Here is a 72,089-nt window from a genome sequence, read left to right as displayed (position 1 = left end):
TCGTTTTCCCGCCCGTGTGAGCCGTTTGAATAATTTGAAATTGCTGTTAATTTGGGTAAAAACCAGTGAGCTTACTTTGCTAATAACTCCCGAGCTACACACCCAAATCGAGTGAAACAAATTGCATTAGTTCCGAAATTTTATTACCTTTCCAATGCCACTTACCCCATATTTTTAGGATTTTTTTACAATTTTTAATGTATTAAACATGATCACTAGTTATTGTTTAGTATATCTAATTCCTAAACACTAAAAATTAATATTTTTGTATGAATCCAATTGTGTTAATCTTGTTTTGTTATTTCCCATCTAGGAAAAATATCATTTGTCACTGATCATAAAAATTTATCTCTGTTCATGAGTGTATGTGTGTCACATGCAATGTTAGAATTAAAATATCTTTGACTTATTCAAATCCTTGCCATCACTTTGTTTTCAAAATATCCAAACCATGATTTGTTAATGTAAAACAACTCCCCTGCATATTTTCATGTTTATTTTACTTGACCCTTGGTTCTTGAGCTATGTGTTGATTGTTTGCTTTATTTACTTTTGCGACGCTAGAACGAGGGAGAAGTTGAAGGGGAGGATTTTAGAGAAGGAGTTGAAGAAGTCCAGGGACAAACAAGCCAACCAAGGCAAGCCATCTCTTGATCTCTGAATGTTGAATCACATATTGTGGTTACTTTGTTGTTATTATTGTCTCTCAATCTATCTTGTGTTGTTTCTACTTTTGTTGTTGGAGCATGCTCACCGTGAGCATGTTTAGTCTCTTTGGCACCTCACCGACATGGTGGTTGTCATCATCATGATCTCGGTGTACCCTCTAAGTGTGATGGGTATGCCCACTTACCTTGAGTGTGTGTCGACCTCTCGACACCCTTTTTGCACCCCTTCGTGGTATGATAGTTAGTATCGTGCCGTTGTTATATCTTCTACTTTGAGTGATTTACTTACTCCCAAGTGTGCCGAACCTCTTGTTGATGCTATACATACTTACTCTCAAGTATGTTGCACCCTTGTTGATGTTCTGCATACTTACTCTCGAGTATGTTGAACCCCTTGTTGATCTTATGCATGCTTACCCTAAGCATGTATGCCCCCTTGACCGTCTATATTATCATCTTCTTAGTGGTATGATGATTTACATCATGACCCTTGTTTAATCATCCTACTTATATTGTCCCTACGCATGCTTATCCTAAGTATGTATAATCCCCTTGACACCTCATTATCACCTCCTTAATGGTATGATGGCTAGCATCATGCCATTGTTGTCTCTTAGTTCTTACATGAAACTATAGGTTGGGAACCCCTTGGAAAAATACCTTGTTGAAAAGAACTTTTGAAAAACCTTGGGTGAGTTGGACTTACCTAAGTGTGTGTTTATGAAAGAAAAGGATCTTGGCAAAGATGGTTGTAAAGAGAATCTTGTTTATGAAAACTTTGGCGTCTAAGTATTCACCCGTGACAATTAACCCGCGCAACCACAGCTACTCCAACGTGGGCACGGAGCTTAGCTTGACGTTTGTTCTTCTTAGCATGAGGCACCGCACAACTATACAAGGGTACGGTTACCCCCGAGTCCGGTTGTCGTGGTTGGGACAATAGTATAACGGGAGGCCTTCGGGGCTGACCCATCCGGAAGACACTATGGGTCTCCTGGCTTGGCGGTGGAGCCACGCTCAAAGGGAGGTGAGCTGCCACGGTGCCGGGGAGGTACATACTCCATAGGGTAGGACCTCTTGCTAAGTCGAATGGGCGAAAGGCTATGTTCGGGTATCCGTCGTGGCATATGTTGTTATGCGGGGATGATGCCCACACGATAGGTATCCGAATAGAGGTGGGGAAAGTGTGCAAACTTTGCAGAGTAAAATCTATTCGAATAGCCGCGTCCGCGGTCATGGATGGTTGGAATGGCTGTTGCTTAGCCTGATGAGATTTGTTTTACAAAATTGTTTGACAAAGGAAAGGAAAGAACTTGTTTGAAGTACCGGAAGGGTACGGGAAAGGATGTGTCGACCATATGGAGATGGCCGGGAAGGATAAAATAAATTGGGTTACCCCATCCTAGTGATTTATGTTGAGGATATCTTTTGAAGTATCTTCTTCAACAAAGATATAGAGATGTCATAGGGTATCTTTTGAAGTATCTTCTTTAACAAAGATATAGAGATGTCATAGAAATGTCTTATCACCCTCTTAGTGTCCCCTTCAACTGTGATGTGGGATGTTATATCCACAAGAGAAACTTATTCTCTTTCACATGCTATCTCCACAAGAGAAACTTATTCTCTTTCACATGCTATATCCACAAGAGAAACTGATTCTCTTTCACATGCTATATCCACAGTTATCACCTTCTTGATGGTTTGCGAGTACAATTCAAATGTACTCACGGCTTTGTCCCTGGCTATTTACTTGGCCAGACCTGGAGGACTTCGACAGATGAAGAAGGAGTTGACGACGTCTATGCGAGCTAGGAACGTCTTCCCAGTCAGTTGCCTGTAGGGTTAAGGCAGATGACTTGGGCTCTACGCTGCTGAAGTGATTCTGCTACTCTGATGATTAGATTAGGACCTTCGAGGCTATCTTGTAAAGATGGGTCATGTGACCTTATTGTAATTTTTCTTATTTCGTTTTGTAAAGGATGATGTAATTTGATATCAGTTCGGTTATGTGTTCACGGCACACTGATCATGGGAACGTGAACTGTATACATAACAGGGTATTTCGGACAGCTAGTCCGGGGTCCCCACAGAGCTGGTATCAGAGCCATCCTGACTGTAGGAGACCTTAGTTAGCATGGACGTTAGGAAACAAGTGCTTGGGAAAAACTATTTACGAAACGAAATTCTTTCTTTAGTCGGAAGAATAGCTTCTACTCCTCCTATTTCTACTAAATTCTTATCTCTTCGCTTTATTAAAATGTTTGAAAATTCTTACTCTATTGTCTCATCCACTTCAAACCTACATATTGGACGATGTCCCCAACTCAGACCGAAGACTCGAACTCAAAGATGGATCAATACCTCAGGAAGACTCATGTATCTCCAACGACAGCCATTGAAGATTGGATGCCGACTTAGCCGTGCACATAAAGGGATAATAAGATCATGTCTTTGGTTGTCACCAAAGTCTGTCAAGGAGCTGACCTTGTTCCTCCGTGGACTTGCACCTTTTTGCAGGCGTCAAGGATCAAGTCGACACTTCTTGACTAGTAATTTTTAGGCCAGCCACCAGGAGTTGTCAACTTTGGGAGTACCTCAACAGCCTACCCTCTGAAGACCTCACGTCCCCGGGATGACGAGACCATAAGCTAGCTCTACAAAATTTTCTCCTCCACCTCAACATCGATGACTCACGACCAGGCCTGCTTTGCCACCAACAGCTACAAGGATCCTTGTTGAAGTCAATGTCAGCAAGATGAAGACGTCAGCAGATGTAACCAACCCCAACCCCCCCCCCTATAGGATGGATAGGACAAACTCAATCGCTTTGATTGAGCTACCCCCGCGTATTAGGCATCCGTGAGGTACTTAGAGTACCATGTCGGGTGTGATGATTGCTTGTAGTTCCCTCGTGTGCTGCCTTGAGTGTTTTTATCTGTTTGTTGTGTGTATAATTGTCTTGGTCTTTAGGTCTGAAAAACACTCTTAGTGTGACAACCCAGCATAGGAAGCCTCCCAAAGATGTTTTCACCCCACCTACCTCACCGATAAAATGCTAATTGCTAGTTAATTGAATAAGTTAACGAATAGCTCTAACTTTAACCTCGTTAGTAGTTGATTTTTCAACCATGAGGAAAACTAACTCAAAGCCCTATCTGCGCTGACTACCTTCAAGATCAGCTGAAGCATCTCTACTACGCCAAGGAAGCAGAAGCCAGTACCTTCAAGATTGACTGCATCTCTGCGAGAAGCCATACTAACTTGGTCTAACCTTGGAGTATAATCGCGCTAACCTCAAGGATAACTTTTTGAAACCACCCTCTAACACACCATCTAACAAGCTGAGAGAACAATTGCGTCAAAGCCAAACCACATCACATGGTTCATCTGGTCCTCATCAAGTGAAGCTGATTAGGGGTAATTTACCTGCTCACTTCTTAACTGGTATAAGTCAGCATCGACCCTCAAGCTGAAGATTGTCTTCAACGACCCTTGTTGCTGTTTCAGATGGATACCAACCAGGAGTTCCATCGACTTACTAACTCACCGCGTGTCCCATATGGTTTAGCAAACACCGTGAGTGCCTCTTGAAGTCGTGGACTACACACCGCCTCCCGAAGGTCCTTCAACTGAAAACGGAAGATCGACGACTTCTTTAGAAGCCCCAGACAAAGCCACAAGGCAGAAGCTCAGAGTTTCTCTGAAAACCCCCGACAAAAAATCTGAAGGGTGGAAGACTTCGTCTTCCACTAAAAATTGATGCTAACCCTAAAATTTTAAACCTTTCTAAAAACACCGTTGGGAACTTGGGATGAACTAACTCCCCTTGAAGCTGTGGATTGCACCTCGCTCCCTGAAGATGCTTCAACTCAAGACGAGAGAAAGATCACTTCTTCGAAAGCACCGACAAGACCGTGGCCGAAGCTTAGAGTTTTTAAACCCCCTCCGTGAACAATTTTAAGGGTCGAAGACTTCGTCTTCCACAAAAATTTAAAGTTAACTCTAAAAAGTTTTCAACACTGCTAAAGCACCGCTGGAGTGCACTAACTCTCCCAGAATCTTGAACCCCCGCTAGGATCGCTTAGAAGCTACAGATCTAACACCTACATGGAGTAGTCCAGCTCTTCATGAAGCTCGCCATCGGCAGGAATCCATCATATCTCCCAGAAGATGAAGCAACGGCCTTCTCGGCAACGACACATCTACAGAAGAATGGAGTCTAACTTTAGTTAAACTTTACAACCCCTCTAGTTCTACGCTTAGTAATCTCGGGACGAGATTATTTTAAGGGTGGAAGATCTGTAACACCCCAACTTTTGCAAACATGTTTAAATATCCAAAGTGCAAAAATTAGGGGGAACAAAAACTTTTTCTATAAACTAATTAAGATGAATTGCCTTGATCTATTTGTTATGATGAATTGCCTTGATCTGTTGGTAGATGAATTGTCTTGATTTGCTTGTTGAGTTTTGTTTTTGAGCTACCCTAAAGAACAACACCCCTAGTGGTAAAACAAGCAACTCACCTAACAAAACCCAGGTGTGGCTTAGGAAGAATTGTTTTCCTTCTTACTACATCATTCTCTTATGCCCTAGTAAAAACCCCTCCAATATCATAATTTTGGCTAAGTCCCAAAATCTGTTTAAGGTTCCATTTTGGAACCCCTGGATTAAGCTACCCCTTGCCATCTAAGGCAATGCACTTGGTCCTAGACCTACCTTGTCATGAGCACTTCCCAACCATGTCCTTGCCTTGAACAAGATCACTCATACATCCACATATCCTTGATGGTTTTGAAGCCAAGTCAATAAGATGTTTTGGCAGGCTTAAAATGTTCAAACTTTGGCAGTTGATCTCTAAGCACCCTCAACTGTTATTTGTGGCCTCAATGCATGGATCTCATCTATGCAACATCCTCTACAACTTCCACGTCTTGCATGTCCCATGCAACCCTGACAATTCTTATTCTCACTTGATCTTCTCCCCTATCCACTATTTCAGCACTAGATCACTTGCTCCTCTCCTATCTTTTGTTTATCTTTATTTCAAGTTTAATATCCACAAAACCAAGAGTGGGAATGATGGGTACATAATGTAGCCACCCTCTACCCTTGAGATCACTTCTCCCAAAACATTTTATTTACCAAAAATCCTATTTAAGATTCTTCTCTATTTTGACCATATAACTATTTCTAGTTTTAGCAAAGCTTTTCAAATTATTTTCCCAAATAACTTAATAAAAGTGGGTGGTACCTCATACCCTCCCTTTCCAACCCAAAAATGCATCCATAAAATCATTTCACTTTATTTTTACTTTATTTTAACAAAATGCTTGTTTATGGCACTTAAATGCAAGTTATTTCTTTTTATGCTTACTTTAAAAATGAGGGAGTTATACATGGACTATTTTAGCAACTAAAACCTCTTTTTAACTCAAGTCTTTTTTTCAAATGCAAGTCAAATAAAATTCCTTCAATTTAGGCCATACTCTTCTTAGGAGATCCAAACCCTTACAAACTAAATTCCTTTTTGGCATGGCATCTTCTTTGCATCAAACACTCCTTTCCAACCTATGTTCTACCAATATCACTTTGGAAAAAGAAGGTTTTTTGAGCCAATGCTAACATAGTCATCTTGATCAATTAGTTTCCAAACTCATCTCTACTTTCTCAAATCTATCTCAAACCTAACCAAATCATCACCTTGACCTCTCCACCATCAGCACCACACTGACGATCTGCATGGTCACTAGGCCCCAAGTGTGAGCTAGTTTTGCTTAGCAAAGAATGGGGCCGGCCATGTTGCTTGTATGGCAATGCTTGCCATTACTCCTCTATCTCTCTCTTACTCCACCTTGGGAAGCCACACACCTGCATCCCTACCTCTCCAATCTGCAACCCTAGATGAGCCCTATACCCCTCCACCATCATTTCTCTTCTCCTCCTTCCCAATGCCATTGAATGGCATAGGCCTTGACCCAAACACCCTAGACTTGCACTCCTGCACCTCTAACCATGTCTAGCCTCTATCCCTGGATTCCTGGAGTCGTGTGATGCTCATCCCCTGAGCCCCAATGCTCCCCTTCATCAAAACCGAGCATGCCAACCTGGTGGTCACCTCCATCTTGGTCAGCACGGAAGTGAGCACACCAGACCTCGAGGCTGCGCCATGAAGGTGTCCTCGTATCCCTCTCCCCGAGGTGCTTGCTCCCAAGGCCCGCCCTACCTTGTAGAAGCCACACCATGCCCGCCATTGGACGTGGTCACCTCCGTTTTGGATGCCATCGCGTTCCCGAATTTCGGGAGCATCAGCAGCCGTGCCCAGCTACACACTACAAAGGCACCGTGTCTTGACCATGATGCAATGATCACTTCCCTCCCGCGTGCCCCCTCTTTCCAGCTGTATGTATCAAACACCTTCGTGCACGCGCAGGCATCGCCTCGTTTTGGGAGACTCAGCACGCGTTTCTCCTCGAGTTCAGCAGCACTGGATCCGGATTTGGATTCCCTACTCAATGGCACCTCTAGCCTGCCCAACCACGGGCCAGGACGACGACGTCTTGGTCGCCCTAGACCTCGCCCACCGTACGCCGACGATCGGATATAAAAACCGCCCCAGTCCCTCCGCGCATGCCTTCCCCACACACCACCTCTTCCACCTCCCCACCACTCCTCTCCACACTCCAGCACCGAAGCCCGACGCGCTCCGCCCTGCTGCTGCTCGCCAGCAGGCGCACCCCGCCGTGGTCACCGTGAGGTGACGAGCGAGCCGTGCTCGTCGTCGTCGTTCTTGCTTCTCCCTCTCAGTACCAATCTGCTCTCCATCCTCCTCTTGCTCTAACACCCTCCCCCGTTTCCCTCCAGGACCGCCGGAGCTCGCCGCCGTCCCCATGGCCGGGGACATCTCCGAAGAGGTCACCGCCAGGAGGAGCTGCCGAGGCCGAGGGAGACGCCGCTGAGCCTGTCCGCGGGCAGCCCCACCTCGCCGCACCCCAACACAGCCTCCGCCGACCCCTCCTCGTCGCCAGGTGAGCCCCTGGAGTGCCGCTCCCGATCTCCGTCCGCCGCAGGCACCTGCGTGCGTCGCGAGGGAGGAAATCCCGTGCGTGCGCTGCATGGCCACGTAGGCCATGCATGCCTGGCCCGCCTAGGTCCCTCCTCCCTTCTTTTTCTTTTTTCTTCACCTCCCTCACCTGGAAACCCCTCCTGGGCCGGCCCAACTCACCACACCCGCACGGCCCAGATCGTTTTCCCGCCCGTGTGAGCCGTTTGAATAATTTGAAATTGCTGTTAATTTGGGTAAAAACCAGTGAGCTTACTTTGCTAATAACTCCCGAGCTACACACCCAAATCGAGTGAAACAAATTGCATTAGTTCCGAAATTTTATTACCTTTCCAATGCCACTTACCCCATATTTTTAGGATTTTTTTACAATTTTTAATGTATTAAACATGATCACTGGTTATTGTTTAGTATATCTAATTCCTAAACACTAAAAATTAATATTTTTGTATGAATCCAATTGTGTTAATCTTGTTTTGTTATTTCCCATCTAGGAAAAATATCATTTGTCACTGATCATAAAAATTTATCTCTGTTCATGAGTGTATGTGTGTCACATGCAATGTTAGAATTAAAATATCTTTGACTTATTCAAATCCTTGCCATCACTTTGTTTTCAAAATATCCAAACCATGATTTGTTAATGTAAAACAACTCCCCTGCATATTTTCATGTTTATTTTACTTGACCCTTGGTTCTTGAGCTATGTGTTGATTGTTTGCTTTATTTACTTTTGCGACGCTAGAACGAGGGAGAAGTTGAAGGGGAGGATTTTAGAGAAGGAGTTGAAGAAGTCCAGGGACAAACAAGCCAACCAAGGCAAGCCATCTCTTGATCTCTGAATGTTGAATCACATATTGTGGTTACTTTGTTGTTATTATTGTCTCTCAATCTATCTTGTGTTGTTTCTACTTTTGTTGTTGGAGCATGCTCACCGTGAGCATGTTTAGTCTCTTTGGCACCTCACCGACATGGTGGTTGTCATCATCATGATCTCGGTGTACCCTCTAAGTGTGATGGGTATGCCCACTTACCTTGAGTGTGTGTCGACCTCTCGACACCCTTTTTGCACCCCTTCGTGGTATGATAGTTAGTATCGTGCCGTTGTTATATCTTCTACTTTGAGTGATGCTATGCATACTTACTCCCAAGTGTGCCGAACCTCTTGTTGATGCTATACATACTTACTCTCAAGTATGTTGCACCCTTGTTGATGTTCTGCATACTTACTCTCGAGTATGTTGAACCCCTTGTTGATCTTATGCATGCTTACCCTAAGCATGTATGCCCCCTTGACCATCTATATTATCATCTTCTTAGTGTTATGATGATTTACATCATGACCCTTGTTTAATCATCCTACTTATATTGTCCCTACGCATGCTTATCCTAAGTATGTATAATCCCCTTGACACCTCATTATCACCTCCTTAATGGTATGATGGCTAGCATCATGCCATTGTTGTCTCTTAGTTCTTACATGAAACTATAGGTTGGGAACCCCTTGGAAAAATACCTTGTTGAAAAGAACTTTTGAAAAACCTTGGGTGAGTTGGACTTACCTAAGTGTGTGTTTATGAAAGAAAAGGATCTTGGCAAAGATGGTTGTAAAGAGAATCTTGTTTATGAAAACTTTGGCGTCTAAGTATTCACCCGTGACAATTAACCCGCGCAACCACAGCTACTCCAACGTGGGCACGGAGCTTAGCTTGACGTTTGTTCTTCTTAGCATGAGGCACCGCACAACTATACAAGGGTACGGTTACCCCCGAGTCCGGTTGTCGTGGTTGGGACAATAGTATAACGGGAGGCCTTCGGGGCTGACCCATCCGGAAGACACTATGGGTCTCCTGGCTTGGCGGTGGAGCCACGCTCAAAGGGAGGTGAGCTGCCACGGTGCTGGGGAGGTACATACTCCATAGGGTAGGACCTCTTGCTAAGTCGAATGGGCGAAAGGCTATGTTCGGGTATCCGTCGTGGCATATGTTGTTATGCGGGGATGATGCCCACACGATAGGTATCCGAATAGAGGTGGGGAAAGTGTGCAAACTTTGCAGAGTAAAATCTATTCGAATAGCCGCGTCCGCGGTCATGGATGGTTGGAATGGCTGTTGCTTAGCCTGATGAGATTTGTTTTACAAAATTGTTTGACAAAGGAAAGGAAAGAACTTGTTTGAAGTACCGGAAGGGTACGGGAAAGGATGTGTCGACCATATGGAGATGGCCGGGAAGGATAAAATAAATTGGGTTACCCCATCCTAGTGATTTATGTTGAGGATATCTTTTGAAGTATCTTCTTCAACAAAGATATAGAGATGTCATAGGGTATCTTTTGAAGTATCTTCTTTAACAAAGATATAGAGATGTCATAGAAATGTCTTATCACCCTCTTAGTGTCCCCTTCAACTGTGATGTGGGATGTTATATCCACAAGAGAAACTTATTCTCTTTCACATGCTATCTCCACAAGAGAAACTTATTCTCTTTCACATGCTATATCCACAAGAGAAACTGATTCTCTTTCACATGCTATATCCACAGTTATCACCTTCTTGATGGTTTGCGAGTACAATTCAAATGTACTCACGGCTTTGTCCCTGGCTATTTACTTGGCCAGACCTGGAGGACTTCGACAGATGAAGAAGGAGTTGACGACGTCTATGCGAGCTAGGAACGTCTTCCCAGTCAGTTGCCTGTAGGGTTAAGGCAGATGACTTGGGCTCTACGCTGCTGAAGTGATTCTGCTACTCTGATGATTAGATTAGGACCTTCGAGGCTATCTTGTAAAGATGGGTCATGTGACCTTATTGTAATTTTTCTTATTTCGTTTTGTAAAGGATGATGTAATTTGATATCAGTTCGGTTATGTGTTCACGGCACACTGATCATGGGAACGTGAACTGTATACATAACAGGGTATTTCGGACAGCTAGTCCGGGGTCCCCACAGAGCTGGTATCAGAGCCATCCTGACTGTAGGAGACCTTAGTTAGCATGGACGTTAGGAAACAAGTGCTTGGGAAAAACTATTTACGAAACGAAATTCTTTCTTTAGTCGGAAGAATAGCTTCTACTCCTCCTATTTCTACTAAATTCTTATCTCTTCGCTTTATTAAAATGTTTGAAAATTCTTACTCTATTGTCTCATCCACTTCAAACCTACATATTGGACGATGTCCCCAACTCAGACCGAAGACTCGAACTCAAAGATGGATCAATACCTCAGGAAGACTCATGTATCTCCAACGACAGCCATTGAAGATTGGATGCCGACTTAGCCGTGCACATAAAGGGATAATAAGATCATGTCTTTGGTTGTCACCAAAGTCTGTCAAGGAGCTGACCTTGTTCCTCCGTGGACTTGCACCTTTTTGCAGGCGTCAAGGATCAAGTCGACACTTCTTGACTAGTAATTTTTAGGCCAGCCACCAGGAGTTGTCAACTTTGGGAGTACCTCAACAGCTACCCCTCTGAAGACCTCACGTCCCCGGGATGACGAGACCATAAGCTAGCTCTACAAAATTTTCTCCTCCACCTCAACATCGATGACTCACGACCAGGCCTGCTTTGCCACCAACAGCTACAAGGATCCTTGTTGAAGTCAATGTCAGCAAGATGAAGACGTCAGCAGATGTAACCAACCCCAACCCCCCCCCCCTATAGGATGGATAGGACAAACTCAATCACTTTGATTGAGCTACCCCCGCGTATTAGGCATCCGTGAGGTACTTAGAGTACCATGTCGGGTGTGATGATTGCTTGTAGTTCCCTCGTGTGCTGCCTTGAGTGTTTTTATCTGTTTGTTGTGTGTATAATTGTCTTGGTCTTTAGGTCTGAAAAACACTCTTAGTGTGACAACCCAGCATAGGAAGCCTCCCAAAGATGTTTTCACCCCACCTACCTCACCGATAAAATGCTAATTGCTAGTTAATTGAATAAGTTAACGAATAGCTCTAACTTTAACCTCGTTAGTAGTTGATTTTTCAACCATGAGGAAAACTAACTCAAAGCCCTATCTGCGCTGACTACCTTCAAGATCAGCTGAAGCATCTCTACTACGCCAAGGAAGCAGAAGCCAGTACCTTCAAGATTGACTGCATCTCTGCGAGAAGCCATACTAACTTGGTCTAACCTTGGAGTATAATCGCGCTAACCTCAAGGATAACTTTTTGAAACCACCCTCTAACACACCATCTAACAAGCTGAGAGAACAATTGCGTCAAAGCCAAACTACATCACATGGTTCATCTGGTCCTCATCAAGTGAAGCTGATTAGGGGTAATTTACCTGCTCACTTCTTAACTGGTATAAGTCAGCATCGACCCTCAAGCTGAAGATTGTCTTCAACGACCCTTGTTGCTGTTTCAGATGGATACCAACCAGGAGTTCCATCGACTTACTAACTCACCGCGTGTCCCATATGGTTTAGCAAACACCGTGAGTGCCTCTTGAAGTCGTGGACTACACACCGCCTCCCGAAGGTCCTTCAACTGAAAATGGAAGATCGACGACTTCTTTAGAAGCCCCAGACAAAGCCACAAGGCAGAAGCTCAGAGTTTCTCTGAAAACCCCCGACAAAAAATCTGAAGGGTGGAAGACTTCGTCTTCCACTAAAAATTGATGCTAACCCTAAAATTTTAAACCTTTCTAAAAACACCGTTGGGAACTTGGGATGAACTAACTCCCCTTGAAGCTGTGGATTGCACCTCGCTCCCTGAAGATGCTTCAACTCAAGACGAGAGAAAGATCACTTCTTCGAAAGCACCGACAAGACCGTGGCCGAAGCTTAGAGTTTTTAAACCCCCTCCGTGAACAATTTTAAGGGTCGAAGACTTCGTCTTCCACAAAAATTTAAAGTTAACTCTAAAAAGTTTTCAACACTGCTAAAGCACCGCTGGAGTGCACTAACTCTCCCAGAATCTTGAACCCCCGCTAGGATCGCTTAGAAGCTACAGATCTAACACCTACATGGAGTAGTCCAGCTCTTCATGAAGCTCGCCATCGGCAGGAATCCATCATATCTCCCAGAAGATGAAGCAACGGCCTTCTCGGCAACGACACATCTACAGAAGAATGGAGTCTAACTTTAGTTAAACTTTACAACCCCTCTAGTTCTACGCTTAGTAATCTCGGGACGAGATTATTTTAAGGGTGGAAGATCTGTAACACCCCAACTTTTGCAAACATGTTTAAATATCCAAAGTGCAAAAATTAGGGGGAACAAAAACTTTTTCTATAAACTAATTAAGATGAATTGCCTTGATCTATTTGTTATGATGAATTGCCTTGATCTGTTGGTAGATGAATTGTCTTGATTTGCTTGTTGAGTTTTGTTTTTGAGCTACCCTAAAGAACAACACCCCTAGTGGTAAAACAAGCAACTCACCTAACAAAACCCAGGTGTGGCTTAGGAAGAATTGTTTTCCTTCTTACTACATCATTCTCTTATGCCCTAGTAAAAACCCCTCCAATATCATAATTTTGGCTAAGTCCCAAAATATGTTTAAGGTTCCATTTTGGAACCCCTGGATTAAGCTACCCCTTGCCATCTAAGGCAATGCACTTGGTCCTAGACCTACCTTGTCATGAGCACTTCCCAACCATGTCGTTGCCTTGAACAAGATCACTCATACATCCACTTATCCTTGATGGTTTTGAAGCCAAGTCAATAAGATGTTTTGGCAGGCTTAAAATGTTCAAACTTTGGCAGTTGATCTCTAAGCACCCTCAACTGTTATTTGTGGCCTCAATGCATGGATCTCATCTATGCAACATCCTCTACAACTTCCACGTCTTGCATGTCCCATGCAACCCTGACAATTCTTATTCTCACTTGATCTTCTCCCCTATCCACTATTTTAGCACTAGATCACTTGCTCCTCTCCTATCTTTTGTTTATCTTTATTTCAAGTTTAATATCCACAAAACCAAGAGTGGGAATGATGGGTACATTATGTAGCCACCCTCTACCCTTGAGATCACTTCTCCCAAAACATTTTATTTACCAAAAATCCTATTTAAGATTCTTCTCTATTTTGACCATATAACTATTTCTAGTTTTAGCAAAGCTTTTCAAATTATTTTCCCAAATAACTTAATAAAAGTGGGTGGTACCTCATACCCTCCCTTTCCAACCCAAAAATGCATCCATAAAATCATTTCACTTTATTTTTACTTTATTTTAACAAAATGCTTGTTTATGGCACTTAAATGCAAGTTATTTCTTTTTATGCTTACTTTAAAAATGAGGGAGTTATACATGGACTATTTTAGCAACTAAAACCTCTTTTTAACTCAAGTCTTTTTTTTCAAATGCAAGTCAAATAAAATTCCTTCAATTTAGGCCATACTCTTCTTAGGAGATCCAAACCCTTACAAACTAAATTCCTTTTTGGCATGGCATCTTCTTTGCATCAAACACTCCTTTCCAACCTATGTTCTACCAATATCACTTTGGAAAAAGAAGGTTTTTTTGAGCCAATGCTAACATAGTCATCTTGATCAATTAGTTTCCAAACTCATCTCTACTTTCTCAAATCTATCTCAAACCTAACCAAATCATCACCTTGACCTCTCCACCATCAGCACCACACCTGGACGATCTGCATGGTCACTAGGCCCCAAGTGTGAGCTAGTTTTGCTTAGCAAAGAATGGGGCCGGCCATGTTGCTTGTATGGCAATGCTTGCCATTACTCCTCTCTCTCTCTCTTACTCCACCTTGGGAAGCCACACACCTGCATCCCTACCTCTCCAATCTGCAACCCTAGATGAGCCCTATACCCCTCCACCATCATTTCTCTTCTCCTCCTTCCCAATGCCATTGAATGGCATAGGCCTTGACCCAAACACCCTAGACTTGCACTCCTGCACCTCTAACCATGTCTAGCCTCTCTCCCTGGATTCCTGGAGTCGTGTGATGCTCATCCCCTGAGCCCCAATGCTCCCCTTCATCAAAACCGAGCATGCCAACCTGGTGGTCACCTCCATCTTGGTCAGCAGGGAAGTGAGCACACCAGACCTCGAGGCTGCGCCATGAAGGTGTCCTCGTATCCCTCTCCCTGAGGTGCTTGCTCCCAAGGCCCGCCCTACCTTGTAGAAGCCACACCATGCCCGCCATTGGACGTGGTCACCTCCGTTTTGGATGCCATCGCGTTCCCGAATTTCAGGAGCATCAGCAGCCGTGCCCAGCTACACACTACAAAGGCACCGTGTCTTGACCATGATGCAATGATCACTTCCCTCCCGCGTGCCCCCTCTTTCCAGCTGTATGTATCAAACACCTTCGTGCACGCGCAGGCATCGCCTCGTTTCGGGAGACTCAGCACGCGTTTCTCCTCGAGTTCAGCAGCACTGGATCCGGATTTGGATTCCCTACTCAATGGCACCTCTAGCCTGCCCAACCACGGGCCAGGACGACGACGTCTTGGTCGCCCTAGACCTCGCCCACCGTACGCCGATGATCGAATATAAAAACCGCCCCAGTCTCTCCGCGCACGCCTTCCCCACACACCACCTCTTCCACCTCCCCACCACTCCTCTCCACACTCCAGCACCGAAGCCCGACGCGCTCCGCCCTGCTGCTGCTCGCCAGCAGGCGCGCCCCGCCGTGGTCACCGTGAGATGACGAGCGAGCCGTGCTTGTCGTCGTCGTTCTTACCTCTCCCTCTCAGTACCAATCTGCTCTCCATCCTCCTCTTGCTCTAACACCCTCCCCTGTTTCCCTCCAGGACCGCTGGAGCTAGCCGCCGTCCCCATGGCCGAGGACATCTGCGAAGAGGTCGCCGCCGGGAGGAGCTGCCGAGGCCGAGGGAGACGCCGCTGAGCTTGTCCGCGGGCAGCCCCACCTCGCCACGCCCCAGCACAGCCTCCGCCGACCCCTCCTCGTCGCCAGGTGAGCCCCTGGAGTGCCGCTCCCGATCTCCGTCCGCCGCAGGCACCTGCGTGCGTCGCGAGGGAGGAAATCTCGTGCGTGCGCTGCATGGCCACGTAGGCCATGTAGGCCTGGCCCGCCTGGGTCCCTCCTCCCTTCTTTTTCTTTTTTCTTCACCTCCCTCACCTGGAAACCCCTCCTGGGCCGGCCCAACTCACCACACCTGCACGGCCTAGATCATTTTCCCACCCGTGTGAGCCATTTGAATAATTTGAAATTGCTGTTAATTTGGGTAAAAACCAGTGAGCTTACTTTGCTAATAACTCCCGATCTACACACCCAAATCGAGTGAAACAAATTGCATTAGTTCCGAAATTTTATTACCTTTCCAATGCCACATACCCCATATTTTTAGGATTTTTGTACAATTTTTAATGTATTAAACATGATCACTGGTTATTGTTTAGTATATCTAATTCCTAAACACTAAAAATTAATATTTTTGTATGAATCCAATTGTGTTAATCTTGTTTTGTTATTTCCCATCTAGGAAAAATATCATTTTTCACTGATCATAAAAATTTATCTCTGTTCATGAGTGTATGTGTGTCACATGCAATGTTAGAATTAAAATCTCTTTGACTTATTCAAATCCTTGCTATCACTTTGTTTTCAAAATATCCAAACCATGATTTGTTAATGTAAAACAACTCCCCTGCATATTTTCATGTTTATTTTACTTGACCCTTGGTTCTTGAGCTATGTGTTGATTGTTTGCTTTATTTACTTTTGCGACGCTAGAATGAGGGAGAAGTTGAAGGGGAGGATTTTAGAGAAGGAGTTGAAGAAGTCCAGGGACAAACAAGCCAACCAAGGCAAGCCATATCTTGATCTCTGAATGTTGAATCACATATTGTGGTTACTTTGTTGTTATTATTGTCTCTCAATCTATCTTGTGTTGTTTCTACTTTTGTTGTTGGAGCATGCTCACCGTGAGCATGTTTAGTCTCTTTGGCACCTCACCGACATGGTGGTTGTCATCATCATGATCTCGGTGTACCCTCTAAGTGTGATGGGTATGCCCACTTACCTTGAGTGTGTGTCGACCTCTCGACACCCTTTTTGCACCCCTTCGTGGTATGATAGTTAGTATCGTGCCGTTGTTATATCTTCTACTTTGAGTGATGCTATGCATACTTACTCCCAAGTGTGCCGAACCTCTTGTTGATGCTATACATACTTACTCTCAAGTATGTTGCACCCTTGTTGATGTTCTGCATACTTACTCTCGAGTATGTTGAACCCCTTGTTGATCTTATGCATGCTTACCCTAAGCATGTATGCCCCCTTGACCGTCTATATTATCATCTTCTTAGTGGTATGATGATTTACATCATGACCCTTGTTTAATCATACTACTTATATTGTCCCTACGCATGCTTATCCTAAGTATGTATAATCCCCTTGACACCTCATTATCACCTCCTTAATGGTATGATGGCTAGCATCATGCCATTGTTGTCTCTTAGTTCTTACATGAAACTATAGGTTGGGAACCCCTTGGAAAAATACCTTGTTGAAAAGAACTTTTGAAAAACCTTGGGTGAGTTGGACTTACCTAAGTGTGTGTTTATGAAAGAAAAGGATCTTGGCAAAGATGGTTGTAAAGAGAATCTTGTTTATGAAAACTTTGGCGTCTAAGTATTCACCCGTGACAATTAACCCGCGCAACCACAGCTACTCCAACGTGGGCACGGAGCTTAGCTTGACGTTTGTTCTTCTTAGCATGAGGCACCGCACAACTATACAAGGGTACGGTTACCCCCGAGTCCGGTTGTCGTGGTTGGGACAATAGTATAACGGGAGGCCTTCGGGGCTGACCCGTCCGGAAGACACTATGGGTCTCCTGGCTTGGCGGTGGAGCCACGCTCAAAGGGAGGTGAGCTGCCACGGTGCCGGGGAGGTACATACTCCATAGGGTAGGACCTCTTGCTAAGTCGAATGGGCGAAAGGCTATGTTCGGGTATCCGTCGTGGCATATGTTGTTATGCGGGGATGATGCCCACACGATAGGTATCCGGATAGAGGTGGGAAAAGTGTGCAAACTCTGCAGAGTAAAATCTATTCGAATAGCCGCGTCCGCGGTCATGGATGGTTGGAATGGCTGTTGCTTAGCCTGATGAGATTTGTTTTACAAAATTGTTTGACAAAGGAAAGGAAAGAACTTGTTTGAAGTACCAGAAGGGTACGGGAAAGGATGTGTCGACCATATGGAGATGGTCGGGAAGGATAAAATAAATTGGGTTACCCCATCCTAGTGATTTATGTTGAGGATATCTTTTGAAGTATCTTCTTCAACAAAGATATAGAGATGTCATAGGGTATCTTTTGAAGTATCTTCTTTAACAAAGATATAGAGATGTCATAGAAATGTCTTATCACCCTCTTAGTGTCCCCTTCAACTGTGATGTGGGATGTTATATCCACAAGAGAAACTTATTCTCTTTCACATGCTATCTCCACAAGAGAAACTTATTCTCTTTCACATGCTATATCCACAAGAGAAATTGATTCTCTTTCACATGCTATATCCACCAGAGAAACTATTCTTCATCTCTTGTCTTCTTTAGTTAGAATTGTTATCACCTTCTTGATGGTTTGCGAGTACAATTCAAATGTACTCACGGCTTTGTCCCTGGCTATTTACTTGGCCAGACCTGGAGGACTTCGACAGATGAAGAAGGAGTTGACGACGTCTATGCGAGCTAGGAACATCTTCCCAGTCAGTTGCCTGTAGGGTTAAGGCAGATGACTTGGGCTCTACGCTGCTGAAGTGATTCTGCTACTCTGATGATTAGATTAGGACCTTCGAGGCTATCTTGTAAAGATGTGTCATGTGACCTTATTGTAATTTTTCTTATTTCGTTTTGTAAAGGATGATGTAATTTGATATCAGTTCGGTTATGTGTTCACGGCACACTGATCATGGGAACGTGAACTGTATACATAACAGGGTATTTCGGACAGCTAGTCCGGGGTCCCCACAGCCGCGGTATCACATCATCACTACCCTTTTACTTTTTACTATCTAGTAGTGTCATATCATGAGTAGGGAAGTTATCATATAAGATGGGTTGCAGTGTGGAAGTATCTCTCCTTTAGTTGGTTGTCTATGTATCCCTTGGTGTGAGGTATCGTTATGAAATATTAATGAGAAGTCTTATCATTTACATATTGCACACCTTATTTTAGTTTGCAATTTCTATTATATGATTGATCTTGATTTTAGTATTGGTACCACTTTGGGAGCATTGAGTAAATCTATTTGGTTTTGGCAAACTTAGCATTGGTCAATAGCAACAACACCTTGAGGTTTAAGTAGAAAAGAGAAATATATATAGTTGTTTCATTGTCTTCCTTTCTTGTTAGCTCATAGCTTATTATTCTGAAGTTAAAATTGTTTGTGCTTAGAAGAAAGATGCATGATTGTTTCTATCACATGTATATTCATTTGTTTCCCTCAACTTTTGTGCTTGCTAATTAACCTTGCTAGCCAAACACCTGTACTGAGAGGGAATGCTTCTCGTGAATCCAAACCTCAACCCAAACCTATGCCATTTGTGTCCACCATATCTACCTACTACATGGTATTTCTCCGCCATTCCAAAGTAAATTGCTTGAGTGCTACCTTTAAAATTTCTATCCTTTACCTCTGCAATATATAGCTCATGGGACAAATAGCTTAAAAACTATCGTGGTGAAGAATATGTACTTATGTGTCTTATTTCTTAGTAAGTTGCTTGTTGAGCGGTAACCATGTTTTCTGGGGACGCCATCAACTCTTTTACCTTTGTTGAATATCATGTGAGTTGCTATGCATGTTCGTCTTGTCTGAAGTAAGGGCGGTTTTCACAATCAAATGGTTTGAGTATGCATACTGTTAGAGAAGAACATTGGGCCGCTAACTAAAGCCATGATTCATGGTGGAAGTTTCAGTATGGACAGCTAATCCTCAATCTCTTATGAGAATAATAATTGTTGTTGAATGCTTATGCATTAAAGAGGAGTCCATTATCTGTTGTCTATGTTGTCCCGGTATGGATGTCTAAGTTGAGAATAATCAAAAGCGAGAAATCCAATGCGAGCTTTCTCCTTAGACCTTTGTACAAAGTGCATAGAGGTACCCCTTTGTGACACTTGGTTGAAACATATGCTATGCAATGATAATCTGTGTTAATCCAAGCTAATTAGGACAAGGTGCGAGCACTATTAGTATACTATGCATGAGGCTTGCAACTTATAAGATGTCTTATACATAACACATATGCTTTATTACTACCGTTGACAAAAAAAATTCTTGTTTTCAAAATGAAAAGCTCTAGCACAAAAATAGTAATCCATGCTTCCCTCTGCGAAGGGTCTGTCTCTTACTTTATGTTGAGTCAGTAAACCTATTCCTCTCCATCTTAAGCAAGCATTTGAGTTGATGTGATCAAACCATTATATTGTGATTTACTTCATCATGTCTTTTACTTTTCCTTGTTTAGTACAAGTTTTATCTGAATGAATATAGCTTTGAAAGTTATCAATGATTACTATGATTGAGTATGCAAGTTTACCATAAGCTTTAATATGAAAGCGCTGCTCCATAGATAAGTATAATCTGTTAACTGTTCTCTGACCAAGAACAAAGTTTGCCATCACCAACTATGATTTCTTATGCACCTTTATTTGTGATTACCTTATACTTGTTTCAAGTTGAGTTATATGAGGAAGTTGTTCACTAGAATGTCTTGTGTGAATGAATATGATGCTTCTTGTCCGTATTTGATTTATCGACTCTTCACTCCATAAACATGTGGTCCTGTTTACCGAGTTCAGTTTCGCTTGGGGACAAGCGAAGTCTAAGCTTGGGGGGAGTTGATACGTCCAATTTGCATCACTATTTTATATCATAATTTGCTGTTATTCATTGATATATTTCATATTTGGAAATGATACTTTTGTTATTTCATCTATTTTGCATGTTTCATGATTATTTGGGGATCGCGCACCGGAGCCAGGATTCTGCTGGAAAAAGCACCGTCAGAATGCAATATTTCGGAAGATCAACAGTTGACGGAAATTATACGAAAAATCCTATTTTTCCAGATGACGAAGGGAGCCAGAAGGGGGAGCCGAGGGGACCCGAGGTGGGCCCACCTCATAGGCCGGCGCGGCCCAAGGCCTGGCCGCGCCGCCCTATGAGGAGGGGGCCCACAACCCTCTCTCGCCTCCTTTTCTTCGCGTACGTCTTCGTCCCGAAAACCTAAGCCCCAGAGGATAGTCGCGAAGAGTCACAGCCGCCTCTGCGGGGCGGAGAACACCAGAGAGAAAAGAGCTCTCTGGCGGGCAGGAATCCGCCGGGGAAATTCCCTCCCGGAGGGGGAAATCGACGCCATCTTCACCATCATCGAGCTGGACATCATCTCCATCACCATCATCATCATCTCCATCATCATCACTGCCATCTCCACCGCTGCACCTCGTCACCGCTGTAACAATTCGGGTTGGATCTTGATTGTTCGATAGGGGAAACTCTCCCGGTGTTGATTTCTACTTGTTATTGGTGCTATTGAGTGAAAGCATTGAACCAAGGTTTATGTTCAGATTTTTATTCATCATCATATCACCTTTGATCATGTTCCATATGATGTCTCGTGAGTAGTTCGTTTAGTTCTTGAGGACATGGGTGAAGTCTAAATGTTAGTAGTGAATTATGGTTGAGTAATATTCAATGTTATGATATTTAAGTTGTGGTGTTATTCTTCTAGTGGTGTCGTGTGAATGTCGACTACACGACACTTCACCTTTATGGGCCTAGGGGAATGCATCTTGTACTCGTTTGCCAATTGCGGGGTTGCCGGAGTGACAGAAACCTGAGCCCCCGTTGGTATATCGATGCAGGAGGGATAGCAGGATATCAAAGTTTAAGGCTGTGGTTAGATTTATCTTAATTACTTTCTTGTAGTTGCGGATGCTTGCAAGGGGTATAATCACAAGTATGTATTAGTCCTAGGAAGGGCGGTACATTAGCATAGGTTCACCCACACAACACTTATCAAAACAATGAAGATTAATTAGCCGTATGTAGCGAAAGCACTAGACTAAATTCCCGTGTGTCCTCAAGAACGTTTGGTCATTATAAGTAAACAAACCGGCTTGTCCTTTGTGCTAAAAAGGATTGGGCCACTCGCTGCAATTATTACTCTCGCACTTTACTTACTCGTACTTTATTCATCTGTTACATCAAAACCCCCTGAATACTTGTCTGTGAGCATTTACAGTGAATCCTTCATCGAAACTGCTTGTCAACACCTTCTGCTCCTCGTTGGGATCGACATTCTTACTTATCGAAGATACTACGATACACCCCCTATACTTGTGGGTCATCAGTGTGTTACAAAGGTGCGTCACACCCGAAGAAGGAAGGATAATCCTGAAGGAAGTACACGAAGGAGTATGCAGCCATCACGCAAGTAGTCGAGCTATCGCGGCCAAAGTTTTTTGAGCTGGATTTTACTGGTTGACAGCAATTGAGGACGCGAAGGAGATAGTGCGAACTTGTGACGCGTGCCAGAGATTTTCCGCAAAACCTCACTCTCCGGCGGCAGAATTAATGCCAATACCCTTGTCTTGGCCCTTTGCTCAGTGGGGTCTCGACATGGTGGGAAAGTTACATAAAGCCTCGCCAGGAGGATACGAGTATATGCTCGTCGCTGTCGACAAATTCACTAAGTGGATAGAAGCGAAGCCGATAAATTCACCAGATGCAGCGTCAGCAATAAAGTTCGTGAAGAGCATTGTTTTTCGATTTGGAGTGCCTCATAGCATCGTCACGGACAATGGCAGTAACTTCACATCCAAGGAATTCAAAGCGTATTGTGCAGAGGTGGGTATCAAATTGCACTTCGCGTCAGTCGCGCATCCTCAAACCAATGGCCAAGTTGAGAAAGCCAATGGTATCACCTGCAATGGTATCAAGAAGCGTTTGTTAGGGCCACTGGAAAAAGCTCGACATACTTGGCCAGAGGAGCTGCCGAGTGTGCTGTGGAGCATCCGAACAACACCAAATACAACGACACAGGAGACTCCGTTTTTCCTGGTCCATGGAGCAGAGGCAGTATTGCCGATAGAAATAGAGCACGATTCTCCGAGAGTCACAGAATACAATGAAGAAACTTCCAAGAGAGCATTGGAAGATGACGTCAATGCACTCGACGAAGCTCGAGATGAAGTATTGTCAAGGGTAACTAAATATCAGCAGGACCTGAAAAACTACCACAGTCGACGTTTGCGACCAAGATCCTTTCAGGTTGGAGACCTAGTTTTGCGACTCAATCAAGAGCGTACTGAAAAACTCGAGTCGCCATGGCTTGGCCCTTACGTCGTCACAAAAGTCATCGAAGGAGGAGCGTACAAGATCAAGGACAAGAAGATAGGGAATCCCAAGAAGAACCCCTGGAACGTGGCACAGCTAAGGCGTTTTTACGCTTAGTGTCGAAATATAGTCCTTCGTGTAAAAATACAATGTACTGAAACGCCCGCGAGTTTTCAGACGCACTCTTTTCCTTTTTCGGGGCACCGAGTGGGGCCGAGAAAGGTTTTTAATGAGGCGGGCTCGCGATGCTGCAATATAATAAAGATAGTGGAAATATATATCTTTTCTTCGACATGCTCAGGGGCTTACGCCTCGAAGTTACAATATAGATGGATTTAACTGATAAAATTATCTCGCCTTGGTACTAAAAACCTTGCCAGATAAAACAAAGTTACAAAATAGCAATCAAAGACAAAACACTCGGGGGCTAGTACCCGCAAATATAGTATAAAAATGTGATTGCTTTGGTTTAATACCTCGCATACACAATAAAGAGATTTACCACCGAAACACTCGGGGGCTTGAGGAGGAAAAATAGAAATATCTACTAACTTTACAATATAGAAAGTGTACAATATACAAGACGCAATTCTTGAGAAAACTCGACAGGACTAGAAGGAATGTCAATGGCGGCTCAGTATATTATCTATGGTCATCCGTCCAGTATTTGAAGCACGAGTACTATGTTCAGCGTAACTACCTCTTACGAAAAACTCAGCATCCATCCGAAGAAGTTCATCCATCATATCTTCGACAACAGGAGTCACAAGATCCTCAAGCTTGCTAACATCCCTTTTTCTTTTCGCCATCTTGGCTAAACACTTGGTAACAATCTGGCTCATGTCAAACTTGGGATAGCAGATTTTGATCATCATCATAGCAAACCTGGCACCGGCAGAAAGTTGAGCTTGCACAAAGTGATGGATACGAGGAGCATCTTGAAATTTCTCCAATAAACTAAGAAGAGTATCGGGCGCCTCGTTCCGAGGAAATAGTGTCTTGTAAACCAGGGTCAATGTTTTGGTACAGACATCAAGAAAATCGCGAACCTGACAGGCGCGGTCTTGAAACCTGACAATCTGTCGGGTACGCTCTGGAGTGGCCCAGAAAAGAGAACCGTGGTCAAGAGAAAGGTTAACAAGGACATTTGTCCTCGTATTTACCCTTTCGTCTTCAGCAGCGGCGTCGAGAAAGGAACCTATTTGGCGACAGCATAAGAATTTCAAAAAAGAGACAGCAAGGAAACAAAAGGAGTACTGGTTTGAAGCATACCTGACATATCTGCACTGGCTTCATTCATCAAATCAAGCATAAAATTTTCTCGAGTGGTCGCTTTTTCAGCTTCAGAAACAGCGGCTTCTTTGGCAGCTATGGCATCTCGAGCCTGTTGAAGTGCAATTTTCTCCCTTTCGGATGATTTTCGAGACTGCTCCATCATCATAAGTGATTGTTTCTTCAAAGACTGGAGCTGTTGGAGAAGTTATTCCAAATCTTCTGCTGAATTTTTACTCGAAGAATTTTCAACACGTTCGACAGCAACAGGAGCCTTCTTCGAACGACACGACGCAGGTAAAACATCGGAAGGATGACGAGTTGCAGTATAGTTCTCAAAAATCAACTGGAAATAAAAGATTCGATATCAATCATCAAGCAAATATAGATTTCCATTCATTCTCGAAGTATACACATTGCTATTACAAAAGAAGGGTCCCTAATGGACTAATGAAACAGCTGTCGCTAAAATTAACTAGGGCGACAGCGTCAAAGGATAGAAAAAACTAAAAGAAAGGACAAGATGGTCTACTTGACCTCCGGCTTGGATGTGCTTGGAGTAGAAGTTGGTTTAACACCAAGGAAGGAAAGAATTGGTTTGGAGGGAGGCTTGGCAGCTTTAATCAGAGATTGCCACTCTTTCGTTTCCATCTCCCTTATGTCGCCAACTTTGGTCCAGTCGACGTTTTGTTGGCTATCCGCAATCAGCGCAATGGTGCCCTCAACGCCAATCTTCAGGCCCTCTTGGCGAAGTTTAAGCCCAAGATCTTCTGGCACATTGAACGCCTTGGCAAGAGCGACGAAGGTGTTGGGCTCCTCTTTCTTCGGGAAGAAATAGGGGAAAAGCTTCGACAGACCTGCTTCAGCGTCAGCAAGGCCTTCGCGTGCTTCATCCCCATGAATTTCAAGAAGAGTCAGCGCGTCGAGCAGCTCGTCGCCTACAGGACCATCCACCTCATAGTCTTGATGAGTTCTCCCTGAAGACAAAACAAAGGATAGCTCGTAAATAACATGCTTGGAAAATGTGAAGTAACTCGAGAAAAACAGCAGGGATCAAAGTACTTACTAACAAAACGTCGACACTGCGATTCCAGGCGACTGAGGATCTCTGTCTCTCGAGCAGATTGTTGTTGAATATTCTCGCTCAGAGAGGTTTCTGCGTCATGAAGTCTTTTTCGAAGATCTTCGACAGCGGCAGCATCGGCTTCAGCTTTCTTACGGGCCTTTTCGCTCTGCTCCAACTTGGCAGCAAGAGCGTTAGCATGCTTATTGGCTTCCGCAAGTTCTCCTGGCAAAATAAGCGACAATCAAATATTATGACGAAATAGTGGAATACATGCAACAAAGTAGGTGGATGAAGATGGTACCTTCCAGCTTCTTGCTATGATCACGATACCCGACGAATTGGGTACCGAGACGGATAAATTCCTTCATCAAAGGCTGAAGAAAGGACCAGAAGAAGAAGAAGTCAATATAGCTAGTCTCGATTTGACGACATATTGCAAGAAACAAAGTAGAGGAAAAGCTCGGAACATGAACAAAAAATAAAAGACTGGAACACTTACGTCTTCTAATGAAGGTGTCGAAGAGTGGCCAGGGAACAGGATGGGTTCCTTGGATGGCTCGACCCTTGCCCTTTTCGGCGAAGGGGCACGGGGGCTTGCAGGTGGAGGCGAATGCTCAACGTTTTGTTGAGGGGGCGAAGTTTCATCCTCATCACGCTAAGTTTCGGACATAATTAAAGTACGCGATGTACTCGTTCGAGAAGCCGCGTCAATAGGTTGTTCTTCCTCATCATCACTACAATCAAAATGGCGATAGTATAAGAAGCAAAACATTAAAAAGCAAAGAAGTAAGAAGTACGGAGTAACTTACGAGCTGACGAGGGCATCGGTGTATGGATTGAAAGCTGCCTTCCTATCTGAAGGGTCAGTTTCTTCGGCATTGGAGGTGCCAGAATCTTTGACTTCACTCCTTTTCCTCTTGTTCTTTGGGGAAGCAGGAGGAGGGGAGTGTGTTGAAGCAGTGGCTTCAGATTCAGCAGAAGCCGCGGATTTATGAGAACCCGCAACTTCACTGGCAGGGCGCGAGGTGCCTTGGTTGTCATCATCGATGACAGTACGGTCTTCAACTTCTCCACCTTCAGGAACAGGAGGAAGAGAAGCGAGGACGGGGTGGTTCTGAGATAAATAAAGGGTGTCGACAAAAAGGCGTTAGCAAGATAGTAGTCGACAAATAATAAAGTTCGAATAGACAGTAAAGCACTTAAAAGGAAAAATTACCTCGGGAAGAGGATTGGCGTTACTGTATGGTGTAATGCGGCAAGAGGATGGAACCGGATCCTTCTTGTTGAGCGATGAGATTTTGCGGATAAGCTTTTCAAAATCCTTCAAAGGAAGATCTTTTGAAAGCCTGTCGACATCTTTTTCACCAGCATACTTCCAGAAGGGATTTTTGCGAGCCTGGAGAGGCTGCACTCTAGTCCTAAGGAAGTAGGCAGTAATCTCAATACCCGAAAGTTCCTTGCCGCGAGTGTTCTGAAGCTCGTGGATGCGAGTCATCAGTGCTTCTGTCGCCAACTTCTCATCTTCAGTAGCTTTAGCATCCCAGGAACGGCGGCGAAGGATTTTGGCCTCTCCGTCAAAAGGGGCGATATTTTCCTCCACAGGATTGGAGCTTTCTTCATGGATATATAACCACTTCTTCCGCCAACCTTGGACGGAGTCGGGGAATTTGACGTCAAAATATTCAACGTCAGAACGAACACAAATAACAATGCCGCCAATATTGTAGGCGACGTTGTGGGAGCCATTACGGCGGAGGCAGAAGATACGCTTCCACAGAGCCCAATTAGGTTGGACCCCGAGGAAGCACTCACATAGTGTGATAAAAATCGACACGTGGAGGATGGAATTGGGCATCAGCTGATGTAGCTGAAGCCCATAGACAAAAAGAAGACCGCGGAGAAACTCGTGGATTGGGGGAGAAAGGCCTCGGATGAGGTGGTCAACGAAACTGACCCGATAATCGATTGGAGGCCTTGGGTAGCTCTCCTCCTTGGGGAACTGGAGCGAGTTTTCCTTCTTGCTGAATCCCATCTTCTTCAGCATATTGATGTCTTGGGCAGAGATCTTGGATCTCTCCCACTCGGAGCTTCCCAGATCCGTTGTCGCCATCTTTGACTCTGGCGTGCTGTGCCTAGTCAAACGGATGCGAGGCGGCATCAACGGGCTTGGCGGTGAAGGGTGTGAATGTGTTTGAGCGCTTGAAGCAGGGAGAGCAATGGAGGATTTTTGCAGCGGAGCAGCAGAGATGCGGCGTGAGCGAAAGGATTAGAGGAGGAAGATGATGACCTTAAATAGAGGTGCGGAGAACCATCGCGCCGTTGGATCGAGAGAGTGCGGGATAGATGGTGTACACGTGGACAAGGGGTAAAACGTAATTTCATATAGATAAGAAAGTACAGCAGCTACAGTACGTGCGCCAGGAAAAGCGGAGGACGTGTGTCCCCCACTTGCACAACGTGTCAAATTGACAGGACTTCTGGGTCCACAAGGCAGAGAGATAGCAGTTCTCACGTTTTCCCGATACATTGGTCGTGGCTGTCATCAGCGGTGATGTCACCTTGGTAAAAGAAAATCTCGGCTATGAAGCTTTGCAAGAACGGCGACAGCATAAGATTGTTTCGAGAGCTTTTGAACAAATACATATTTTTGCCCAAATGCTCGGGGGCTACTTTGGAAAAAATGAAAAAGTTGAGCAAGTCAAAATAGAAATGGCGAGAGCCTATGATCAAGTACAAGTATTTGCTCATAGCCTCGGGGGCTACTCCCATCGGGAGCGCTGTTCGCGCACCCGATAGATTTGAAAAATTATGCGACAGGACAAAAATATAGCGACATAAGGCGTGGAGCCTACACTCAAGCACAAGTTCTTGACTGTAGCCTCGGGGGCTACTCCCATCGGGAGCGCTGTTCGCGTGCCCGATGAAATTATAAAAAAAAGAGAGAGAAAAAAAAGAAAAAGAAAGAGGAAGTGAGTATATTTCGAGTTATACAAATAACTCTGCATATACTCCCATCGGGAAAGCAATATAAGTCATCCGTTGACTCAATAAAATGTGCTATTCCAACAGCCGAATAAGCACTCGACAATATATTCTCAGAGGGCCAAAGTTGCGAATAAATCTCTGAATGCCACAAAAATTTGCGAAGGTAAGACCCCAGATCCGTTCTGTGCGGCGTGGCGCCGTCTCTGACGTCGGTTTGCTACTTTTTTCCGTATCAACAGATACGAAGAAAAATCCTAACGGACGCGTTAGGTTAGGTACTCGATAAAATATGACTGGGACTAGACAGAATGGTAAGACCTTAAGCGGCACCTGTCGAAGTTTACACCAGCATCCCGAGATCATGTCCAGGGACGTGATCTTGAAGTAGGTTTTTGCGGATTGCCACTAGAGCAGTTAACTAGTACCTGATCCGTCAGATGAACTAGCCCCAATTACCATTATCCCTGTACAATATAGAAATTCGTATGCAAATATATATGGTAAAGCTTAGAGCTATTGAGAAAATATAAAGGTGGAGATTTTCCCTGACTCTGCGACTCAAGCAAAATCTCGGGGGCTACTGACATAGGCATACCCAATGGGCCTGCCGAAGATGGTACCCGAGGTTTACTGAAGGCCCACGACCCGAAGAATAAGAAGATTCGGAAGCCCAAGATACTATTAAGGAAGGCTAGGGTTGTAATAGGAGTCATCGTTTGTAATCTTGCGGGACGGGTCAGAAACCCTCCCGGACTCTGTAAACTTGTGTATCACGAATCCCTCGGCTCCACCTCCTATATAAGGGGGAGTCGAGGGACAAAGAAAGGATCGATTCATTGTCTCACAAACCCTAGTTTTTACATCGTCGAGTACTTTTCGGCTGAAACCTTCGAGATCTACTTGCCCTCTACATCCAACAAAACCCTAGTCTACTACTTGTAGGCATTGACAAATTAATACCTTGTCAACTATGGCGTTCAGGATCCGGAGAGCTGATTTGCTTGCACGGACTGTGGGGGTTCCAAGAAAGGTGTGGTACGCGCCCGCACTCTTTTTATCGAAAGGGTTGGGTTTAGCTGCGGATCCGACTTTGGGATCCGGCAAAGCATCGTCCTCCTCCATCGCCTCGGAACTGTCTTCCTCCTTGTCCTTGTTCTTGCCCTTGCCTCCTTTGCCGCGTGGGCGGTGCTTCCGTGCTCTCTTGTATCCTGCTTCCGGATCAGATTTGAGATCATTGACCCACTTGCATTTGCGGTTGGTGTGAGTGGACTTTCCTGTAGCCGGATCCAGATGGGCCAGGCAAGGCATGTCTCTGTACTCTTCATAAGTTTGGGGGGCGCGGGTTCCGGCAGCGGTGACCTCATCACCACGCTGCTGGGCCCTTCCGGCTCCGCCTCCGCGGCCGCGGCCTCTTCCGCCTCCTTGGCCTCCGTGCTGGAAGGCCATGGCGATCAAGTCGGATCCGCCGCTTCTTTGGTCATCAGGGGGATTTTTCCGCTTGGTGCCACTGCTGCTACCGTTATCACGGTTCCTCTTTTGCTGATGCAGGGGAATTGCTGTAGCTGCTAGATCTCCGCCTGCGTCTTCATCGGCGGCAGTATGATCGCTGGCGATGGTGATCATGTCATCCAAAGTCAGTTTGTTGGCATTGACCAAGCAAGTTAGCTTGTGCCGCAGCAGTCCTCCTCTCTGCAAACCACCAATAAAGGCGTGCATTGCTGTGTGGTTATCGACGTTCTCGCACTCGTTCCTGGTTGCTAACCATCGTGTGAGGAAGTTCCTTGATGTTTCTCCCTTCTTCTAGATACATGCCTGTAGGTCGCTTGTCGTGGCAGGTCTTTTGTAGGTGCCCCTGAAGTGCTTCTCGAAGGCGTTCTTCAGGTCAAACCAGCAAAAGATGGAATTCTTCTCAAGGTCGCTGAGCCAGATCCGGGCTGGACCTACAAGGTACAGCTGAAGCATGCGACATGCAATATTAGGTGTTCCTCCGGCAAAGGTTACTGCATTGTAGTAATCCTCAATCCAGGTATCCGGCCTTTCCGTGCCATCATAATTCTTCAGGTTTCCGGGTAGCTTGAGGTTCATCCTTGGCTTTGGTTCCTCTCGAATCATCCTGCCAAAGCACTTTGGGCCGATGTAGTAAGTTCTGTACTCGTTGAGGCGTTCCCGTGCGTCACGCGGGCCACCGCCAGGGGTTCTTGATCGAGAGCGAGATCTTCGGCCGCCGCCTCCACCTCCTCCACTTGGTGGTGGTGAGGGAGATTTGCGAGGGGGCCTGTAAGATTTTTTTGCTTCCGCCCTCCGATTCCCGTCGCTCTTCCCGTGGTTCGCTCCGACTCCGGTGCCATCACCTTGGTGGTAGTCGCCTCCGTCGTTCCGGCTTCGGCGGGGCTCCGGCTCACGCTCCGCATTCCGGCTCCTCCTGGGCTCAGGTTCGCGATCGTTGTTCCGGCTCCTTCTGGGCTCAGGCTCTCGATCGTTGTTCTGGTTCCGACGTGGTTCCGGCGTACGCTCCCTGGTTCTCGGCGGCGGCATGTTGTCGCGGATGTTGATTCCACCGGCCCCATGGGGCCTGGTGTTTCCGGCTGGACTGCGGCGGCGAGGAGGCGGGGGACGCGGGTACCCGTTAGGTGGAGGTGACGGATTCCGGTACTTGTTCCTGCCAGCGTACATTGCATCCTTTCCCTTCCTCGGATCCGTCGGAGGCGTCTTTGATGGTATGGGGATCGGATTTGGGTGCTCCCTTGTTTTCCTTCTGCGCTCCGATGACCCGGTGCGTGATTCGTCATCGATGTTATGGGCGTCCTTCTGCGCGGTAGATACACAATGATCTGGGTTGGATTCCAACCTGCGCGAAGTATCTGCCTTGCTCTGTTGCTTCATAGCTGAGGCGACGAGCGTGCGGACGTAGTCGATGTCGATCTCTTCGTCCTTGTTTTTCAAGATCTCCGCAGCCTTTTTCATGTTATCTTTTGGAGTTGTGAATGGCTGTTGCTCGGTGGGAGTCGCGAAGGTGATTTTGTGGGGAGCTACAACTTCTCGCCTGAGCCTATCGTTCTCATGTTGAGTCTCGTTGATCTTGTCCTCCCAGTGCTTCCGAAGTTGCTTGACCTTTGCCAGTGACTCGTCGACCTGGCGCTCTCGCTGGAGGAAATTTTCCACGAAGTGCGCGGCCTCTTTCCTTTCGTCTAGCATTGCTGCTGCGGTGGTGGCGAACTTCTTGGCAGTTGCCAGCATCTCCTGCCTCTTGGCTTCTAAGGCCTCCAGATCTGCAGCTTCCTTAGGAGTTATGGGTTTGTTGAGGATTTCCGAGTGTGCGATTGCATCCATGCCTGCCTGTGCCACCAGTTCTTCTGGGGAGAGGACTTCCTTATGCGGTCGTTCCCGTGATAGCGGAGATCCTGCATCGGATGGCTGAGGGGCGGAAGTGGTGTGTTCGCCTGCCGATTCCTGCTGATCCAGCGCTGCCAAGGTCGCAAGAACCTGCTTAGGCTGGGCGGATTCAACTTCGGGTTGATCACCGTATCCAAATTCCCTCACCTTGCGATCGAACTCTTCAGTATCCATGGAGGGGGTATCCCCGAAACTGGGCCGAGGTTGCCCAGGATCGATTCTTCACCCGGATCGCTGCTTTCTCCGACAACCTCCTGCTGATCCGGAGCAGCGTTATTTTCCGGTTCCTCAACCTGCATGGGACCAGCTCCGGCTTCGTGAGGGGCGGTTCCTACGGTATGGGCTATGAAGTGCACAAAGTGACACCTTTTCTTCTCTAACACCTGGGAGACCCAGGCGGATCTGCATTGGTCTTCCACCTTTATTTCCTGCTCAGGGGCGGATTGGGTGGGCTGCGATTTTTCCAGATCTAAGGCGGAATCTTCCTTAGGAAGTTCCTGCGACTCGGATCGGATCTTCGCGACTGCGTCTCGCTCGGCGGCGGTTGCGTCAGCGTTACTTACCACTGCGTTCCCGTCGGAATCGACAGTCTCGCCGATGAAGATGTGTATCCTGCCGATCGGGATGATGGAGAGCTTGACGGGGTTTGTCTTGGCCGGAAACAACACTCGTCCTCAGGGACGATCAGGAAGTTTCCGGCGTACTTGACGCGCCCCACGGTGATGGTGTCGCCGATGCCTCCGAAGGTAGAACCCTCCCGTTCCGGCCTCCAGATGCCGCAGGCCCCACGGTGGGCTCCAACTGTCGTTGCCTATTCGACGGTACCTCGGAGGAGGGATCCTCATGAGGGGGAGAAGAAGTAGGGGCCATAGGGCGGAGTGCACTCGGGACGGTGGTACGCGATTTACCCAGCTTCGGAACACCTGCACGATGACAGGGCCTACTGCTGCTTGTCTGGAATTATCTGGGCGCTTTCGCGTTGTTACAATGAGTTGTGGTTGTGCCTCTAGGGCTCCCGGGATCCGGCTTATAAAGGCGCACGGATCTAGGGTTTACATGGAGAGTCCTAGCCGGAATACAAGTTGCCTAACTACGGTACAATATCTTGCCGTGTACGTCAAGGATCCGCCTTCCTTCTGGACCGTACTGGATCCGGATACTTCATGGGCCTTCACGGATCCGGCCTCCTTCGTAGGTCGGTTGGGATCCGGCTTCATGTTCCTGGGCTGGACTTCATCCTTCAGGATCTACAGCAACTGGGCCGCCCGATGGGCCACATGCCACATCACCATCCGTGGGCCATCCGGGCTTGCCGGATCTAGACTATGCTGTTGATATACCTATAAAGTATACCCACAACACTCGGGGTCATCGCTGCTGGCGATGAGCCGCTGCTGCCGCTCGTACTCCGCCAGCAGCGCCGCCTGCGACGCTTCCTCCGGCTCCTCTTTCACCTCCGGCTTCGGGATGAGGAGGGCGCCGCCGCGCCTCCCTTGCTGCCGCCGGCTGCCGCTACCGCTGCCGCCACGCCTCGTGTTGATGGGCTTCGCCGGCTCCTCCTTCACCTCCCGTTTGGGGACGGTGTAGGGCGCCGACCGGTATGACGAGGACGGCGTCGATCGCGCCGGTCCCGAGGAAGAAGAGTGCGAGGAGGACGAGTACGTCGTCCTCCTCGGCTGCCATTGAGGAGACGGCGGCGGTGACGACGGCATCTCCAACCTTGGAGCGCCGTTGCGGATGCCGCGGATGACGTTGTCGAGGGTGCGCCCCGGAACGCCCCAGAACAGGGCGCGGCCGTCCTTGTTCCAGCTGTTGGGGCCGCCGACGAGCCCGTCGGTACTGTACATCTCGACGTCGTACTTCGCCTTGAAGTACGTCGCCCACCAGGCGTCGTTGTTGTTGAACGCCCACGTCGGATCCAACCGCTCCTCGGCGGTGAGTTGAGCCCGCCGGGCCTTGATGGCGTCCCTCCATTGCTCCGTGCCCGGCTTCGGCGGCGGCGGGACGCCAATGCCGTTCACGGCCATCTTCCAGCCGCCGCTGCTTGGCAGCTGCATGTCCGGCGGGACTGGATACCGGGCGTGGTACATCGCCCATGCCTCCGGCACGGTGAGGCAGCCGCGGCCGAAGCCGTTCGCCGCGGCGATCTTGCGGGAGGACGAGCTCGACATTTTTGGAGCGGCGAGGAGAAGATCTGGGAGGGGGGAGGCGGCGGCGACGAGAAGGTTTGTGAGCGGTGAGAACTGCAGGGCGTCTTAAAACAGCGGCGGCAGCGGGTGGTTGCACGCAATAACGCCGACGCGGACGGCCACGCGGCCATGCACGACGAGACTGTTGGAGATATGCCCAAGAGGCAATAATAAAAGTGGTTATTATATATCTTTATGTTTATGATAAATGTTTATATACCATGCTATAATTGTATTAACCGAAACATTGATACATGTGTGTTATGTAAACAACAATGAGTCCCTAGTAAGCCTCTTAACTAGCTTGTTGATTAATAGATGATTAGTTTCATAATCATGAACATTGGATGTTATTAATAAGAAGGTTATATCATTATATTAATGATGTAATGGACACGCCCAATTAAGCGTAGCATAAGATCACGTCATTAAGTTATTTGCTATAAGCTTTCGATACATAGTTACCTAGTCCTTTCGACCATGAGATCATGTAAATCACTTATACCGGAAAGGTACTTTGATTACATCAAACGCCACTGCGTAAATGGGTGGTTATAAAGGTGGGATTAAGTATCCGGAAAGTATGAGTTGAGGCATATGGATCAACAGTGGGATTTGTCCATCCCGATGACGGATAGATATACTCTGGGCCCTCTCGGTGGAATGTCGTCTAATTAGCTTGCAAGCATATGAATAAGTTCATAAGAGACTACATACCACGGTACGAGTAAAGAGTACTTGTCAGGAGACGAGGTTGAACAAGGTATAGAGAGATACCGATGATCAAACCTCGGACAAGTAAAATATCGCGTGACAAAGGGAATTGGTATCGTATGTGAATGGTTCATTCGATCACTAAGTCATCGTTGAATATGTGGGAGCCATTATGGATCTCCAGATCCCGCTATTGGTTATTGGTCGGAGAGAGTTCTCAACCATGTCTACATAGTTCACGAACCGTAGGGTGACACACTTAAGGTTTGATGTCGCATTAGTAGAACTTGAATATGGAATGGAGTTCGAAGTTTTGTTCGAAGTCTCGGATGGGATCCCGGACATCACGAGGAGTTCCAGAATGGTCCGGAGAATAAGATTCATATATAGGAAGTCATTTTATAAGTTTGAAAATGATCGGGTGCATTTATGGAAGGTTCTAGAAGGTTCTAGAAAAGTCCGGAAGAAATCACTTTGGAAGGCGGAGTCCCGAAGGGACTCCACCACCCATGGCCGGCCAACCCTAGAGGGGTGGAGTCCAAGGTGGACTCCACCAAGGTGGCCGGCCACCCCCTCCCAAGGAAAGCTGGGAATCCCACCTCAAGTGGGAATCCCACCTTGGGTAGGTTTCATGTCATATGGAAGGTTTTGGTTTGGGGTCTTATTCGAAGACTTGTAGACCAACTCTTGGGTGTTCCACCTATATAAAGAGGGCCAAGGGGAGGGGGCCGGCCACCTCAAGCCATAGCTTGGCCGCACCCCCTAAGTGGCCGGCCACCCCCTCTCCCAAACCCTAGCCGCCCCACCTCCTCTACCTCTCCCACAACGCTTAGCGAAGCTCCGCCGGAGATCTCCATCGCCACCGCCACCACGCCGTCGTGCTGCCGGATTCAAGGAGGAGCTACTACTTCCGCTGCCCGTTGGAACGGGGAGAAGGACGTCGTCTTCATCAACACCAAACGTGTGACCGAGTACGGAGGTGCTGCCCGATTGTGGCACCGTCAAGATCTTCTACGCGCTTTTGAAAGCGGCAAGTGATCGTCTACCGCAGCAACAAGAGCCTCATCTTATAGGCTTTGGAAATCTTCAAGGGTGAGTCTCGTTCATCCCCTCGTTGCTCCCATCTTTTAGATTGCATCTTGGCTTGGATTGCGTTCTCGCGGTAGGAATTTTTTTGTTTTCTATGCAACGAATCCCTTCAGAGACGCGTCCCTGCGTCGCCTGAGAAAACAGGGACGCCATTAACGTCGCTTGACCAAAGGTAGGCGACGGGGTTTTAGCCTTCCGAGCCGCTGACGGGTCGGGCCCGCGTCGGTTCGCCTCGCTTTTCGTTGTGTCCGGCATCCCCGGTGCGTCCTCTGTGGGACGGGGACTGGCTCGGGGCGCCGGACACCGTATCGGGGCGCGCCGGACACCGTATCGGGGCGCGCCGGACAAAAATGGGCTTTGGGGGACGCGGCTGGAACGCATTTTTTGTCCGGCGCGCCCTAAATCCCTTTGGGGACGCTTTGGGGGACGCGGCTGGAGATGCTCTTAGCGCTGATGACACAATCAGGATTAGCTGCAATCAGGATCATTGTTGAAACAGACACACATTAAGCAACCTGACTTTTCACAGTTTGGCTAAAATCCTATCCAAGGTTCTTGCAAACAGATTGAGCAAGGTCCTGCCTGATCTCGTTGGAAAAAATCAAGGCGCATTCATGAAAGGAAGATCCATTCACAACAACTTCAAACTAGTGAGAGAATCAATCAGATTTCAAAGAGTAAAGAAAGAGGAGAGCTTGCTTCTAAAACTAGATATTGCAAAGGCTTTTGACATGGCAATTTCTCCTTGAGGTATTGCAACAAAAAAATTTTGGTCGTAGTTGGCAATCTTGGATCGTCATGCTTTTGTCCACGGCATCTACAAGCATCTTGTCTTGCTTAACGGCATACCGGGCTCCAAGATGGCATGCTAGGGGTTTAAGGCAAGGTGACGCCTTATCTCCTAGTGATGGAGGCCCTTACTCACTTGTTCACCAAAGCTGAGGAAAATCGTCTAATTAGCCCCTTCCCGAGGGGGTGCCAGGTACCACAAAGATTATTTGTGTATGTCGATGACGTTATTTTATTTCTCAAAGCATCGGTCGTGGACGCGCCCGCTGTTAAATCGCTTCTTGACATCTTCGGCTATGCGTTGGGCCTGAAGTGCAATATTGGCAAAACCTCAATTTCACCAATATACAGTGATGAGGAAAGGATCAAAGAAATCAACGAGGTTTTGGATTGCAAAATCACCCACATGCCTATAACCTACCTTGGACTACTTCTCTATTTTAGAAAGTTACGAAAAAAAGATTTTTAAGCTTTCATAAGATCAGAAGGCGTTTGGCTATGTGGAAGACACACATGCTCACACAAGGTGGGAGACTTATCCTAGTACAATCAGTGCTAAGTGCCATGCTGATCTTCCATTTGATGTCCCTAGACCCACCTCCTTGGGTGCTAAAGGCAATTGATAAGATCTAAAGGGCGTTCTTGTGGAAGGGCACTGACACGGTTAAGGGAGGGCATTGTCTTGTTAACTGGAAGATTGCATGCCATCATTGCATGCCATCCTAAACCAAACGGAGGACTTGGGATTTTAAACTTAGATGTCATGAACACTGCCATGTGTGTTCGATGGGCTTGGAATCTGCGGGTTGGGGTTCTAAAGCCATGGTGTACGCTTGCTTCGCCCATGGAAGAGCAAGATAGGCATCTATTCAGCGCAGCGACAAAGGTGGTCGTTGGTAATGGCTAGAGATGTTTTTTTCTAGACCGATAGGTGGCTAAATGGGAAATCAATAGAAGACATTGCACCGGACACCTATATGGCAATAAATCCTCTAACAAAGGAAAGAAGAACAGTAGCTGAAGCAGTCGTCAATGGCAACTGGATTGATGACATCAAGAAGCCAACATCCAAGGGTTTGTTCAGGTTGTAGACATTTGGGAAGAACTCAATGAAATGCATATAAGGCAAAATTCAGAGGATGAGTGGACATGGACCTTGGAGGCCAGAGGTTCTTTCACTTCAAAATCTGTTTACATGGCGCATTAGAAAACAGCTACGCAGTGTGACATGTCAAAAGAAATCTGGGGAACATGGGCTCCTTTGCATGACGCATTAAAAAACAGGTACGCAATGTGACATGTCAAAAGAAATCTGGGGAACTTGGGCTCCTTTGCGCTGCAAGATTGGAATCTGGTTGTTCATTAGAGAAAGAGTCTGGACGGCCAATCGGCTAGCAAAGCGTGTCTCCCGCATAATGAGAAATGTGCTTTCTGCAAGTCAGCCGAAGAAGATCCCCAACATCTGTTCATTGTTGTGGGGTGATCAATATCATTTGGAATTTAGTGTTGAGTTGGGAAGTTCTTGCGCTGGTCATCCCGCTCAGTAATCTGAACCTTAAAGCTTGGTGACAACAAGCATTGACAAATCTGTTAGAAATAATCTTGTCCTAGTCTAGTTAGAGTCTTGTCTTAGTATTTCGTGGAGTAGATGTTTGGTTAGTTTCCGGGTTAGTACATGGCAAGGCAAGTGTCCTTGACGTACTAGTTTAGGCAAGATGAATTAGCTAGGAGAGTCTAGTCCGGTTTGGACTAGTAGTAGGAAAGTGTGTCCCAGTACGGCTTGAGTTAGGAAGTCCAAGTACGAGTAGGTTTATTACTTTGGTTTAGGTCGGTCAGCCCGTGTATATATACACGAGGACCAGCGTGAGTTTTGTAACAGAAGTTTGTACCAAGAGAAAATAAGAAAAGTAAATAAAGAATAGTTTAGAGGGTGCGACACGCACCCTTGGCGATAAATATTTGTGTTTGCGTGTGTTCATCTAGATTGATGTGATCCATCCGTGGGCGAATTCCAACAATTGGTATCAGAGCGAGGTCGAAGATTTGAAGCTACGCTTGCCCCGGGGAGGCGACCCATACTAGCGCCTCGGGGCGGGCGATCATCGCTCAGCGGAGCGACACGGAGGGGACAACGGGTGTTGTCATCGACAAGGCGGTGGTGGTGGATGATCTTTGATGGGAGAGATGGTGCCGAGGTGCGGTACCGGGAGTCTCGTCAAGATCGTCACCCGGCCGGGAGTTTCGTCAAGGTCATCTTCGGAGAAGTCCGATGAGTCAAGAAGTCTTGGGTGTGCAAGTTGGCATGCCGAGTCAGCATCGTCGTGTTAGTGAGTCGTCATCGTGTCCAAGTGCTCGTCTCCGTGAGGATCTGTTGCAGTTGAGGCGTGTCAAGTGTGTGAGGTGTGCACGGTGTTCCGTGTGTTATGTCCATGTCCTCGTGGAGCGTCCTGGTTGCGGCCAGCAGGGTTCGGTGCGATGCTGAAGGCGGACGGTAGTAGGGAAAGCTACCGTAAAGCGAGGAGATGTGTGCACAGTAGGAGGAGAAACTGCTGTAAACAAGTACAAGAGGAGTATGGTGCGAACCGAGTGTGAGGACCGCAATAGCGCTGGCACATTGTGCGAACCGAGTGCGGGAGGCCGATCAATGGCGGTGGCAAAGCATAGCAGAGCAGAGGTGCACTGCATGTTTCCTGCGTGGTCATACTGACTGTACGGACATAACAATGAAGACTATGAAGTTATGACATGAAGCTGCGGAGGTCAAGATCGGGAGGAGCACGAGGAGATGATAAGTTCAAGATTAGGAGGAGATTGTTAGAAATAATCTTGTCCTAGTCTAGTTAGAGTCTTGTCTTAGTATTTCGTGGAGTAGATGTTTGGTTAGTTTCCGGGTTAGTACATGGCAAGGCAAGTGTCCTTGACGTACTAGTTTAGGCAAGATGAATTAGCTAGGAGAGTCTAGTCCGGTTTGGACTAGTAGTAGGAAAGTGTGTCCCAGTACGGCTTGAGTTAGGAAGTCCAAGTACGAGTAGGTTTATTACTTTGGTTTAGGTCGGTCAGCCCGTGTATATATACACGAGGACCAGCGTGAGTTTTGTAACAGAAGTTTGTACCAAGAGAAAATAAGAAAAGTAAATAAAGAATAGTTTAGAGGGTGCGACACGCACCCTTGGCGATAAATATTTGTGTTTGCATGTGTTCATCTAGATTGATATGATCCATCCGTGGGCGAATTCCAACAAAATCTGCAGGGCACAAGCAGGAAAAAAACTAAACACAATGGTAATACTTACCTCTTGGTCGATCTGGCAAGAGAGAAATAACCGAGTGTTTGAAAATACCCACAAGCCAACATCAAAAATTATCGCGCAAATCAAATCTGAATCAAAGTTATGGTCGTCAGCTAGTAGGGGTCGCTTCATTCTATAAGGGATTGGTTTTTAGGAGTGTCTTAGTTCATATGTACCTAGATCCTCAGTGACAATCCTCATGGTTGGGTCGTGTTTGTAACGTGTACTGCTTTCCCTTTGTGGGTTTTTCCTCTTCTTAATATATACTAGCAATTGCGGGCGCGGCGGCACGCCGCGCCTGTGGCTGCTGGGTGAGAATTCTTTCGCTATGGTGGTTTGATGCGGAAGGCATATTTAGGTGGATGAGTTTTGATCGTGTGTTGTCCAAAGTAATTACACAAAACGCATCCATGTCATGACCACTAAGAGCAGCCACAATGGGGCGCTAATGCATGGGCGCTAGGGAACAAAAAAACAGCAGTTTTGACCAATTCCTGGTCGTTTTTTAAGCACCGATGCTTTAGTTTGTGTCCGACGCTTAACTTTTACTACTCTTATAGTAGGTTGCAATAACTGCCATTTTAAGCACCCTCTGTAAGCGCTCTGCAATGTGGACTCTGATAGAGCGAAAGAATCATAAATACATTACATTTAAAGATGAAATCTTTATTGAAGACACAGAGGCACACGGCAGGTAATCCATATAATGAACACAATAGGTCAATACAGTCTGATTAAAATAATTAAGGTGCTTAGTAGTGTCACTGCAGTCCGATGATATATAATTCAAACAATTAAGAACATCATGCTAACCAATAGGTGATCGGCGAATAGTGTGACTGGGGCAGCAAAAGCGAGAATAAAAGCAAATAGCTCGATGATGGCCAAATATTATACTAACAGTGCTTCCACGAAGCGGCTTACTCAATGTGGCTGATCTCTCTTTCACACCCACTGTTGCCAAAGATGGGGTACATTCGCCTAAGCAAAATTGGACCACCGTGGTAGATGTAGATCCCCTCCATTCTGAGCTACATATGCAAGTTTTTTTTTGTCATAAAGAACCCACACCTATGAGAAGTAATCATTTTCCATTAGTTTATTTGTATAAGGAAAGAATAAAAATTGAGCAAAAGGAAAAAAGGTACCCATTTGATATTGGAAAAAAACCTAACTATTCCTCTCTTGCAACAATAGCAGAAGTGAAAATAAGAAAATAAACTGCTCGGAAATCTCACCTCAGGAACCAGAATCTTTGTGACAAATATATGTATTCAGCCAAAACAATGAAGTGGTGACAGATAGTTAACTCTGTTTGCTCACTATTGTGGAAGAAAAGGTGAAGTGGTGCCTTAAGGTTAACTCTGTTTGCTCACATTCGAAAAGCTATACATGATGTGTATTTTTTTCATTATTGTTCTATTTTGCTACTGTTAAGCACACATAAAATCCACACACACACACACACAGAGGACTGGAAGAAAATACTCTTGATTACTACATATGATTTTTTTTTTCACAGAGAACCTAAATAATGGCTCCTGAACATAGTACCAGGAACAATGCATAACCTAATGTACAGAGCGAGCGTTGTAGGAACACATAAGTATGAGAAGTTGGGGATTAGAGTCAGGAATAACGCACTTACTAAATCAGTGTAGCCGCCATGGTCAGTGGAAGGAAGACCGACTACTCACACTATCAATCCAATCGTAGGACATGCAACTTATACTGAAACTCCAAATCAATCAAAACCACTTTGTGGCCTTCACCAATATAGTTTTGAAGGCTGTGCTAAACCATCAGATATAATTGCGTTGACGAAGAAATATTTGCCACTTTCCTTTGAACAACTACTAACATAATTTTACAACCCATACTTATTTGAGGATGTAAATTAAAACATGCGTTGACCAACAATAAATTGGTAATATGCTACTCAATGGCAACATAACTACATGATAAGAATACGGCTTCTGCAACAGCATATATCCCAGGTACCAACTATGTTAAATATGCATGGATACTCACCAGCATACATCAATGTTATTACAAAGTAAACCAATATGTACAGTACCTATCCTAGTGATCTGGTCATACAAAAGAAAGAAGAAAACCATTCAAAACCTTAAAATTAAGAAAGAACATTGATTTCAGCATGGTCAAACACATCTAAATAAATTATGGCATTAATTATAGTTTAATGTGTCATACTGCTTATACTGAAAAAAGGCCCCCAAGGAAAAAAAAACTTCAATAGGCCAAAATTAGGTTGCACATTCATCTTCCTGGTCAATTTTTTTATTCAAGATTTGGGCCCATAGCTAGCGCCTAAAAAGCTTGTAAGTATTCAGCAGTGATGCCACCATATTGTTAAGTACTAAGGAAAATTGGCAATTATGTGTGATGAAAACTGAAACATATTACTGGACAACCTTGAAGATAATTGTTATATTAAATTCGAATGTAGAAAATGTTTGGCAACAACTATTTGAGAGAATATTTGCATAAAGAGTAGGTAAGCATTTGACTGACACACTACATACCTCGAATAATGAAGGATCCTTGCAAAAAAAATATGTGCCTCTTCAGGTATCCGGCAACAGCTTATAAATGGCATGGATGATAGATGCTGGAACATATAGCAACCCAGGCGATAGTCATTAAAATATTTAAAATAGGCGGCCACAAGTAATAAATGTAAAAAATAATTACATTTATAGTGGTTGGGCACATAGATTCTAAAAATACAACTCAGATATTTTGTGCTCTAATATGTGCACTGTAAGACTACAGATGAACAAGTTAGGTACCCATCGAGACTAAGATAGTCAAGAGCATGTAAAACCATATTTTCTTTCAATTATTTGTAATAAGATTTAGCTTGAACAGAGGATTTAGGACTTGGGAGAGTAGACATAACTTGTAATATCTTGTGTTTTCAGGCTCCAAATATGCCACTCTCTTGGTGCTACTGGATATAAACGAAAATCACCTGGGCTCTGCTTTGCCGAAATACACCCATCGTTTGAAGTGCAGTCCATTGATCACCCCATCATATGAAATGTCCCTATTCACAACATAATACAAATCCATGATTTTCGACATAGTCATTGAGGTTGACCTACAGATTTGTACCCTATTTTAGGTATGGAAATGGAAAGATTCAGTTGAAACCATATTGTACATCTGAATATTTCAAAGCACAATTTTCCATCAGATGCATAATCAATAGAAACTCATGAAAACAAAACAGTTCAACAACATATGATTTGTTCCTACGGTGGATGGGTCCATGTACCTTTTACCTATACACCAAATTGCAGTTAGATAACTGGCATGTGATATGGCTAACAATGCATATTCAGCTGTGTTCCGGCCGCTGCCGTGCACGATGGCATATGAACCTGCGATGACCGTGGCAATCAAATGAACAAATCAAACTCTACACAAATCTGTGTGGAGTAGGGCAATGGGCCGCCACATGATAGCAGAATTTTGAACTTAATTGTTTAGTTTCACAATGCAGGTCTGGTTCTATCAGTTTGACAGTAGTGTTGAGTGATTGTGTAGAGTTTAAAAAGCTAATGTGGACATAATACAACTGAACTGTGTAGTATCACACTATCGTGCTTAGTGATCTAGCTGAGAAACATGAGAATGTAAAACAAAGGAGCTTATTGAGGGAAATTTCCATTGCAAAACCAGCAGTATTAGACAGTACATGAGCATGCTCTGAACAAATAAATAAAAATCAGAGAGAGGGAGAGATGGAAGAGGAAGGGAGCACGAATTGGAGTCCAACCTTTCCCAGAGATGGGGATGCATGGAGATCGTGTGGTCGAGCACACTGTTGTCATCGTCACCGTTCAGGAGCAGCGGGTGGCTTCTCCTAGAGCCAAACCCACCACATCTAGTCCCCTCCATAGAGTACACTTGTGCTACCATGGCTCCTCCCGCATCCAGACCCAGCGCCGCTCCATCAAACTTATCACGGCTGCTGCCTTAGACTGCATCAACAACCACAAAAACAGACCCGAATCGGCAACTGCGTTCAGGGCAGAGGGGATCAAGATCGAATGCTATTGGCCTCCTACCTTTTATCTTGCTCGATCTCCGCCCCCTCTGCCGCATCGACGGCTTGTGGCCGGTGTGAGCTCCTGCACGTGCACCAACTCACCTTGCCTGCCCGACGCCTTCAGCTGTCTGAGCTTTGGGCTCCTCCGCGCCGCCAGCCGGAGGTTACGGAAAGAGCATCGCTGGAGGTGGAGGAGTGTGATGATGTCCGTCTCCGCGCTTCCAGCCGCCTCGGGAGCGAGTGGAGCGACGGTGCCGCTGACCGTCGAGATCTCACACTGCTGGCCAGCCGGTGGGGTGGAAATTGCCCATCCTCGTGGTTGCATCGTTGCCCTCGTACTTGTATGCAAATTCGAAAATTCAGAGGTTGGTTACAAAGCACCACGCCGGCTCGAGAGGAAGAGGAGTGCGCCGATGTCATCCTCTACGCTTTCAGCCGCCTCAGGAGTGATTGGAGGATGCGGAGCTCCGTCGCACCGCAAGCCGCCTCGGGAGAGAAAGGAGGGTGTGGCGCGCCTACGACCTGGCGGCGCTCCGGGCCTTCGCCCGTCGGCCCCGACCAGAACGGACTGAATCCTTCGTGAGCAGCAACGGGCCCTATCTTCCGCGAGCGTTGGCCGGCCACTCTCGTCGGGATTTCGGTCGCCCGTCGCCCAGGTCGAGGAGCTCCGGTAGGTGCCGTGGGGATTTTTTTTTCTTTCTTTGAGAGGGTCCGGAACTGAGAGAAAAAATAGGGGAGAGAGTCCACAGGGGACAGGGGACAGAAAGGCCACGGCACCGCTTTGACTGGCACAACAATCTAAACTAAGCCATCGCTAAAGACACACGACTAAGGCACCCAAAAAGCCCACCAAAGAAGTATCGTGAAGGAAAACAAATAAAAATGTCCACATGTTGGCAGCACGTGAACTCTGAGCCTCCCAAAAATTCTTAGAGGGAATCAAAACTGCACACAGAGAATACCCAGCAAAATTGAAACATCTAAACTGCTAACGTGTTAACACCACATTAATTCTAACCATGCCTCAAAATTCTAGAAAAAAAGGAAGTTGTTGCCGTATAATATAGTACTTATACATGCACTTCTCATCCATGGTTTGAAAAAAAAAACCTGACTTTTCACAAGCGCGACAAAACTTCGAAGATTCCACTCAGGAAGTTCAGCATGATGATCGTTTCACACAAAAAAACACACTAAAATGTGTTAGATGATATACCATTTATTTTGAAATGAAGGCGTGCCTTGCCAACTTGAACTTTTGTTTTTTGCAGTGAACTCCATCAAGCTTCTTTACGAGCAAAGGGTTTCAATATGAGGGTGGATTTTGGTCGCTCACATCCCACCATAATGAACAGTTGAACACATTAAAAAAACTGATTTTCTTTTGTAATAAACACATTCAACTCATACATATGTGCAAATATTTGTAGAGAAACGAAAATCAGGACGCTATGAGAAAATAAAGGTACCTTTTTTGAACACTATATAATCCCCAAAGGATCTAGAGACTCAAAATATGCTATGATAATACCGAGTACAGTTTACAACTACATGCATGCTAACATCACATAGAGCAAGGACCGAAGTGCAAACGGACTATCAACGAGGATGTGATCTTCCACTACCTCTTGAGAGTCGCATGTGCATGCCCATCGTCTATCCCCTACTTCTCAGGTTGTCGTGCCGCTTGGCGTGAGGATGGGAGAGGTTGTTGGGCTGCTGTAGAGTTAGGTTTAGATTTAGGGTTATGTACTTATGTTTGCCCTTGTGTCTTTTGGGCTTGTGTTGTATCGAGGCTTCGATCTGGCGTCCGCGAGCGATGCTGGACATCGGCAAAATCCTTTCTCTCGTAGGCGTCCATGTAGGATGGCGGATGTGCGTGGATTTGGTGGAAGCTTCTTCAATAAGTTTGATGTCTCTATCCCAATCTTCTTGATTGGTCATGTACTCATCATCAGTGGCAATCATGTAGAACTATGGCTTGCTTCGTTGCTTGCCGGTTTCCATGTTGTTGAATCCTTTTGTTGAAAGTCGGTTATTTCAAGAATTCCTCCCAGTCGAAAGTTGGCAAGAAGGGAGGCAGTCCATCTTCCTCCTAGCGGCCAAGTCGTCTACGTCCTCAAGGTGTTGGAGGTGGCGGTATTGTTGCATCATCGCGCCAATTGGTTTCGTCCCCGGTTACGGTTTTTTTTTCGAAAAGGGGGAAAATCGCCACAGCTTCTGCATCCAAAGAATGCACATGGCTTTTTATTAGATTATTCACGAAACCTTACAAGAAAAAATACAAAAGATCAAACTCGAAGCAACCTTACTATTCCTACAGTGGGACGAAGAGGGTGACAATACACCAACTCAAATCATCCAAAACTAAATGCCTTCTCAGACCGTCCAATAGCAGGTGAGAAACACATCCAGTCAAGCAGACTCTCAGCGCACGCCAACACACACGCCACAGGAGTTGCTCCCGCCGTCTTCCTCGACTCCATCTTCAAGAGAGATCAACACATTAACCTTGCAAGACCTGCCGTCGATGCCACCATGACGCCAGACGGCTCCACCCTCCTGCACGTATACATCATCCCACATCTGTCATCGATACCCTGCAGCACCATGCCACTGAGACTCAACGCCAACAATGTGGTAGATGAACACCACTCCACCGGAGCCCGCCAACATCCAGCAGCTGCTCCAAAAACGATGCCCCAAGAGGTAGAACGACGAAGGACGCGCCGCCATCGTCCGATCCGGGAGACCCGGACCTAGGGTTTTCCCCGGAGCAGCACGAGTGAGAAACCGCAGACTGCGTCGACGATGCCTTCAAGAAGGTTGCGGCGCGACACGTCGCCATCGTCCGCCAACCGAGGTCGGAACACGGTTTTTACCGGCAGCCGCGCATCCCCAACTCGCCGAGTGTAGTGCCACGACGGGCAAAGATGACGCCTTCGACAAGGTAACGACGTCGACCGACGCTGCCATCATCCGCCAAGACCGAGGTCGAGGCTCAGTTTTCACCGGCCGCCATGACACCCCGGACTAGATCACCATCGCTGGAAACCTGTGTGAGATCCCATGATCCCCCACACAGGACTACCAGCCTGGCCGACCACCTCCGACGAAGAAGAAGGCCGCCTCCTCCATCGAACCCGAGGTTGCTGCCCCGGGCGTCCTCGAACCGCGGGAGAAACCCAAGGTCACCACCCCGCACCGGCGAGAAGCGGAGGGGATGGCGCAAACCGTCCCACCACCAGCCACCGCCGGTGTGCCACCGACGGGAGGCAGGGGAGGCCGCAACACTCGGCCACCGTCGCCCCTTCTTCCTCCGACCGCCGCCGCCCCGCCATCACACGGGATGGAGGAGGTCTACCGCCGCCGTCGTCGAGGGGATGACCCAGCCCCCATCCCATCCGCGTCAAGAGGGGAAGCCCCCACCGCCGCCACGCCCCGAGGTCTTTGCCCCGGCGGCGCAGCCGGCGGCGGCGGGAGGAGGGTGGGGTTGGGACGGCTAGGGTTAGGAGGGGTTGGCAAGTCTAGAACAAGTTTTCCGCCATGTTACGGTGGTCCCCGGTTACGGTGGCGCTGGCTTAGTAAGGAAGATGAAGTATGGACCCAACCATGTTTTTTTTTTACTTTCCCTTTAGAGTCCTCCTTGCAATATTTAGGGACTGATCTGATTTTTTTTTCATTGAGTTCTGTGTTGGGATAGAGCAGCTTGGGTCCTTCTAGTCCATCCTTTGTTTAAAAGAAGAAAAAAAAATCACATAGACCAAGGAAACTTGCTACGTGTCTTGGGCCGTAGCTTCCACTCATGGTTCCCGTGCCTTCTGCTTTGAGCTGCGACTCTGCTGGCGTGCCACGTCCTGCTCCTAAGCGCCACGCGTCCGGTATACCTTGTACGAACGCCACGATGTTCCAAAGATAAAACCACATCCTCGCATCGCATCAATCGCATCAACATCAATCTGCAAACGAGCGAAAGCAATGTCCTCTAGTGACCAGAACCCAGCGCCCACGCCCGCATCGGGCACCGGCGGGACGGCGCCGCCCCCGGGGCGGCCGACCACGGTGTCCTCGCAGGCGATCGACATGGGCGCGCAGGTGATGCAGCCGCTGAAGCCGGTGCGGCAGATGAAGCAGCACGCGTGCAGCTTCGCGCTGTACGCGCACGACATGCGCCGGCAGATCGAGGTCCACCACTTCGTCTCCCGCCTCAACCAGGACGTCCTCCAGTGCGCCGTCTACGACTCCGACAAGCCCTCCGCCCGCCTTATCGGTATGTATACTGTTGCCAGAGCCTCGCCGGTCATGACGTTTGCATCCATGTCTGTCTACACGGTTGGGTGCTTATAGACTTGGATGTGCAGGTGTGGAGTACATCGTGTCTGACGCCATCTTCGAGACCCTGCCGCCGGAGGAGCAGAGGCTGTGGCACTCGCACGCCTACGAGGTGAAGGCCGGGCTGTGGACGGACGTCGGCGTGCCGGAGATGCTGCAGAGCTCGGAGATGGCCAGGATGGCCAAGACGTACGGCAAGTTCTGGTGCACCTGGCAGGTCGACCGCGGTGACCGGCTGCCCCTCGGCGCGCCGGCGCTCATGATGTCGCCGCAGGCCGTGGAGCCGGGCAGGGTGCGCCCCGAGCTGGTGCGCGACCGCGACCAGAGGTGCAAGGTCGACAGCTCGGCCTGTGGGCTCAAGGCAGAGAGGGTGGAGATGGAGGAGCCGGAGTGGATCAACCCCAACGCCGACTACTGGCGGCTGCACGGCAAGGGGTTCGCCGTGGACGTCACGGAGATGAAGCAGCACGCGCCCTTCCCATGAGAGATCGGTTGGCATGGGGCGCGTTTTTTTTTGTTGCTGTTGTTGTTGTTGTTGCACATCACCATCTAGGTGTACATGAGTACGGCGCGTTTGGCAGCTTGGAGCCTTCCATTTAGCCCCTATCGGGAGAGATCAAAAATACCCGGTTTGATTGGTTATCTGGCCCTCAGGTGTTGTTGTATGAACCGGTTTTAACGCACAACTGAACTGAGCCAGGTTCAGGAGGAATGTCCGAGTTGGCTATTTCCGGGGAGGCGGGGAGTATGTCACGTTGTCTACGTTCTAGCGCTGTAGTGAAGGCTTCGCTTTTGCTCAGCTTCTCTTATCCTCACTTGTAATCACTAAAATCATGCTTCGAATTTAACATAAGTTATACATGAAAAATATGTGTGCTGATATATTAATATGAAAAGACAATAATTACACCTAGTCTCTGCAACAACACCTCACCTAATGGCAGTACGGATGCACACAGCCAAAAAAGAGTAAATAAAATTAAGAAATAAAAGTCCCGCTACCGCCTTTTAAACATGGGTGCGCTTGACCGAATACTACCCGATCCAGCAAACTGCAGGTAAAATATGAACTGTTCTATTCGCTAGCGGAACTTTTCAGAACTCAGATCTCCAGCCAAATCGAAGCAAACTGATCTTCGGTAGATCTTCATCTTCGCTTGCGAGAAACCCGAGGACTTCCACCAAAAAACAAAGCAAGACTAGCAGCCCCCACGTCGCCAGTTTCTCCTGCCGGATCACCAGGGAAGAAGACGGCGACGCGGATCATGCGTACCACCGCTGAACCGTTACCGGGGGTGGAGGCCGCCACCGCTCCACCAAATCCTCCATGGCTACTGACGAAGAGCATCAGGTCCCAACCAAGTAGCCGTGCCGCCCGACTTCCTCCACCGGCGCTTCATCGCCTCCCATGAAACGCCAACGTGGAAACCCTCTCCTCCCCCTCGTCGTTCGACGGAAGGGGTGCCACCACCGCCGCTGTGGCCGAGACCGGGGCCGGGGTTGTGGCCGGGCCGGAGCCGGGGCCAACGCCAGGGCCGGGGCCAAGGCCGGCAGCAGCGGCGACTGAGGTGCGGCGATCCGGGGGAGGCTGCTCGGAGCGGGGCGGGTAGATCCTCCGCCACCGCCCGGGATGGGGACGGGATAGGAGGAGGCGTCGGCTAGGTTAGGAGATAGAATCTAATATTTTGCCGAAAAATATGTGTGCTGATGATATGATATGATTTTATTTTGACAATGGGTTCCGAATCGTAAATTACGGGCTCATATTTAATTTTTTTAGAGATTTTTCTCAAAGTTCCCACACCATTTTCATACGACTCTAATTCGGTGTATACCTTGCTCCTCAACGACCATTTCATACGACTCTAATTGGGTGTATTGTATCTTGTTCCTCAACGTTTTACTTGTGCACATATGGTAGCTGTCGCCGTCAGCTAACGGTATGGTAGGATAGAGATGGTAATCAACTAGATTTAGATGTGCGTCTTGGCGCACGACCCCGTGGAGCTCATATCCATTTTCATTTTTTGTAGTGATGACAAAAAATATCTGTCAAGATGACAATAATTTTTTTTGATTTTAGTGGAAACAATTATGATGAAAATTATGATAACTCTTGAATCTCATATTCTTAGTTATTGAAAGCAATAAATTTTATTTTTATGATGTAACATGGAACTTTTTTTTGCATATTCTGGATGTGAGATTCGGTTATTTGTTTCGTTGTTGGTGTCGCTACTTTTGAGTTGTTTCCTTACAGACAGAGAAGTCAACACTGAAGGCGCACGTTTCCGGGCTTCATATGGATAAGCATTTTGCAGAACACACGCTGTACAATAATCGGTAAAATGGCAGAAGTGAAAATATAATAATCAACAATACAGCCGTAGGAGTTCATAACAATGTATACACATGCTCAAGGCGCTATATGTATCTGATAGTAGTACATCATGTTTTGCAATATAACTGAGATAAAAAAAAAACTCCTTGAGAGGAGATAGCCCAGATCGATGTTATATAAGTGCAAAGGAAAGGGATATTCACTTTGGCTCATAGGAGCATTTGCTCCCACTATGTGAATTTATATTTTGAAGTGTCAAAAAATTCTAAAGTAAAATTTTTCATGTACATCTACACATTTTATGTTCGTGCACAAGTTTTCAAAAGAAACTAAAAAAAATTGTGGCTCCTGTAAAAAAGACAAATTTTGATGCTATAACACGACTACGTACAAGACATTTTTTTGTCTTTTTTGTACACGCCACATAAAATGTTGTTTCTCCATGAAAATTTGTGCACTAACAAAGATTATCAGGATGTACCCCAAAAAATTTATGTCAGATTTTTTTGACATTTTTAAAATTATTTTTTAATTATTTTTTATAATGGGAGCATTTGCTCCTATGAGCCAAAACGCCACCTCCCAAAGGAAATAGAGAAATACATTATATACATAGAAATGATTATTTTGTTTCAGATCATAGCACACGTAGATAGTTACCATCGAGCACACGTTCAAAAATGAACACATAGGACAAAGACGTTTCAAAAAGAAGTGAATGAACAACCAAGCGTGAAGGAATGACAAATACAGAAAGACAACATTGCAATAACATTCAAATCCAATGGCCAAATGCAAATGCTTTCATAAATAACAAAATCTTACTATTATTCATGGTTTTGGTTCCAAGTACATGACTAATAATATAGGTATGCACAATTATAGTGAAGCTTCTACTTGGCCCCTCCGTTGGATGTTGTATTGTCATCGCAATATCAACTCTCTTAAGGCACATACACCTTTTGTACAACACCAAACACAAGCAGGCAGCATGATTGCTGTGACAATTCAAACAAGGGCAATATTCATAAACCTTGTCATAAGCTACACAAACCAAACCATACCACTTAGCACAACAATTATCAATTATCAGTTCTATTTTTTTGGATATAAAGAAAAATTATCAGCTGATGAAGAGGAGAAAATAGGGAAAATATATTACAAATAGATACAAATACATGGTTCTGAGATAACATGGAGGCATCTCATCAGGGTTCACAGAGAGTTGTTCCATTGTTTACATAGAGTTAGGACCAAACATTAAACACGAACAATTCAGACTCATTCAAATATAGAACAAGCACCTATGGTCTTGATCATGTCAGTTGACTCCAATGCTTATTGATTATGATCAGTAGCCGATGGCTTGATGCGTGTCATCCAAGGCGCTGTAGTTCGGAGAGAGGTTCCCTGAAACTATCTTGAATGCGAAGGGTGGAATCACACATAATATTCATGTAGTTACCATAGCATCTGGCAATTTCTTTCAGCTTATTAGACTTCTCCTCATTTTTTTGATCATTTTCTTTCACCTGCTAGAGAAGAACCTCGCTCGCCTTTTTCTGTTTTTTCACCTCAGCATAGTTGAAGTCCTTCAGCCAGGTATCTGATTGCTTGGACTGCATCCGCATTTTGGACGCGCCATGGCGCACCGACCCCGCCTTTCCCATTGGTTAATTGAAAAGAAAGTGCATCATTTTATTTTACAGGGTACATAGAAGAAGTATCAACTAACAAAGAGAACCAAAAGAACACATAGTTCGTACATCAGGCGTGGTTTGAATATTTGAATGCAAGCATTTCATATTGTAATGTAGATGATTAGCTCAACTAATGTTAATATTGACATAGGTTGTCCATTCCACGATACTATAATGTAGATGACTAACTCAACTATATTTAGCCACATGAGGTATACCGACCATTTATCAGTTAAAAAAGGGTGGTCTACTGCATGAGTACCTAATCCACGAGTACAAAATTTCCAACATATAACAGATAGATGCTGCAAAACTATTTGCACACAACATGGTTTTTGGAGTTTTGGTGCTTCAGTTTTCTCGGAACTTTTGTTCTTAGAAGGAGAGCCTTTTTTCATAATAAATCAAATCACTGTGAAATCAAATCACTGTGAAATCAATGTCAAGCATATAGCTGCACACGAATAGTGTCACAATATCAACCTAAAGTAGAGAACTAAAATATCCGACTCCATCTAAAACAAAAACTGCATGCGTCAATCCTTTCAATCCATATCATGTCGCAATGTACATCTTTACCTAACGCCTTCAGAGTCGATGGCTTGTGAAGTGTGCAGCTGCGCTTCAAGTCGTGGTGCATCGTAGCCGGGGACTTCTGCTCATGTCGAAACTCCACGCACAGCCGGGGACACCTGCCACAATCTTTTGAGTTCAATCCATATCTGCCATAGATTTAGATGTGCGCCTTGGCGTACGATCCCATGAACTTCGAACCGGTTTACAATTTATATAACAACATGAAAATCAGGTGAAAAATGATAATAAGGTTTTTAGATTTTCAAACAAAATCGATATGATAAAATTAGGATTCCCGTGTGCACATTGTTTGTCTGAGCACCACTATTAATTAAGATAAATGGAAGGTTGAAAGTTACAAAAGTTGCAGCATCAGTAACAGCCGTCCGTGGAATGGGGACATTGTATATATCAAGTGTAGCATTAGTTATACTGGAAATACTTTTGTATACCCACGCATGTGTGTAGGTGTTTCCATCAAAACTAATACTACCTCTGTCCATAAATAGATGTCTTAGCTTTATCAAATTTTGGATGTATATAAACACTATTTAGTGTATAGATTCATCCAAATTTAAATAAATATAAGACATCTATGGAGGGAGTATCTATTTTACAAAAGAATCAACAAAAAACATGATGCTGCCTATTTTACAAAGGAACCAATAAGACGTCATAATGAAAACAAAAGAAATGCTCTATGTTTCAAAAATTATATATGAAGGAAAAATGAACTGATACTTGGAGCAGGTTCCTAGTTCTACACTCGAATGTAAATAAGCTCCTTGATTCTCCGACCACTGAATATGCAGACTGATACTTGCTACTTCACCAGCAACCTGCATTTCAATCATGGAACATATTAACTATTATAGTAAAAGACTATGTATTTCAGTCTCGAAGAAGGTATAATGTCCATTTCTTGTTGTCAATGATGAAGCTAATATTTACAAAATGTATAAATGAAATTGCAAGTAAGTAACTCCTTTGGCCTAACAACTACAGGGTCTTAAGCTCAAATTTGAAACAACATAGCAATGAAAGCCGATAAATCATTTTATTATACAAGTATAATAGGCTTATAAGAATGAGGGGAATTAACATTATCATGCAATTTTTTTTAGTTCAAGGCGCTGAGCCAGGTCACTTGGTCGGGCTCAATATCTGCACCACTTTCGTGCATGGCCAAGCTAGCACCCTCGGTCTTGCCAAGATGCTCACTCTATTGAATATTCAATGCCTTGATATCCAAAACTAAACAAAAAAACAGTACAGAAATAAGAAATTTTGAATTTTTTTTTCATAGAAGATTTTACATAGCATGTGAATGCAAAGCAGTCCCAGTACCTCCTGGGTTAACATAAGGCAAAAGTGCATTTTGAGATTTCTATTTCTGTCAGTTCAACCATATATTCAACATCCCAAAAAATTCTACAATCCAAATACATGATAAGGGCACGCCTTGACACACATTCCCCAACTTTTGCAATGATAAATCTATTATGAAAAAGAGGCAAGTGAAGAACACACATGACTCAGTAGTTCCAAAATGAAGTACAGAAACAATCAAGAGTGACAAAAACAACGATCTATTTTGGGGTGCGGCTTGGTGTGTGACCCTGTCTTCTAAACATAGGCAGTCAGCTCCAAGGCATTGAAACTACATACTACAGTCAGCTCCAAGGCACAGTCCAATCTCCTGCAGTAGGATCAACTTCCAGTCCACCACCAGATTGGAGCAGTTTCATAACCAATCTATTTGGCCGTGACCCACATTCCACACGACAGCTGAGCCTGCACACAGGGCGGCAACCATAGCAACCAGAAACGTTGTTTTCGTGGCATGGAAATGTTAATACAGAACAGCCCAGATTGTCGTAATCCATGCATTGCATAATCTGACATGCTCACAACTATCCATGAGCTATGCTGAAAGATGACTCGGAGCTTTGCTTTCAGGTAGTTGAGACAGCCACACAGGATACATAAGGCCCAGCACCTTTCAGCTATTGCTGGTTGGCATCAAACTCACGAGTTTTTCTCACTGCAGTTATTAAATACCAAGTGATGCTCATGACTTCCGAAAAAACAAGTGAACAAGTACATCTTCAGAATCAGCAAACACTGCAGTTGGAATAAAGGGCAAAAGTATTAGAGAGAAACACACGAGTGGCTTTAGAAGTGATAAATAAAGGCAGCTATTTTTCATTTAACTTGAACGCACCCTGTCATTAGCCTAAAAACCATCCAAAACTGCAAATCCACAATCTAAGCAACAGTTGTATCTACACCTGATATCAAACAAAATTAGTGGATTTAGACTAATGTGAAGTGGAAAATGACAAAAAGTTTTTCAGATAGATTTACCACGCACATATTAACAGCCAAATTCAAGCAGATCGATATAAAAACATGTTGCCTGAAAAAACATGTACACCGGGTTGGCATTTATCACTGCAGCAAACATATCTAACGAAGTAATCATTCCACATCAGTGACAACAAACAAGCTTTGTGAAAAACTTATATCTGGAAAATAATTCTTGTTAAGGTATTGCGAATGCATGAGGCCTATTAAGTGAGTGGTTTAGAATAGGTCACATATATTTGTGTTCTGGTTGTGCAAAATGTAGGCTGACTGCATCTTGGAATTACAATAGAAGTAGGTATTTTATCGATTATACATGTCAAATGCATCGGTTGCGAGCTCCAAAACAATACCAACAAAAATCAATTAAGCAACAATACATTCAACAGAACAGTGCACAATACAACCATACTTTGGTGAGCAACTATATCAATGCTCATGTGAGTCAATCAATCAAGACTTAGAGCATACCAATCATAAAGTGATGATGCAATATCTTTTCCTCTCACAATTTTATTGAACAATATAACCAAACAGAGAGTTCTAGTAAAGAGCACACCAATCATAAAGAGAAGATGCACAGAGACGAACTGCATATGAATAAACATACACAAAAACTTCCCTAACCAAATGGGAACTATGTCCCACTGCATATATTGATGGATTGAGAAGGAAATCACCGGGAGCTCCAAATTCAATCATTTTCTAGATCAAACAATTGGTGCCACTAACCGAATGAATTCAGTCCTACAGATTCATGACCCATGAGAATAAAAACAAAAACCATTACTTTATCCCTAAATATGCAAGCCCTCCTCCTCAGGAGGGTTTAACTGTTTAAGTAAAATATCAAACCAAGACCATTACTTTATTTCTAATCAACGAATGTAAGAGAAAACTTGATTTTTCTGAAAAAAGTACAAATGCCTGAACATAGGTACGTGTTTCCAATTTTACTCTTGCAGCTCCTTCTTGCAAATAAGCACACAAATAAAAATCAACAAATGGGCATGAAAATGAATATAAAAGGGATATGAAAAGAATGGAACCATTAATAACTATGATACTATGCCTACCAATTAATATTACGAAAAATGGGGTAAGTAAATGAAAATAGAGGAGAACTGTTGAGTGAGGGGCTCACTTTCTGCTGCAAAAGGGGAAGACAAAAACTACTTACTGAACTGACCAAAGCAGTCAACATAGGCCAAAGTTTGTACCTTCAAACAGAAAAACAACATGAGTAGATCATTAACATCAGGTGATTTCAAAGATGCCGCATATCTAAGATAATTAAACTACCAGTATGGTACCAGTTCATGCTACACATCATGTGTCCATGCAAAAACAGTGATGAAAACTGGAGCCCATCGATCAACTTCATGTTTGATGTTGACATATTTAGTGGTTTAAGAACCTGCTCACGAAACGATATATATCTTACATACATATACTACTGCATATGACCAACGTGAAGATATGTAAGATATAATCAACAAAAATTATAGAAAATAATATTAGAGCATCTGACAAATAAGATGCCATGATTTGTACACAGATGGTTTAGTTGTAAATCATTAGAGAAAATCACATTGTTTTTTGTAAAGCACATATGTATTTTAGAAACTTTAAAGGATAAAAGCTAGATTTGTTTCAGTCACAAATAAATAATAGAAGCATGGCATCGATATGATTGTTCTTTCTGTGGAAGGAGTAGCTGCAATAGGAATTAACAAATTTTAGAAACACCAATCAATGAAAAATATTAACTTCTTGCTGCCATGTGCTTGCACTCCCTGGACGTGGGCAACGGCGTGCAACAGTGCGTACACGTTGTTGTGGTCCTCTGACCACATGCCTTGGCAGAAACATATTTCATCATAAAGGCACCCGAGCGACACTTCAGCATGGAGTTGTGGTGTTTCTCCACGGTTGGGCGTCCTCACGTTTCTCTTCGGTGGATCCATGAAAAAGATACAGATTTAGCTTTAAATTAATCATTTTTATCAAAACTAATATCCACTAAGAGGGAACGTTAATCAAATGTAGCTGAACAAAACTGAACACCTCTAGAAATTGAGAAGAGAGATGCACCATGGCCATTGATGGCTGAGTTGCTTTCCCTTTTTGTCACCCCTGTCCTTGCATGCCAACACCCTTCAAGAAGTGGGTGGAGTGATAATCTGATTCCAGAACCGAAGATGAACAAATAAAAGGAGATCATAAATTTAACCTAGGTAATTGGACTGAAGCAAATCATGGATGGAGGAATTGCCTGCTGCTTCTCCCCTTACCTTGGACTGCAGCTGCAAGAGCTAGTACATAGAGTAATCTTAGTTATAGGGCCAACTTCCTAAAGGAAAGTATAGAAACCATATAGACAAAAGACCTTTGACATGTAAAAGTTTAATAGCTAGCCACTCCAGTACCTCAGTGTTCCTACCATTTAAAATTTAGAGAACCTCAAATCAAAACCCTGCCATCGTAACTAACATACTTTGCGTGATAATTCTGAAAAATAAACAGCACAACCTAGCTACAGAAGCATGTTAAGAAATAATAAATACGCCAAGACTTCACTATACAAACTGAGAAGCGGAAAATGTACATATAATGATTTATCACCTTGCTTTACTGCAATAGAAGATAATTGATTTGACACTGGCAGTGAAAGCAAGGAGGGCATATTCATGGATCTGATGTTCCAGATTTGTCAAATGAGGCATGAATTTTTCCAATACAAATCCATCAAATGGGGAAAACAAAAGAATAACTAACTTGGCTTGTCTAGTACGAATGCAGCTATGCATACCCGACAACTCTTGTACAGCCTTACCAAGAAAACAAATCTCATAGAAGAAATAGTAAGTGCCAGTAAAATAGAAGGCTCAGATCTTTTCCGTCTTAATATGAGCAGTATAATTTATAGTAGTAGCTAATTAGTATTGGAAGATTGCGACCTATGCAAAATTACGGGAAGCTCTATACAGGGTGCAGCCAATCGATTTCCTTGACCCAACAAAAAAATTCAGTCTTCTGAAATGGTCTACACTTATAGCTCACGAATTATATTCTGTAATAGAAATCCGTTCTCTTCGAAAACTGCAATAGTCTAGCAGATTAAAGTTGTGCTTCCACCATGAAAAGGAACTTCAAATATTTGACCATGATGTGATGCGAGGAAAAAGTCGGTACATTTTCAATGTTTCATGTCAGACAGTTTGCAAGGAAAAAAAGACGACTGCCATAACGAAACCTTACATAAAAGGAACAAAACCAAGAGCGGAACACGACAACAATTTGCGAAACAAACATGGAAAGCTGTAGCCAACATAAATATGAGCAAAAATGGTGCCCAATACCAATGGACCTCTGAGACAAAGGAAAAAGAGATTTATGTAACATAAGCTGAAACCTTAACATTCTCTTGTAATCATCGATGCTGGATTGTATCAATGGATCATGTCCTTGTGTGCAGCAAACCTTTCTTGAATATCTTGCTCACATGTAGAAAGCAACACAACATCATCTTCATGGTCCTGCATTTTGCGCAAGATGAGATCTATGGCACTAATGAATGAAGAAAGCTAAGAAGACAGATAATAAATGAATGATGCACCTCCTTGTTCTATAGAGATAAATAAAAATCCATGAGATAAATATGCATTAGAAACTTCATGATCTCCATCAATACACGGTATGGAAGCTAACACGCTGATCTTTTTATTGCTGAACTGGGAAAAGTTTAGAAGAATACAAATTACTCCACATAAACACCTGCAGACCTGATTGTAGTTCCATCAAACACCTCATAGGCATAGATTAAATAGAATCTGCAGAAACAAAAAAAAAGAAGTTACATGTATGAAATCAAAAGAGGGGAGGTGAGTAGACAGATCAGGAAGAAGAGAGGAGTTTGGGCACCTGCGAGCGGTGTATCGATTCGAACCAAGCTCAGCCCATCAGCAGCCCATGCTCATCTGTTCAGCACCTAGGAGCCAAAAGAGCAACTTAGCATCATCCCTAGGCCAGCAATGGAGAGGGGGCAGTAGGGGGGGAAGGGAGGGGCCTATGTTGGCCCTCGCTCATCTACCGGTCTCCCACGCCTTGCGCTTCCCCTTCCTCTCCAGGCAGCCGCCATCCGCACATCAATCCCCACTGCTGGACGGCTGTGCTATGGCCTGCTTCCTCCATCCCGGTGGTCCAAGTCCCTGGTGCTGCTGTTTCGACCTCCAACCTCCGCCCGGTCGCCGGCTGCCATTGGAAGAGGAGGCTCATGAGGGGATTGGAGGAGGAGGCGTGGAAGGGGATTGGGTGGAGCGGGTAAGGCCACAGGGAACGAGAGAGGAGGCGCGGAGCGGGGGCGCGGAGGGCGGGCGCGGAGCGGAGGCGGCGGCTGGGAGCGGAGGAGGAAGGGGAGAGGGAGCGACGGGAGAGTCTGGGCCAAGCGGGCTTCACAGGACCCGTGGATAAAAAGTGGGTCTGCGGGAGGGCCTCGCTGCCCTGGACGAACGGCCGGCCGAGATCGCGCCACGTCAGCTCGATCGGACGGCCGAAAATCCAAACGTCTGTGAGAGCCCCATGGGGGTGCAGCAATCATACCGTGGGATGGCGGTAGACACCCTTGTTCGCTGTATTTATGTTGTTGACTATAATAAAATATTGTAGCCTAATATTTTACGAAAAAACAAAGATAAAATATAAGTTTTAAGGAGGACAAAAGTAATGATAAAGCATGAGTTTTGAGAAGGACATAGATGAAAAAGAAATGAAGAAGCTATGGTCGCTTGGGAACATGTGAGATCCTCCACCTTCACCAAATGATAGTAACTTTAAAACTGAAAGCTCTACTGTTATGCATGAATCTACTAATAGAGGATATTATTAAAACGATGAATCTAGTGGCGAAGGACGAAAAAAAACTGAGGTAGGACGAACCTTGAATGATGCAAATATTAAAATAATTCTAAAATAGTAATGATGTATATGGTTCAAACATAATTTTTGATAGTAAGAACATTTTAAAAAATATTTAATTGTAAGTAGAATCTAAAAACACATACCACTAATGCCAACTCAATGGTAAAGCTTTACCTCTTTAAAAAAATCTAGTGTATGTAAACAATCAAGACGTTCGATTATCTCTCGTTTGATGTGCAACTCGATCTTAATTATCTTTGTTGCCAGAAAATTACTTTCAATTATTGATGCCGCCCATGGGTAAACCAAGATCATCTTAAAGAAGTGATAATTAGGTCAGAGAAAATATGATGTGCCTTTCATATCTAGAAATCTTCAAAGTCTGCAATTCTATGAGTATAAATAGTGAATAACTCGAGTTTATCTTATATATACTAAGGTTAGTTAATGATAAATCTTTGTAATACAAGCAATATTATTCACAATGAACTTAGAATATGAGTCTACATTTGGAGGTAAATAGTCTATGTTTTCGTTTTACGCAATGTTCACTGAAACAAGCATAACTTTTTCATACAGAGTCCGTTTTTTATGTATGACCACTCAAAATTTGCAGAAAAACCACGCGCATCAAAGTATATTCACCAAAAATCAAGGTAGAGCGGCTGCCCTACCTTGCCCTAATGGGAGCTTCTCCCCTGGATGAATCTGATAATAATATGCCTATGAATTATTTTGTTGTTCTATATATTGACTTTGAGATAACGAGGACTAATGAGTCCATAGAGAGTAGACTAGACAAGCGGGCCAAGGGATGGCAATGAGGGAGAGAAGTATGTTTTAAATACATCATGGAACATGTCTTAATTTTGTTAAAATTTTGATGTATTTCATGAACGGAGGAAGTATACGATATTACTTAATAATTTTCGGACAGAGATTTGGTACACATGAACACCAGTGATTTTTTTCAAAATAATAAAAAATTATATTCTAAAGTTTCAGAAAAATCTAAAAATAAATCATGATGTAGCCAGCATTGTATCCCCAAACGTGTAAACTTTCAATGAAAATAATATGTATTTTGGGATACAAAAATATCAAATGTGTGGATGTATAGTGATTCAAATCTCTAAAAACAAATCATACTTTGTCCTTTTTGTGTAGCTCACAAAACAAAAAATTTGTAATTGAGATTTCGTACGTTAGTGTGATACATCATGAGCTCCTTTTGGAATTTTGTTACATAATTTTTTAATTATATAAATGTAATTTTCGATTTTTTTTAATACGATGAGAGCACTGATGCCCCAGGATAAGGGCGCTCCTCGGGGATATCAGAACATCAGATACAGACACAAATATAGTAGTCCCTCGGTATCCTAGATTACCATGGAAGCAGGGAGTTGATTCTGGATATGTCTCCTAGGCATTTGGGCATCAACGGCTCAATAATTCAGGAGTCATTGGCATCGGCCCTAGCTCGGGTGCCTCTTCGAGCCTCCTTAGTGACGCCCCACGTAGAGAACCAGAGAGGATAGCTAATTGGGTTGACGTGGCTTCACAGGAAGACAGGAAAATGGGGTCAACTATTTAGAAAGAGAAGATTTGGTTTTGAAACTCTGGAATGTGGGGAAAAGATTCGGGATTGGGGCCAAATCTTGTATGAGCTTGATGGCGCGTGATGCACACGTCCGTTGGGAACCCCAAGAGGAAGGTGTGATGCGCACAACAGCAAGTTTTCCCTCAGAAAAAAACCAAGGTTATCGAACCAGTAGGAGTGAAGGCCACGTGAAGGTTGTTAGTGAAGGAGTGTAGTGCGGCGCAACACCAGGGATTCCGGCGCCAACGTGGAACCTGCACAACACAATCAAAATACTTTGCCCCAACTTAACAGTGAGGTTGTCAATCTTACCGGCTTGCTGTAAACAAAGGATTAAACGTATGGTGTGGAGAATGATGTTTGTTTGCAAAGAACATCAGAGAACAATGATTGCAGTAGATTGTACTCAGATGTAAAAGAATGGACCGGGGTCCACAGTTCACTAGTGGTGTCTCTCCAATAAGATAAATAGCATGTTGGGTGAACAAATTACAGTTGGGCAATTGAGAAATAGAGAGGGCATAACAATGCACATACATATCATGATGACTAATATGAGATTTACTTAGGGCATTACGACAAAGAACATAGACCGCTATCCATCATGCATCTATGCCTAAAAAGTCCACCTTCGGGTTAGCATCCGCACCCCTTCCAATTTTAAGTTGCAAACAACATACAATTGCATTAAGTATTGTGCGTAATGTAAACAATACAAATATCCTTAGCATTGTTGTTTTACCCCTAGTGGCAACAGCACATCCATAACCTTAGAACTTTCTATCACTGTCCCAGATTCAATGGAGGCATGAACCAACTATCGAGCATCAATACCCCCTCTTGGAGTCACAAGTATCAACTTGGCCAGAGCCTCTACTAGCAACGGAGAGCATGCAAGATCATAAACAACACATATATGATAGATCAATAATCAACTTGGCATAGTATTCCATATTCATGATAGGCAGCTCACAAGATCTAAACATGATAGCACAAGAGGAGAAGACAACCATCTAGCTACTGCTATGGACCCATAGCCAAGGATGAACTACTCACGCATTAGTCCGGAGGCGATCATGGTGATGTAGAGTCCTCCGGGTGATGATTCCTGATACGTCTCAAACGTATCTATAATTTCTTATGTTCCATGCTACTTTTATGATGATACTCACATGGTTTATACACACTTTATGTCATTATTATGCATTTTACGGCACTAACCTATTGACGAGATGCCGAAGAGCCAGTTGCTGTTTTCTGTTATTTTTGGTTTCAGAAATCCTACAAAGGAAATATTCTCAGAATCGGACGAAATCAACGCCCTGGGTCCTATTTTCCACAGAAGCTTCCAGAGCACCGAAGAGGGACCAGAGGGGAGCCAAGGGGGCCCCACCCCACATGGCGGCGCGGCCAGGGGGCGCCCCCTATGGTGTGGGTCCCCCAGGACGCCTCCGAGGCCGCCCTTCCGCCTACTTAAAGCCTCCGTCGCGAAAACCCTAAAGGAATAAGCCACGATACAGAAAACCTTCCAGAGTCGCCGCCATCGTGAAGTCAAGTTCGGGGGACAGAAGTCTCTGTTCCGGCACGCCGCCGGGACGGGGAAGTGCCCCCGGAAGCCATCTCCACCGCCATCTTCATCGCCATCGTTGTCTCCCATGATGAGGAGGGAGTAGTTCTCCCCCGAGGCTGAGGGCTCTACCGGTAGCTATGTGGTTAATCTCTCTCTCCCATGTACTTCAATACAATGATCTCATGAGCTGCCTTACATGATTGAGATCCATATGATGAGCTTTGTAATCTAGATGTCATATGCTATTCAAGTGCTTAATTATGTGAACTTTGGGGTTATTGTGACCTCGGTGTAATGGTGATAGTGTGTGCGCCGTGTGTAACTCCCTTATGAATTGTGGTGTGTTAGTACCTCCTATGAATGCTCACGGTGACGGTGTGGGGTGTTTATTAGTACTTGGAAATACGCCTTTGAGGTGTGCTTTTGCACACTTGCCCAATGAATTTGAGTTCTCTATCCAATAAGAGAGTAGTATGATGAAGTGCTTATATTTAATTATGATTGCAATGTTGAGAGTGTCCACTAGTGAAAGTATGATCCCTAGGCATTGTTTCCAAATATCGAATCACTATTTATTTACTGTTCTGTTACATGTTTGCTTGCTGCCATCTTTATTTCAGATTGCAATTACTACTTACAATCATCCATATTACTTGTATTTCACTATCTCTTCGCCGAACTAGTGCACCTATACATCTGACAAGTGTATTAGGTGTGTTGGGGACACAAGAGACTTCGTGTATCATAATTGCAGGGTTGCTTGAGAGGGATATCTTCGACCTCTACCTCTCTGAGTTCGATAAACCTTGGGTGATTCACTTAAGGGAAACTTGCTGCTGTTCTACAAACCTCTGCTCTTGGAGGCCCGACACTGTCTACAGGAATAGAAGCGTGCGTAGACATCAATTCCCCTCTCCGGCAGGGTGCAGGAGGCGATCTCCTGAATCCCCCGAGATGGGATTGGCGGCGGCGGCGTCTCTGGAACTTTTCTCGTATCGTGGCTCTCGGTAATGGGGTTTTCACGACGGAGAGAATATATAGGCGAAGGGGCAGAGTCGGGGGACGCTCGAGGGGCCCACCCCATAGGTCGGCGCGCCCCCCTCCTGGCCGCGCCGCCAGGTGGTGTGGGGCCCCCTCGGCTCCTCTTCGTTTCCTCTACGGACTTCTGGAAGGCTCCGTGGAAAATAAGAACCTGGGCTTTTGTTTCGTCCAATTCCGAGAATATTTCCTGTGTAGGACTTCTGAAACCAAAAATAGCAGAAAACATGAACTGGCGCTTCGGCATCTTGTTAATAGGTTAGTGCCGGAAAATGCATAATAATGATATAAAGTGTATATAAAACATGTGAGTATTGTCATAAAACTAGCATGGAACATAAGAAATTATAGATACGTTTGAGACGTATCAAGCATCCCCAAGCTTAGTTCCTACTCGCCCTCGAGTAGGTAAACGATAAAAAGGATAATTTCTGAAGTGACATGCTACTATCATAATCTTGATCAATACTATTGTAAAGCATATGAGATGAATGAAGTGATTCAAAGCAATGGTAAACATAATGTCTAAACGACTGAATCATATAGCAAAGACTTTTCATGAATAGTATTTTCAAGACAAGCATCAATAAGTCTTGCATAGGAGTTAACTCATAAAGCAATAAATTCTTAATAGAAGGTTTTGAAGCAACATAAAGGAAGATATAAGTTTCAGCAGTTGCTTTCAACTTCAACATGTATATCTCATGGATAATTGTCAACACAAAGTAATATGATGAGTGCAAATAAGCAAGTATGTAAGAATCAATGCACACAGTTGACACAAGTGTTTGCTTCTAAGATAGAAAGAAGTAGGTAAACTGACTCAACATAAAAGTAAAAGAAAGGCCCTTCGCAGAGGGAAGCAGGAATTACTTATGTGCTAGAGCTTTTTATTTTGAAAACATGGAAACAATTTTGTCAACGGTAGTAATAATTCATATGTGTTATGCTTAAAACATCCTATAAGTTGCAAGCCTCATGCATCGAATACCAATAGTGCTCGCACCTTGTCCTAATTAGCTCGGATTTCCATGGATTATCATTGCATTACATATGTTTCAACCAAGTGTCACAAAGGGGTACCTCTATGCCACCTGTACAAAGGTCCAAGGAGATAGATCGCATTTGATTTCTCGTTTTTGATAGATCTCAACTCGAGGACATCCATACCGGGACATCATAGAAAACAGATAATGGACTCCTCTTTAATGCTTAAGCATTCAACAACAGATAATATTCTCATAAGAGATTGAGGATTAATGTCCAAACTGAAACTTCCACCATGATACATGGCTTTGGTTGGCGGCCCAATGTTCTTCTCTAACAATATGCATACTCAAACCATTTAATCATGACAAATCACCCTTACTTCAGACAAGACGAACATGCATAGTAACTCACATGATATTCAACAAAAGTGTGATAGTTGATGGCGTCCCCAGAAACATGGTTACCGCTCAACAAGCAACTTATAAGAAATAAGATACATAAGCTACATATTCTTTACCACAGTAGTTTTTAAGCTACTTTCCCATGAGCTATATATTGCAAAGACAAGGAATGAAATTTTAAAGGTAGCACGCAAGCAATTTACTTTGGAATGGCAGAGAAATACCACATAGTAGGTAGTTATGGTGGACACAAATGGCATAGGTTTTGGCTCAAGGTTTTGGATGCACGAGAAGCATTTCCTCTCAGTGCAAGGCTTTGGCTAGCAAGGTTGTTTGGCAAACACATGTATGAACCGGTACAGCAAAACTTACATAAGAACATATTGGAAGCATTATAAGACTCTACACTGTCTTCCTTATTGTTCAAACACTTTTACCAGAAAATATCTAGACTTTAGAGAGACCAATCATGCAAACCAAATTTCAACAAGCTCTACAGTAATTCTCCACTAATAGGTTCAAACTATATGATGCAAGAGCTTAAACATGATCTATTTGAGAGCTCAAAACAATTGCCAAGTATCAAATTATTCAAGATAATATACCAATTACCACATGAAGCATTTTCTGTTTCCAACCAAATAGCAATGAACTAAGCGGTTTTCAACCTTCGCCATGAACATTAAAAGTAAAACTAAGAACACTAGTGTTCATATGAACAAGCGGAGCGTGTCTTTCTCCCACACAAGGAATGCTATCCGAATTTATTCAAGCAAAAACAAAAATAAAAACATACATACGCTCCAAGTAAAGCACATAAGATGTGACGGAATAAAAATATAGTTTTACTAGAGGTGACCTGATAAGTTGTCGATGAAGAAGGGGATGCCTATGCCTTGGGCATCCTGATACGTCTCCAACGTATCGATAATTTCTTATGTTCCATGCTTGTTTTATGACAATACCTACATGTTTTATACATACTTTATGTCATATTTATGCATTTTCCGGCACTAACCTATTAACAAGATGCCAAAGAGCCAGTTGCTGTTTTCTGCTGTTTTTGGTTTCAGAAATCCTAGTAAGGAAATATTCTCGGAATTGGACGAAATCAACGCCCAGGATCTTATTTTTCCACGAAGCTTCCAGAACACCGAAAGGGAAACGAAGTGGGGCGACGAGGCGGCACCACGCCAGGGCGGCGCAGCCCAGGCCCTGGCCGCGCGGCCCTAGCGTGTGGGTCCCTCGCGTCGCCCCTAAACCTACCTCTTTGCCTATAAGAAGCCTTCGTCGATAATAACTCCAGTACCGAGAGCCACGATATGGAAAACCTTCCAGAGACGCCGCCGCCGCCAATCCCATCTCGGGGGATTCATAAGATTGCCTCCGGCACCCTGCCGGAGAGGGGAATCATCTCCCGGAGGACTCTTCACCGCCATGGTCGCCTCCGGAGTGATGTGTGAGTAGTTCACCCCTGGACTATGGGTCCATAGCAGTAGCTAGATGGTCGTCTTCTCCTAATTGTGCTATCATTGTTGGATCTTGTGAGCTGCCTAACATGATCAAGATCATCTATCTGTAATGCTACATGTTGCGTTTGTTGGGATCCGATGAATAATGAATGCTATGTTATGTTGATTATCAATATCATCTATGTGTTGTTTATGATCTTGCATGCTCTCCGTTGCTAGTAGAGGCTCTGGCCAAGTTTTTGCTTGTAACTCCAAGAGGGAGTATTTATGCTCGATAGTGGGTTCATGTCTCCATTAAATCTGGGGGAGTGACAGAAACCTCTAAGGTTGTGGATGTGCTGTTGCCACTAGGGATAAAACATCAACGCTATGTCTAAGGATATATTTGTTGATTACATTACGCACCATACTTAATGCAATTGTCTGTTGTTTGCAACTTAATACTGGAGGGGGTTCGAATGATAACTTGAAGGTGGACTTTTTAGGCATAGATGCATGCTGGATAGCGGTCTATGCACTTTGTCATAATGCCCAATTAAATCTCACAATACTCATCATAACATGTATGTGCATGGTCATGCCATCTTTATTTGTCAATTGCCCAACTGTAATTTGTTCACCCAACATGCTATTTATCTTATGGGAGAGACACCACTAGTGAACTGTGGACCCCGGTCCATTCTTTTACATCGAATACAATCTACTGCAATACTCGTTCTACTGTTTTCTGCAAACATCATCATCCACACTATACATCTAATCCTTTGTTACAGCAAGCCGGTGAGATTGACAACCTCACTGCTACGTTGGGGCAAAGTATCTTGGTTGTGTTGTGCAGGTTCCACGTTGGCGCCGGAATCCCTGGTGTTGCGCCGCACTACACTCCACCGCCATCAACCTTCAACGTGCTTCTTGGCTCCTACTGGTTCGATAAACCTTGGTTTCTTACTGAGGGAAAACTTGCCGCTGTACGCATCACACCTTCCTCTTGGGGTTCCCAACGGACGCGTGATGTACGCGTATCAAGCACTTTTTCTGGCGCCGTTGCCGGGGACGTGAAGGAAATTACACCACAGAGATTTCTAACTCCCACGTCAACTGCACGCCAGCAAGCACTTTTTCTGGCGCCGTTGCCGGGGAGATCAAGACACGCTGCAAGGGGAGTCTCCACTTCCAATCTCTTTACTTTGTTTTTGTCTTGCTTTATTTTATTTACTACTTTGTTTGCTGCATTATATCAAAACACAAAAAAATTAGTTGCTAGCTTTACTTTATTTACTGTCTTATTTGCAATCTCCATATTAAAAACACAAAAAATTAGTTACTTGTATTTACTTTATCTAGTTTGGTTTATTTACTATTGCTAAAATGAGTAATCCTGAAGTTGAAGTTCGTTCGTTTAAGCAACAAGGGGGAGAATGTTTAAAACATGCTTGGTATAGAATTAGTGATGCTCATAATAGGTGTACTAAGAAATACTGCACCACTATCCTACTCAGGAATTTTTATGTTGGTATCTCTAGCTGGAATAGGTATGTTCTTGATTGTCTCGCGGGAGGTAATTTCCTAGGCACTCCTGCTTTAGAAGCTAGTTGCATTATTAAGAGTCTATTTGGAATACCACCTGTTAATGAAGTTAAAACTGAAATCTCTCTTGAAGATGTCATGAAAAAGTTGGAGACCATAGAGCAAAATCTTCCAAGTATTGAGACTAAATTGGGAGAATTACTTAATAGCAACGATAAACTTGACAAATCTCTAGGGGGAATTAATGAGAAAATTGCCATCTTAGAAGCTTGTGCTATTCATGATAATCAAACCCAAAGGATTAGCGAACTTGAAGAAGCTATGGGAACCTTGGGTTCAACTTTTTCATCTATTAAGTTTAGAGAGAAAGCTTATGTGGGTAAGGAGCAAAAGTTCATGTATGTCTCTAAGGTGCCTAAACCAAAAAACTATTATAGGCCTAAAATTGATAAAGCTCTTAATACCACTATAGAAAAGGGAGCATCTAAGATACCTAATGGGATAAGTTGTGAAAATGATGTTGATGCTTCGTCTCTTGATAATACTTGATACACACTTTCTGCGCCTAGCTGAAAGGCGTTAAAGAAAAATGCTTATGGGAGACAACCCATGATTTTACTACAGCACTTTTGTTTTATATTTGAGTCTTGGAAGTTGTTACTACTGTAGCAACATCTCCTTATCTTAATTTTGTTGCATTGTTGTGCCAAGTAAAGTCTTTAATAGTAAGGTTCATACTAGATTTGGATTACTGCGCAGAAACAGATTTCTTGCTATCACGAATCTGGGTTGAATTCTCTGTAGGTAACTCTGAAAATTCTGCCAATTTACGTGCGTGATTCTCAGATATGTACGCAACTTTCATTCAATTTGAGCATTTTCATTTGGGCAAGTCTGGTGCCTCTTAAAAATTTGTCTTTACGGACTGTTCTGTTTTGACAGATTCTGCCTTTTATTTCACATTGCCGGTTTTGCTGAGTTGAATGGATTTCTTTGTTCCATTAACTTTCAGTAGCTTTGTGCAATGTCCAGAAGTGTTAAAAATGATTATGTCACCTCTGAACATGTGAATTTTGATTATGCACTAACCCTCTAATGAGTTGTTTTGAGTTTGGTGTGGAGGAAGTTTTCAAGGATCAAGAGAGGAGGATGATACAATATGATCAAGGAGAGTGAAAGCTCTAAGCTTGGGGATGCCCCGGTGGTTCATCCCTGCATATTTCAAGAAGACTCAAGCATCTAAGCTTGGGGATGCCCAAGGCATCCCCTTCTTCATCGACAACATTATCAGGTTCCTCTAGTGAAACTATATTTTTATTCCATCACATCTTATGTGCTTTACTTGGAGCGTTTGTATGCTTTTGTTTTGTTTGAATAAAAGTTGGATCCTAGCATTCATTGTGTGGGAGAGAGACACGCTCCGCTGTTGCATATGGACAAATATGTCGTTGGCTTTACTCATAATGTTCATGGCGAAGGTTGAATCTGCTTCGTTAATTGTTGTATGGTTGGAAACGGGAAATGCTACATGTGGTAATTGGTAGAATGTCTTGAATAATTTGATACTTGGCAATTGTTGTGCTCATAAGGATCATGTTTAAGCTCTTGCATCATATATTTTGCACCTATTAGTGAAGAAATACATAGAGCTTGCTAAAATTTGGTTTGCATGATTGGTCTCTCTAAAGTCTAGATATTTTCTAGTAAGGGTTTGAGCAACAAGGATGACAGTGTAGAGTCTTATAATGCTTGCAATATGTTTTTATGTGAGTTTTGCTGTACCGGTTCATACTTGTGTTTGCTTAAAATAACCTTGCTAGCCTAAGCCTTGTATTGAGAGGGATTACTTCTCGTGCATCCAAAATCCTTGAGCCAAAAACTATGCCATTTGTGTCCACCATACCTACCTACTACATGGTATTTCTCTGCCATTCCAAAGTAAATTGCTTGAGTGCTACCTTTAAATTTCTATTCTTTGTCTTTGCAATATATAGCTCATGGTACAAATAGCCTAAAAACTATTGTGGTATTGAATATGTACTTATGTATCTTATTTCTTATTAAGTTGCTTGTTGTGCGATAACCATGTTCCTGGGGACGCCATCAACTACCCTTTGTTGAATATCATGTGAGTTGCTATGCATGTTAAATGCGGTCTGAAGTAAGGGCGATTTACCATGAGTTGAATGGTTTGAGCATGCATATTGTTAGAGAAGAACATTGGGCCGCTAACTAAAGCCATGATCCATGGTGGAAGTTTCAGTTTTGGACAACAATCCTCAATCTCTTATGAGAATATTATCTGTTGTTGAATGCTTATGCATTAAAGAGGAGTCCATTATCTGTTGTCTATGTTGTCCCGGTATGGATGTCTAAGTTGAGAATAATCAAAAGCGAGAAATCCAAAGCGAGCTTTCTCCTTAGACCTTTGTACAGGCGGCATAGAGGTACCCCTTTGTGATACTTAGTTAAAACATATGTATTGCAGTGATAATCCAGGTAATCCGAGCTAATTAGGACAAGGTGCGGGCACTATTGGTAATCTATGCATGAGGCTTGCAACTTGTAGGATATAATTTACATAACACATATGCTTTATTACTACCGTTGACAAAATTGTTTCTTGTTTTCAAAATAAAAGCTCTAGCACAAATATAGCAATCCATGCTTCCCTCTACGAAGGGCCTTTCTTCTACTTTTATGTTGAGTCAGTTTACCTACTTCCTTCCATCTCAAGAAGCAAACACTTGTGTTAACTGTGCATTGATTCCTACATACTCGCATATTGCACTTATTATATTACTTTATGTTGACAACTATCCATGAGATATACATGTTACAAGTTGAAAGCAACCGCTGAAACTTAATCTTCCTTTGTGTTGCTTCAATGCCTTTACTATGAATTTATTGCTGTATGAGTTAACTCTTATGCAAGACTTATTGATGCTTGTCTTGAAAGTACTATTCATGAAACGTCTTTGCTATATGATTTAGTTGTTTACTCATTGTCTTTACTATTGCTTTGGATCGCTGCATTCATTACATGTGCTTACAAATAGTATTGATCAAGATTATGATGGCATGTGATTGCTTTGTTACGCGTACAGCACGCGTCCGTTGGGAACCCCAAGAGGAAGGTGTGATGCGTACAGCGGCAAGTTTTCCCTCAGTAAGAAACCAAGGTTTATCGAACCAGTAGGAGCCAAGAAGCACGTTGAAGGTTGATGGCGGCGGAGTGTAGTGCGGCGCAACACCAGAGATTCCGGCGCCAACGTGGAACCTGCACAACACAACCAAATTACTTTGCCCCAACGTGACAGTGAGGTTGTCAATCTCACCAGCTTGCTGTAACAAAGGATTAGAT

The 72,089-nt window shown here is 44.5% G+C and overlaps 2 protein-coding genes across 34 annotated transcripts; one reads left to right on the top strand and one right to left on the bottom strand.

The window, feature by feature from the left end:
- Positions 1-47,824: 47,824 nt before the first annotated feature.
- On the top strand, positions 47,825-48,947 carry LOC127343680 (oil body-associated protein 2B-like). The gene is made up of 2 exons (XM_051369867.2): positions 47,825-48,158; positions 48,250-48,947. Exons 1-2 carry the CDS (start codon positions 47,867-47,869, stop codon positions 48,702-48,704), a joined length of 747 nt encoding a protein of 248 aa, XP_051225827.1. The 5' UTR covers positions 47,825-47,866; the 3' UTR covers positions 48,705-48,947.
- Positions 48,948-54,198: 5,251 nt separating this feature from the next.
- LOC127343679 (uncharacterized) lies at positions 54,199-59,638 on the bottom strand. Of its 33 annotated transcripts, none has more exons than XR_007877432.2 (11): positions 59,298-59,638; positions 59,129-59,195; positions 58,990-59,037; positions 58,620-58,743; positions 57,438-57,519; positions 57,272-57,361; positions 56,975-57,156; positions 56,507-56,621; positions 56,349-56,424; positions 55,062-55,128; positions 54,199-54,961 (listed from the first exon to the last, which is right to left on the bottom strand). XR_007877432.2 is itself a non-coding variant. In XM_071828375.1 (10 exons), exons 6-10 carry the CDS (start codon positions 57,305-57,307, stop codon positions 55,123-55,125), a joined length of 333 nt encoding a protein of 110 aa, XP_071684476.1. In that variant the 5' UTR covers positions 57,308-57,361; positions 57,438-57,519; positions 58,620-58,743; positions 58,990-59,037; positions 59,129-59,195; positions 59,298-59,638; the 3' UTR covers positions 54,199-55,122. The 33 variants fall into 33 exon arrangements, 2 of the variants coding, with proteins under 2 accessions (XP_071684476.1, XP_071684477.1); XR_007877408.2 differs by having other exon boundaries at positions 55,212-56,424; positions 56,518-56,621; XR_007877419.2 differs by adding an exon at positions 55,212-55,256 and having other exon boundaries at positions 54,199-55,128; positions 56,518-56,621.
- Positions 59,639-72,089: the final 12,451 nt, after the last annotated feature.

The sequence above is a fragment of the Lolium perenne genome, chromosome 3 (assembly GCF_019359855.2).
Source record: "Lolium perenne isolate Kyuss_39 chromosome 3, Kyuss_2.0, whole genome shotgun sequence".
Taxonomy (NCBI): domain Eukaryota; kingdom Viridiplantae; phylum Streptophyta; class Magnoliopsida; order Poales; family Poaceae; genus Lolium; species Lolium perenne.
This window is presented reverse-complemented; position numbering and strand designations above follow the sequence as displayed.

Excerpts from the sequence above, each read along its gene's own strand:
- LOC127343679 (XM_071828375.1), bottom strand. The coding sequence starts at position 57,307 with ATGGCCATGGTGCATCTCTCTTCTCAATTTCTAGAG. Across the intron at positions 57,157-57,271 it reads TCTCTTCTCAATTTCTAGAG|AGAAACGTGAGGACGCCCAA; the intron begins GTGTTCAGTTTT and ends GATCCACCGAAG. Across the intron at positions 56,587-56,974 it reads CAAGCACATGGCAGCAAGAA|GAAGTTGATCGATGGGCTCC; the intron begins GTTAATATTTTT and ends AACATCAAACAT.
- LOC127343680 (XM_051369867.2), top strand. The coding sequence starts at position 47,867 with ATGTCCTCTAGTGACCAGAACCCAGCGCCCACGCCCGCATCGGGCACC. Across the intron at positions 48,159-48,249 it reads GCCCTCCGCCCGCCTTATCG|GTGTGGAGTACATCGTGTCT; the intron begins GTATGTATACTG and ends TTGGATGTGCAG.